The sequence below is a fragment of the Thalia democratica genome, chromosome 1 (genome assembly GCF_965202585.1).
Source record: "Thalia democratica chromosome 1, ktThaDemo2.hap1.1, whole genome shotgun sequence".
Taxonomy (NCBI): domain Eukaryota; kingdom Metazoa; phylum Chordata; class Thaliacea; order Salpida; family Salpidae; genus Thalia; species Thalia democratica.
In genome coordinates, this window is record NC_139165.1 from 51,777,980 (window position 1) to 51,850,068 (window position 72,089).

The 72,089-nt window shown below is 26.1% G+C and overlaps 4 protein-coding genes across 4 annotated transcripts; 1 reads left to right on the plus strand and 3 right to left on the minus strand.

The window, feature by feature from the left end:
* Positions 1 to 8,900: 8,900 nt before the first annotated feature.
* On the minus strand, positions 8,901 to 19,346 carry LOC145831807 (uncharacterized). Its single transcript, XM_082939185.1, has 16 exons — positions 19,204 to 19,346; positions 18,368 to 18,461; positions 18,176 to 18,270; positions 15,700 to 15,836; positions 15,509 to 15,625; positions 15,235 to 15,375; positions 14,786 to 14,944; positions 11,828 to 11,941; positions 11,634 to 11,762; positions 11,008 to 11,112; positions 10,776 to 10,934; positions 10,283 to 10,530; positions 10,090 to 10,199; positions 9,755 to 9,964; positions 9,525 to 9,556; positions 8,901 to 9,402 (listed from the first exon to the last, which is right to left on the minus strand). The coding sequence occupies exons 1-16, from the start codon at positions 19,280 to 19,282 to the stop codon at positions 9,286 to 9,288; spliced, it is 2,046 nt and encodes a 681-aa protein (XP_082795311.1). The 5' UTR covers positions 19,283 to 19,346; the 3' UTR covers positions 8,901 to 9,285.
* On the minus strand, positions 19,319 to 19,886 carry LOC145833020 (ubiquitin-like FUBI-ribosomal protein eS30 fusion protein). The gene has a single exon (XM_082940226.1). The coding sequence runs from the start codon at positions 19,839 to 19,841 to the stop codon at positions 19,452 to 19,454; it is 390 nt and encodes a 129-aa protein (XP_082796352.1). The 5' UTR covers positions 19,842 to 19,886; the 3' UTR covers positions 19,319 to 19,451.
* Positions 19,874 to 20,504, minus strand: LOC145833030 (ubiquitin-like FUBI-ribosomal protein eS30 fusion protein). Its single transcript, XM_082940235.1, has one exon. It carries the CDS (start codon positions 20,487 to 20,489, stop codon positions 20,100 to 20,102), a length of 390 nt encoding a protein of 129 aa, XP_082796361.1. The 5' UTR covers positions 20,490 to 20,504; the 3' UTR covers positions 19,874 to 20,099.
* A 14,591-nt stretch (positions 20,505 to 35,095) lies between these two features.
* On the plus strand, positions 35,096 to 38,813 carry LOC145837371 (organic solute transporter subunit alpha-like). The gene is made up of 8 exons (XM_082945112.1): positions 35,096 to 35,171; positions 35,583 to 35,749; positions 36,014 to 36,243; positions 37,776 to 37,887; positions 38,066 to 38,168; positions 38,227 to 38,379; positions 38,449 to 38,515; positions 38,621 to 38,813. Exons 1-8 carry the CDS (start codon positions 35,096 to 35,098, stop codon positions 38,811 to 38,813), a joined length of 1,101 nt encoding a protein of 366 aa, XP_082801238.1.
* Positions 38,814 to 72,089: the final 33,276 nt, after the last annotated feature.

Below are 72,089 nucleotides of genomic sequence, written 5' to 3' on the forward strand. Positions count from 1 at the left end.
ACATAATAAAATAAATATTAAAACATAATTTCTGATCTAGTTTGAGGAAGTTTGACCGACTGGTTGATTATCTCACATGAAAAGCAGTTTCATTAACAGCTTCAGTTAATGTAGTAAAATTATAAATTTCAATGCTAAGATATATTATAAGCAAGTTAGTTATAAAGTTAAAACTTTAATTTAAAACTTCTAAACTATATGTTTTGTAGTAGAATACCATTAAATAGTATTTGACTTGGAAAAACTTTTAGGAAACTAAACCTTGATTTTAACATGTTTTTTTTAATTTAAATTAAAAAAAAATTAAATGCATTACAGTTAATTATGTGAACAGGAAGTAATCAATTAAAAAATTCTTTTAATTAGATTAAAATTTTGTTTTGTAACTGTAGCAGTCTTTTTGATGGCTTATTTAATTTAATACTGTTTAAACTTATTTTTTCTTTAGTTTTTATCCTATAATGATTTACCAGAAGAAAATAGTGAAAAACTAAAAGTTAACGTTGAATTTTTAAAATAAACAACACATTCTAATTGCTAATATATTAAAAATTAAGATAAAACAAAAAACAGTTGTATTAATAGTTTAAAATTCCTTAATATATATATTTAAAAAATAATAAACAGTTAGAAAATAAAATTGAGTTTAAGAATCTTTTCAATGAAAAATTTAAAGTCCTTCATATAGAGACCTAAAATCTATACTCTTTTAAAACCAAAAAAAAAAATTGGAAAAATAAGTTTAATGGTTATCAAGATTTTTTTTATTTATACAGATTAAACAAGTAACAACAAAAATATGTCAAATTAATTTCTTTCAAACCAATACTTTAATTACTATGCTATAAAAAATTTTAGTGTAATGTAAAACGACAAATATAAACTACAAAATTAACCAGGTCAAAACAAAATTTATATCAAATTTAAAACATAAACCATTTATTAAATGCAGTAGACTTCCGCTTGAGTTTGCACTTTGAACAAAATCAAAAAGTGCAACTCAATAATTATTACCATTTTTTTTACAAAATGATAAATTTAAATATGTTATATGCAATAGCGTTATGAATAAATAAAAAATCGACTAAAACATAAAACAAACATTCATTAAAAAAAAGATCTATATAAGTTATTAAATATTATGTACTTTTTGTTTTATTAATACTTAGTTAGTAATAGACTTTATTTAAGTAAAATTTAAGAAAATATAAATGTGTACTTTTTTTTGAGTAAAAAGTGCGAACTCAAGAGGAAGTCTACCGTAAATAATATTTATTAGACATTATGCAAACCTGTTGTAGAATAAATCACTTAATAAATTTTTTATTATAAAAAGACCACTTAAGTACAATACAAACCAGATTAAAAAAGAAGTATTTTTAAAGATCAAATAAAATGAAAAAAACTTTCATAAAATAATATCTGCTACTGAAGTGTAATAAAATGTGAAGGATGAGGTTCATGACTGCTTGCAAGTTTCACTAATCTGATTCTTAATCAGTAAAATAAAGCCTACTTTACAAATATCTAGATTAGATTTGCTGCTCAAGATGTTGATAACTTAACTGAAAGCTTTCTTAACAACATAGCTAGAAGGAAAAACTATAAACAACAATCTAAATTTCTTTCAAATGATTGGATACTTTTGCCTTAGTTTTTGTTGAGTCCAAAAGCTTTCAAATCGTTCTTTGAAAAAAATAATTTAAGTTCAAGGTCAGTTTGTAAGTCTTAGAAGGTTTCCATATTTCCATTAACTTAATTTAGCAAGTTTAGTAGTATAGTTTTAGTGTATGTTTTTGTTAAAGTTCAGTTACTAGTATATTTTTGTTTAAGTTTGATTTGAATAAGATTTTATTCAACTGATGATCTCGTTTGATCAAGTTCAAGCAAGTGAAACATTGCATTGTAAACAAAATTTTGAATTGATAATTCTCCTTATATTCAATTCGAGAACTTTTATTGTTATCTACAAAGTAAAGAGTACACAAAGTTCAGTTACCATAGTAATTTAAAGTTGTGTTTTAATAATAACAATATAATAAATATTTAATTTAAGAATCTAAATTTGAATTCTTTTTTTTTTTTTTTATTAAAATACAATATTTTCAGGTGCTTGCTAGTCATAACTCGTAAAATAATAACACTAAAGCAAAGATATGAAGCATCAATATTTTTAGAAGGTAACAAAGTATAGTAAACCCAAAGTTTAGAGGAAAACTCAAACTTATAAATATTTTTAAACTTAATCGCTAAATAAGACAACTAAAGTTGTTGAAATCCTAAACGCAATAGACAAAGTAGCTATACACATAAATATCTATTATGTTTTTAAAATATACTGTGCTTTAAAAATCATGAGAAGTATTGAGTATGATTTGTGAAAATAAAGGAAAAAAGGTATATGAGTTAAAGCTTACCAAATAATTATTATGAGTATCTTTAGTATTTTTCCAGCACATGGAAACAGTTATATCTGTTAAATTTTACAGTTATGTTCGTTTTATTGTTTTTAAAATAATGTTGTTTTTTGTTTCATGTTTTTGAGCGTTTTAAATTAGATAAAAGTTGTTAGTTTGAGAATTTATTAAATTTAAATATTAAAATTAATCATTAAAAATTTTTCTTCATTAAATGTAGTTAAAAAAACAAAGAAGATTTTCTCTTACCATTTAATATGGAGTAAACATCAAACTAAAATTTAATTTCTAGTGTCAACATTGTTAGTTTTAAAATTAAACAGTTTGAATAATTTAGAAATTGTTTTTATTTAAAGTTAATTTGGTTATGATGATTTTCCTTAGATACTACACAATTCTTTCTTTTATTATGTAAAGTATGAGTATGCTTAAAGATACAAAAAATCTGCTTTGCTTATATGATACTAAGTGTTTAAGTTCGTAACAAAGATTATATTATTCTACAATTTAAATTTTTGAGAAAATGAAAATGTGTTTCAGTCAGAGTTTTCTTCAATTTTCTAAAATCGTTAAAGATAGTTTACATGATGTTTTTATTTTTAAAGCTTTTGATATATGAAATGAAAAAAATCAGTAAAAAAATTTTCTGAAGAAATATCTACTGTATAATTGTAGTAAATTAAAAAGCGTTTGTCCTGGACAAGACGTTAAACTATATCCAGGTGGTGTACGACTCGATAACCGAAAGGTTCTTCGTACACCAGACCCTAGGACCATTTATTTTGAGCGCTTTTTTTTTGTTAAATAAACAATATATTGTACTCTCAAACAAATCTAAGGAAGATGAATCTTCGCAGATATTCAAAATCAAACATTCGTCTATATTGAACAATTTTTCACAAAGTTTTGTAAAACACACAAAAAACATCTTAAATAATTCGTCTTGCCTTATAGATAACAAATTTAAACAAAACATATGAAAAAAATTTGACCTAAAAGTTTAAGTAGATTTTAACGTGTTTATTCTGTATAAAAATAAACACGTTTCTAAAAAATCAGAGTGAAATCTTTAAGGAACAGAATAGCACCCGACTTTCGATAACAGTAGGAAATTAATTTGATTAAAAGTTCGTATAGACAAATTTTTTAAATGTTATTATTTAACCGAAAAGAAACGTGACATCTACAAAACAAGAAAATGTTTTAGTTGCTTTTTGTTATAAATAGTCTTTAACTGAAAGCTTTATAAAATTTATTGGAAAAGTGTTTACTTTTAAATAGAATAAACGCATAAAAAATTAGTTAGATTTTAAGATCAGTAATTTGTTTCTGGTGTTCTTGTTTAATCTAAATAGAAAGTATGATGTCTACAAAGCAAGAGAAATTGTTTAAGCCTATTTTCGTTTAAATCGATTAAGAATTTTAAGATTCATTAATTTTATTGAAAATGTAATTACTTTTATAAAGAATTAACACATAAAACATAAGTTGAACTTTACAGTCATTATAAAAATACTTATACAAAGTTTATTTTTAATCTGAATCAAAAGTGTTATATTTATGAACCCAGAGAAATTGTTTAAAATTAAAAAAAAAAAGAATTTTAAATGCGTAACATTAATTTAAAATTTGGCAAACAATCTATTCAAAATACACGAGTATCTAATTTTGAATATCTGCGAAATTTACTAAATTAAAGTGGGTGTTTACAACCAAATAGGGTTTACTAACAATTCCCACCCGCGCACAACTCCTACCCAAAAATTTATTATATTCGTTCTTTATTTGTTTGTTTTATTTTTACTACCACTGTTACCCCTAACCCTTACACTTGTTCGGTAAGCGGTTCTAGGATATGATCGAGTGGGAATTAAGCGGATGGGAACTTAGCAGTTCTCATCAAATGGATTTGTAATTTTATAATTTATACAAATTAGATAAAAACAAATAGGACCAAATAACCAAAAACCAACTCACGAAATGTAAGTTTTTATTAAATTAAAAAGAATTAAAATATTTGTATACATAAAAGAGCAAACTATTTTAAATAAAACGGAAATTAATTAAAATACTAATAAAATACATAATTTAAAAAGTCAAAAAAACTTTAGGTTAACTAGTCAAAAATATTTAGAGGCTCTAAACTTTAAACAAACAAAATTTTTAAATGTTGTTAAAAATTTTTAGAAAACGTACTGCGTAGGAAAAATTTAATTACTAATAATAGTTTATAATTATTAACACTAGTTATCCAAATAAAGGTAATTTAAAAAAGTATTCTTAACTACTACTATTATGATATTTTTCGTTTGTTTTATTGAGTTTTACTAACAGCTATGCTATCTACTTAAAATTACGTTTTTTTAGTTTTGAACGCAAATACTTTACCCTCTAGCAAAAAAAATACATTTTGTGGTAGTTTATTCTGTGAAAATATAATTTTGCTACTGGCTATTTTTTAAATCGTTTTATATGTTAATTTCTTTTTATTTTCACTTGATCCATTTTTTGACAAAATAAAAAAAAAGATATCAAAAAACGCTTTTTGTTAACACTTAACATTAAAAATAAACAGATAAAACTCCTGAGACTTTAAGCCAAGTTTAGTTAACCTTTGTTGATATTTTAGATAAATTCGTGGATTGCATATTAAACATGTAAATTTCCGTTGTACTTTCTCAGCTTTGTTAATATTTTTTTAAATAGGTTTACCAAAGTGGAGTGTTAAAATACAAATTAGGACGAACATATAGTTAAAACAGTTTTGTCATAGTTTTGTACTGAATGAAGAAATTAATAAATGAAATTATTTTATAAAATTTTTTACAATAAACTTATTGAAAACTATAGCAATCATTATATTTACGCAATATAAATCATTACAACACATTGCTTTTAGAATATACTTAAGTATAATAAATATCAAAATGAATTGTTGTATTTTTACTATTTTTTAAAATCAGCTGTTCTAATAAAAAAAAAGATCGTGTTTAAAATTTAATAGTTAATTCCTTTAAAATTAATTTAGTGTCATATGAGTTACAGTACTCTTGTAAATTTTATTGAAACTTTGACTTAATTTGAACTTTGAAAAGTATCATGTGTTGCTTTTCTTACTAAGACAGACTCGTAAACGAACTTTTAAATTGAGGTTATAATAAATATTTTTTTGTAAAAAAATGTTCTGCAAGACTTAAAAATCGTTTATGTGTAATATTTGTATCAAGTACCATAAGTTTACTTTACTAGTATAGTTTCGCAGTGTTTATTTTTTTAGCTATTATCCGAGCTTAGCTTATTTTAATTTTTAGGTTGACATGACATAAATATATCAATAATAAAATACAAACATAAATTAAATAATGTAACTAATTTATTTTTTAAGATACTACTCTTTTCAAAAATATAACAATGCTATAAAGTCTTTTATGGTTAAGATTAACAAAGTAGTCTTTTATAAATCATACAACTTAATTTCGTAAAACTTGAACACACATAAACCTATCAAAAACTTGTTATTTAGCAGCATTATAATTTTCATACTACAGATTTAATTTTGGAAATAAAAAATCCAAATGTAAGGGAAATAATCACTTTAAATAACACTAATATACTTTGAAAACCATAATTACTTATTTCTATTCAACCAGCGGGCGACTAAACTTTGAAAATTTTTCAATTTACAATTTTATAAAAAATTTATTCAATTACTTTTTTAGTCTAGCTCAGGGTTTCCAAGCTATTTTTCAAATGGTCCCCTTGTACCAAGATTACTTAAAAACTACCATAATAAACACCTAAGACCTTTTTTTTTGCTGTTCGTCAGCAACTCCATAACATCTACTTTAAGTTTCAAATTATGACCTCATGGCCCCCTGGTGGCTCCTTTACTGCTAAAAATACAATTTAAGTTAATTAAGAGCTTGAGTTCAGTAATTTTTAGATGAGCAACACTTACAGTCGGCGGCCCAGATTATTTGAAGTATTTCGCGCGCTACGTAATTTAGAAAAACGTGAAAACATGAAAACTCCAAATAATACATGTAATTGTAAGATGAAATTCAATTGTCCGTTCGATGGCAAATGTCTAATTAAATGAGACTATAAAGCTATGATCAGAAAAAATACGTCTTAAAGAAGCATTTCACTCCGAAATGTGTTTCTTTTAAAACTAGATGTTTTATGGTATGAACGAAAATCCAAACCAACTGTTTTTTATAAACTTGCTGCATCAAGTGGTTTTAAACTTGTTTAATGGGACTATTATTATACACAAAGTAAGTTGTAAAAATTCAAAAAACAGATAGTTGTGTTTATTACGGTTTTTTTTTGCCTGGAAGCTGATGGGATGTATCAAAGAAAAGGAAAAAATGCAATAATGAAAAAAGGTAAAAACTTTAATGTAATTTATAAACTAGTATATATAGATGTATGTATTTAAGCAAAAAAAAACTATATTTGCAGAAATATTTTAATGGATTAAAAAGTGACTAACGGATAAAAATAGTATACAGGCTAAAAAGGATGACTATTGCAAAATGCAACAGAAAAAAAATCTTTAAATATCAGAAAAACTGGCAGTTTTGTATCCACATTTTAGGAGCTTATATTTTCGTTTACTTTTCATTAATGTATTTTTGTTTAATTAGATTCTTTGTTTTACTTACTAACTAGTTTTATCAAATATAAGTGTGGGATATTAGTCCTGGACAATACATTAAACTGCATCTGTGGTGTATGTTTCGGTAACCTCAGGGTTTTTTTGTAAACTAGGTTCTTACAACGAACTTTTTAGTCGTACAATAAAGTGGTTGTGTTTTTCATAAATTAGGTAGTATTTAGGTTTGTATTAATTGAAGTTCTGCAGGTTATTATAAATATTACGTTTTACTCCTAAAGTTATTTTTAAGAGATCTAATCAGTTGATACATAAATCGTACTAAAATATGAGTGAAACATCGTCAATTTTTTATAATAATCTAATTAATAAAATCTAATTTGTCTCATGATAAATTATGAGCATTTGTATTGTTCAACCTCAAATAATTTACAACATCAACGTACTATTTTAAGTATAAATATTTGTACGCTGTAGCTCCACCTAAAAAAAATAAAAAATTATGCTAATTTTTTTTTTATAGTTTAAGCCTTTTAACATGCTGCTTTAAATGGGCCTCTGCTTCAGCTATACGACTCCAAACTAAGTCAAAGTAACTTTGTTTTAAAGCTGAGGAATTGGCTTTAAAATGTTATAAAATTTTTTATATTAATTTAATATAATAAAAAAGTTATTTTATCATGAAGTTGTACAAAAAATACAACCAAATGTGTACATGACCGTCGTTAATTTCTCTGCCAAATTGTTTTTTTTCAAAGTTTTATATTTGATGTTCAAAATGTTCGTAAAATTGGAGCTGCAAACTCAAACTGTGTCAGCTGCATCTTAAATGTTTAGTTTTTGTACAAAAATGTTGAAAAACTGAATTTTGGAGCTACCTGAACTTGCTGCTCTATGTGAATTAAATCATGATCGTTGTAAAATTTACTACGAAGCGAGAAAAATAAGACAAGTTAAACTCAAGGGTATACTTAAGCAGAGGCAACTCGAGCAGTGAAAAGTCGAGAAGGAATAAACTAGAGCAGTGAAAAGTCGAGAAGGAATAAACTCGAGCAGTGAAAAGTCGAGAAGGAATAAACTCGAGCAGGGAAAACTCAGCAGGAACAATTCAAGCAGGGGCAACCTGCTGTTTTTTAAGTTTCTTGCATGTTTTTTTAATCACTAGCTGGACAATTTAAAAATTAAGTTAGTAAATAAATAATTGTGCAAATACAGAAACTTACATGGACATAAATAAAAGTAACAATAGTTGCTAAGAAACGGTCATGATATACAAAGGTATGAGATGCGTGTTCTTTTTTGTATTTAATTTTTTGGTTGTGTTGTTGAATTAAACAAATATGTTCAACTTTTTTTTCTGAAAATATTGCTATTTTTTTATATTAAGTTTTTCAAACTAGGGTTTTTTTTTTTATTTGGCAATGTCAATCTGCAGCACCCCCTTAACAAAAAGACCACGCGACGCCACTGCTTCTCTGTAGTAAACATTAATAAAGTGCACATTTCTAGATGTTTGTTGTATTAAATATATTTATTTTTCACAAGTTTTTAAAGCTTAGCATGAAATTTTGATTTGTCTGTCCGGATCTGGCTACAATTTGCTAACTTCTTTATAAATTCGGTTGGCATTTGGTTTGAAATATAATAATACTCAACTCATGTTAGTATTACCTTGACCGTTATGCTTAAGTAAACTATAAGTTAATTATCCCGGACAAAACTTTAAAAGGTATCCGTGGTGTACGACTCGATAACTGAAAGGTTCTTCGTGCACAAGGTCTTAGGGCGAAATATTTTGAGGGCTTTTACTTGTCGTTCAATAAACAATATACTATTATATACTACTTACTATAAAGAAAAAAATATTCAAACACAAAAAATACTTTATTCCTAAATACGACAATAATTGTACTAAAAAAAAATTATCCCACGGTTGCCAAAGGTTTTTGAGAAAAATTTTCTAGGATTTCTTATTATCTTCCGGGTTTTTGAAAGTAAATTTTCTAGGTGTATTTTTGTATAAAATAAGTTTAAGGTAAAAAATGTCTAAAATTGTATAACAAAAAAAACAGAAAATATACTTTAACTGTGTTTTTTAACAAAAAAAAGTTTAATCATGACAAAAATATCTAATCTATATGATAGTTTTTTGTGTCATATCGAAATTTTACTACTTAACATGTAAAAATGTTTAAAACTCCAGGTTTTTCATTTTTATTTTTTCAAACTCCAGGTTTTTTGACAACACTGTTATTCCCTATCGGCTTTTGGGTTGTGTTTATTTCTTTTTCTGTTTTTAATATTATTATCATTGTAAAAACTGCTCCCCGTCTTTTTTGGTTTGGCATCACGAGCTTTTTTGCGTTTCTGTTAAAATAAACACTAATTACACAAACTTTATGGATAATTTAACCAAAATGATTTATGAAAATTAAAACAAAACATGAAGAAGACAATAATAGTAATAATAAAAAAGAACTTTTACTTACTTGTTTTGCCGTAAGATCGGATTCATCATCATCTGTAAAAAGTTTACGTATTTAATAATCAAACTCTTTTATGCAGGCTAAAGACTATACATTTTGAATCATTAAATTTTTATTTTGATATAAAAAAATTTGTGACTATAATTAAGTTGAGCTACTATTTGTTGATGTTCTAGTTTAATCAAAAGTATTTAGTAGTATTTTAAATATATTATTTTATTTTAAAAAGTAACCTAATTCATTGAAACTTTTTCTTTTCCTTTTTTCAGCTTGTACACGGACTAGTTCATCTGATTTAGCTTGAGTTTCTTCTCGTTTTTGTTGAAACTTGTTTAAGTCATCCAAGTGTTTGTTTTTAAGCTTTTGCATTTGTAGCTTATGTTGCTTTCTATTTTTTTCTGTTCTCTTTAAATATCTTTCCAACTGCTCTTCTTTTGTCAAAACTAAATCGATAAAACTTTAAAAGTACTAAATAATACAAAATAATGCAAGTGATAGAACATGGAATAGTAAGAATAACAAACTTTTATGAAAAAACAGAGGACGGTTATGCAAAACTATTTCTAACCTGGTTTTGGTTCAGAACTCTCAGAAATATCAACTTCATCATCATCTGTTTCTTCTTCCTTTTCTTCCGCATCATTATTAGTTTCTGACGACTCTTCAACCGCTTTTTCTCTGTTATTAGCAGTCCAATTAATTTTTTTTAATCAGTTTTTTATGATTTTATTGAGAAAAAATTGTTGTTAAAAAATTCTTACTCGTCAAGCTTAAAGGTGAATCCAAGTTTAAGTTCGTCAAGGTTTTGTTGAACAGGTTCTAATTTCGTTTCAAGTTCGGCAGCAGTCGGCGCTTTCGTTTCATCAGTTTCTTGCACCTCTTCAACAACTTGAGCGATGTTATCGCTTCCATCCCTCATATCAGGTGGTCTCACGTAATACGGTATCTCCCCACGCTGCCAGTCATTGAGTATTTTTTTTGCACAAGCTTTGATGTTAAATTCTCCTTTCTGAAAAAAAAATATTAACTTCTTTAGCAATACTATTGACAAGTTTGAAAAAACTAGTAAAGTAATCTAAAATATTTTTTTAGGAGCTTTTTAAACAACTTGTAATAAACTAACATATAGACCTTGAAAAAAAAAAAGGACTTTAACATTTTTTTTAATATTTATAATTAGAAAACAACAAACAACTTTTTTAATTAAAACTGTTTATTAATTTTTTTACTCATGAAAGTAAATGGTTTTCTCACTTTAAGAAGTTTACCAGTTCTCTTGGCCATTTTTCCCAAAAAGTCTTCGTGGTCATCCCAACTTTCAATCAGATATTTTCTCATTATGTACTCTTTTTTCACTCTACTCAACACCTCAGCAATATGTTCTTCCGGCTGATTAATATATTCTACGCGAACCTGTTTTGATAATGGTGCATATTAACTTAGTTAACACTCATTAAAATAATAACTTTATTAACTTAAAACTAACCACTCCTTTAAGAATGAGTTCAGTTTCAGTATCTCCAGATGGTTGTACAATTCCAGGACAATCTACCAAATTGATCCTTTTCATCAGTGTAACATATTGCCAGACCTACGATTATTGTAAATAAAATATATAACCTACAATATATGTACTTTATATGCATATATATCAACTTTGTAAATTTAGGCATCTTACGCCAAAGTAGTACTTAAATTTAAAATATATATCATTAAAAAAATTATCACATTTAATTCATTTATCTAATTACTATACTTTATTAACGTTTTCAAAATGTAGTGTTAGCAAACAACGATAAATTAAATGTACAACGTTTTAAAGTAAAACTTAAAAAAACTTGAAAAGCACTTTCAATATTTATATTTGGCTTGTTGTAAAACAATATTTTAATTTAAAGAGTTTTTATTGACATATTTCATACCTCAGGTAATTGTTAGTTATCTGATAACAAATACATACTTTTAATATATGACTTGAACAAAATAGTTTCCAGAACAGACAATTAAATAAATGCTTTTTTGGAATCAATTACAAAATGAAATCAACTTCACAAGGTAAGCTTCAAACTCCAACAAATAAAAACAACAAAATAATGTAATAATTTAACTTACTTTAGTTTCCCCAGCCAAAGGAGCAGATTTGCAAGTTTGTCTTTTCATTAAAGTGTTGATAATAGCAGACTTGCCTACATTTGGGTACCCTACTAACCCACAGCTGATGTTTTTCTTCTCACTATGCAACTGTCATATTATAAACAAATAAATTTCGTTTCTTAAACTCTTTTATTAAACAAACAATATCTAACCTTTGAAAATTGGCGCAAGAGATTGATAAGAGCTCCTTTTCCAAATGAATTGTTGATGGAGGCGTGAAAGGCAAGAGTCGGTCTTTCTTTTGACAAAATTGCCACCCATTGTTTCTGTAATGTAAAACTTTCAGTAATTTTTCTGGTTCATTTCATTACATGCCTAAAATATTTTAACAGAAACCTCTCTAAGTAATACACAAAAGTAAAAGTTGCATAAGCAAAATTAACAAAAATCAAAGACATTTTTGAGTTTAAAATTTGTTAGCTAAGAACTAAATAAGTCACATATTAAAATGTTAAGTAGTAACAACTTACTTATATAACGATTTTACGAAGTTTAAAAAATAATAGTTATACTAATTCAACATGAGTCAACATTAATATTATCTTACAGGTTAGTTTGTTTATAATATTTTTTTATTCAATTAAATAACAAATGACATATAAGCTAGGGGTGGGAAACGTACGGCTTGCAACATACTTTTTTAACTTGAAAAAATTTGTGCAAATACTATAAAGTTATTTATTTCAAAAAATATATGTTATTGCAATTATCCTAATGTTAACTTTTAAAGAACAGTTTTTCAAAATCAAGCTAACAGCTAAATTGTTTTACGTCTGGTCAGCAAAATATTTTTTATAGTAAATGTATCCAACCGACTAAAAACTGCAACCTTTAACATAAATGCTTATATAAATATTTGAATAAATGTTATATTGTAAAAGACATAATTTATATAAATGACTCAGATAGTGCGCTCAAAAAAGAACTTTGAAATATATTAAGTTCAAAAAATAATTACATTATAACACTTTAATACGTATGTAGTCTTCTTTTTCTTTAATTTCAAGTGAAGACACAAAATCTTAAATGAGTAAATAAACAGGTTTAATCCTTGTACATCAAAGCGTAAATAAGTTAATAAGTATAAGTCTGTGTGTTAAAATTTGGCTTTTTATTTAACCTATAATTAGTTCTTTTTTAACGAAATGAACTTTTTGTGTTATTTTTATTCTTCATCTTTTCGTTATGTGTGTTTCAATTCAAGTGGCCTAGGTTTTGATGCCTGGGTCCATCGTATTGACAATAAACTTGCAATAATAATAATACAGCCCAAATTTGCAGCTTTGAAATTTTGAAGTTAACAAAACATAAACATTTTTAAAACCAAAATAAAAGAAAAGCAAAATCTGTTTAAAAAATAACACATTCAACTTGACAAATAAACTATACACAATAAATAATTTTAAACGAAACCCTAAGATCAAAATAATTAAAAAAATCCACAAAAACAGTTTGGAAACTATTTGTACAATAAAATTTAGAAAATTCTGTAGTTATTATCTATGTTTTTTTATATACAATTAAAAAAATTGTTCTTATAAACTTATTTATGTTTTAACTAGTAAAGTGAAATTGGCAAAACTATTAATGTGAATTAAAGCAAGTTTTTTTTTAATTTAAGGCCATAGGGGGGTCCAAATTTTTTTTTTTACAAAAATTAACTTTAGCTTTTATATGAAAGCTTTAAGTACAAACTACAAGCCAGTTTTTATAGAATTCAAAAACGTCATTTAACTTTTGAGATATTTAATTTTTTGTATAACTTTCCAATATAAATGTATGGACCGCAAACTTTTCGGGGTCAATTTTCTCAGAAATTTTAAAATTCACTAAAAATCTATCTCCTCCTTCATTTCTCAAGCAATCTTCTTCAAATTTTCAGGAAACATTCCTTATAATAAAAGGAAAAAACGTTACTTTAGAATTTTTATAATTTAAAAAAATAAAAATTTTATTACAAAAATTAAAAAAAAAAAAGTGTTTTTTTTTTTTTTCAAAAAAAATATATTTTTACAATTCTTTTTTTTAATTCCAAAGTAACGTTTTTTTGTTATTGTATAAAGATTAGACTGTGAAAGTTTGAAGAAGATTGATTGAAAAATGTAGGAGGAGATAGATTTTAAATGAAATAGTCTTTTTTCGCGGTTTTAGTTTCCCCTTCCCATAGGGAACCTATTATGCGGCCCGACTTTGACTGGTCATATTTCAAAAAATAATTCAAATTTTATAAAACGATAAAAAGCATCTTGAAGCTTAGAAAAAACTCTATAAAATAAGATCAACTTGTAAAAAACATGGTTTACCCCCCCTCCCCCCCTATGGCCTTAAACTAAATATATACAATGAAACAAACAATAATGCTTCTGAAAAGTATGAACTATTTTTCAAAAAAAATAAAATTCAGTCACCAAACATATTTTAAAACTTTGATATATTGTTTTTAAAATATGTTTAAATATTCATATTACAACAGTTTTACCGTAAACTTTAATAAAACTAACTATAATTAGTTAAAAGAAAGACTCTAGTGATTTTTAACATATCAAAAAAGTTATGTTGACAGATAATAATTACAAAGTCATTATTAAGATAATAATTACAGAGAAAAAAATACAAAGTCTTTATTTTATTTAAACTTTTAGTTTCTTTTACAGCAAACAGGTTGTATATAAACTGAATCTAAAACGTTTCAGTTTAGATTCTACTTGATTGCTGAAGAAGAAACTAAAAGTACTCCAAACAATATAATGAGTATAAAATAAATAATTATTCAATTTTTTTGAAATATAATAGTTTATTTTTATATTTTGCATCAATATAAAGACAAAAAATCACAAAATGTAATTGACATACCTAAGGATGATTTGATAACATTAAATATTATAATATTTTTATTGTTTCATAAAATACATATAATATAGTAAAAATACATCATTTGGAAAATTTCATTAGTTTACCAAAAACAATCCTGTTAAAACAACTTCATATATTGATTAAAAGGTAACAATACGAAAAAATTATAGACTCAATATTTAAATTCTAACTGAAGCAATTTAAAAAATATAAGGTTATCCTAACTGTTAAGTACTTTTGTTATTATTAAAACTTACAGTAATGCGAGTTGGCACAAGATCACTTTTATTCAAAATAAAAATCAGATGTTTGTGTGGTTTTTCTTCTCTCAAATATTTTTCAACATTTCTGCATCTAGTACCCATGGGATCTCTAGCATCTAGGACCATTATTACAACATCTGAACTGTCAAGCACCTAGTAAAGTTGACAAGTTTTATTTTTACTGTACACATTTCAAATTTTAAGCTAGAATTTATTAAAGCTATGTCTAATTACTATTTTGGTCAGTTAACGCTTTACTAAAAATTTCAGGTAACAAAATTCAATTGTTGAGTAAAATATCAGAATTAAATATAAATTAATTCGCGAAGAGTATTAACTGGAAAAATTGTTTTAAAAGTATTTTTGTCACTTAACTATCTGAAATATAGTGCTTCTTATTACTATTGAATATATAACTTTGATTAATATCTATAAAATCTCACTTTGTACAACTCTTGATAAATTCGTTTTGACTTTCCTGCACCTAAATAGTTGGCCATCATGGGGTTCATAGTTCCTTCAATGTCTTCCCTCACAATATCTGTATCTTTTTCCTCGTCATACTCATCATTTTTCTTTACTACCTAAATTGGTATTATTAAGCTGTTTACTTACACAATTTAATTTTAATTTATTTCAGTTATACAAATATACACAAGTATTTTGCTGTCAAATATTTAAACATATTAGCTAGAACACATAAATATTTGAACTTACACGTTGCAACAGCTCTTCTATATCACCATAAGGTAATTTTGGCTTTTTTCGCTGAGCCTTTTTCCCAAACGTATACTCATAACTTTCAGTTTGCAAAATGTCTTGTGCTGTAGATTTCTGAATACAAAAATGATAGTTAAAGTTTATCAACTATCATAGAATAATATAAAAGTATAGTATTAAAATCTTACTTGTGTTGTAGGTGCTTTCACTAATGACATTGGAAGCTTGTGATTTTTTATAAGAAGTTGATACGGATTGTTTTTGACTTCTTGTATTTTTTCTTGAAATGTTTGCAAGCTATGCTGACTAATTACTCTGGTATTTCCTATAAGTAAGAACTGTTTAAAAGTGATGCATAAACTTATTGATTGTGAAATTTTACAGCTTGCTGTAAAGCTTAAAGTTAAATTTTTTAAATGGCATAGAATTATCTTTCTTAGAACTTTAACATTTAGTTATTTAATACATATTGGAATTTTTTACAGTCTTAATTAAATCCTAATGTTTTATTGGCTCTGTACAATTTTAGCTTGGTGACATACTTTACTTTTTATCAACAATTAAGGCCATAGGGGGGGGTAGAAGCCATTTTTTGACCAAAAATAACATATAGACTTATATTATAGTAAATTTCATAATCTTTCAGATGCTTTTTTTAGATTTTAAAAATATTAAGTAACTTTTTTTTTATGACCGGTTATATAAAAATATTTATATAAAAAAATAAAGTTTACCAAAACTTTAAAGCCGTTTTTCTGGAGTTTTTAAAAACGGGCTTTAAAATCTATCTTCTCCTTCATTTTTCAAGCAATCTTCTTCAAATTTTCAGGAAATGTTCCTTACATTATGAGAAAAAAACGTTATTTGTGAATTTTAATAATTTTAAAAAATAAAAATTTTATGACAAAAATTAAAAAAAAAAAGTGATTTTTTACAAAAAAAAAATTTTTTTTTTTCAAAAAAAAGGTATTTTTTCTTGAAATTTTTTAAAGTTACAAATAACGTTTTTTTGTTATTGTATAAAGAATAGACTGTGAAAGTTTGAAGAAGATTGCTTAAAAAATGAAGGAGGAGATAGATTTTGAATGCATTAGTCTTTTTTTGCCGTTTTAGTTTTTCCTTCCCCATAAGGAACCTGTTATACGGCCCGACTTTGGCCGGTCATATCTCAAAAACTAATTCGAATTTTTAAAAACGGTAAAAAGCAACTTGAAGCTTAGTAAAAACTCTATAAAATAAGATCAACTTGTAAAAAACATGGCCTACCCCCCCTATGGCCTTAAAGTACTTTTTTTATAAACTTTTTTTGGGATTTGTTAAAACAAAAAAACTTAAAATAAAAATGATCTCAAGTATGTTTATTCATAAGTTTGTTACAATAATTTTCAGTTTTAATTTGTATTTTTATATAGTTCACGCAATAAAACTCATTAAACATTTTTGCTGATAAACATAAAAATGTTCTATTGGTATTTTATTTTAAATAAAGTCAATTTTGATTTTTAACTTTAAGTATAACATTCTTAAATTTTGTAAAATAACTATAAAAATTTATTTTAAAATGTTTTTAAATATATATTTGTAGTACATAGCACAACAAATTATAAGTTTTATTGTTTAAAAGACTTTTTTCAAAAAATTATTTAGGAAGAAATTTTTCATCAAAGGTATTACAAAAACAATCTTCATAAAAATAACTTAGGGCATACGGGGTAAAACAGTTTCTTTTTTTAAATTGAGTCTCGTTTTTTTCAAAACTAAATAAGCTATTTTTTACCACTTGTTAAAATTCAAAGTAACTTTTGAGTTATTAGCGATCAAAGTTAGAGCTTTCAATAGGTTATTTATGGGAGGAGCATACTAATAGGACAAAAATAGACTATTTCACTAAAAATATATCTCCTCCTTTAGTTTTTAAAGCACTTGTTTTAAAAATTCTTTACAGTAGTTTTAAATAAATTTAAACCAACTTGAGGAAACGACTTTATAAATTTTGTAAAAACTTATTTTTAACAAAAAATAAACACTTTTTTTGATCATTATTTTTTTATAGCATTTTTTCAAAAATCCCTTTCGAACATGTTGTTTGTAATAATGAAAAGAACATTTCCTGAAAATTTGTATTAAATTGATTTAAAAATGAAGGATAAAATATATTTTTGGGAAAAAATCTAAGTTCAGAGAAAATTAGCCTTGAAAATTTTTGATTCAATACCGTTGTATCAGAATTTTATTTAAAAAACTTGTTATATTTTATAACTTAAAAGTTAATTGAAGTTTTTTTTATTCTATGAAAATTTTCCTATAGTATAGCTTCTAGACTTCGAAATAAGCGCCAATGATAATTTCTGTAAGAAGAAAATATTTGACTACCCTATGCGCTTAATAGAATTATGAATATCTTAAAAGTTTAAAGTGCATCATCACCCACTTTAATCTTTTTTAAACTAATAAAATTACATTTTCAAAATAATTCACGGATACCATTTAAGATATTTTTTCAGTTTCCTTATAATAAATACTTAAGCTTTAAACATACATCAACAAAAAATATTATCATAAAATATTGAATGAAAACATTCTTATAAAGTATAATAAAATTTGTTAAATAGACTAGATTGAGTAAATTACTTCATATAGTTTTATATACAAACTTCAACTTACCAAACCATTTTCTATTTGGTGCAACTCTAGCTTGTGTTCCGGAAGGCAGTTCAGATTGATAATCTGCATCTTTTACTTTTTGTCCTTTTCTGTTGCTAAAAGGATTTAAACAAAAATTTTAATATTTGTATCGAATAGGCATAGATATTTTCAATATAGCATGATAGTTTTTTAATAATTTTAGAAACTGACTATCTTGCTTTTCCTCCTCTATACATGTTCAACCTCTTAATCGTGGCTTGTGATCTTTTATTATTTCCTCCAGCAGATGACTCTTTTGGACGATCTTTAAAATACAAAAAGTTAAATCAATTGTTTTTAAAACTTATTAAGTAATATTAAAAGTTTGACTTAAATATCTAATGGTGGTTGTAAAAAAAAAAGTTTTAATCTCTGAGACAAGTTTGAATTATTTTGATCTAGTTTACAGCTGAATTTCTTGCAGTAGCAAGTATTTATGATTTCTTTCTAGTTTGTCACAAAAAAATTTAAGACCTTGATAAAACTATTACCAAAATGTTAACTGACGCTATCTCTAAGCAATATAATTATATAAACTATGAAATTTAATACTAGAATCAATGATTTAATTTTGAAAATACGATAGTTTTGAAAACTATTCTATGCATGAAAACTAGCCACTTATTAAAAAATTAAACACCACTGGTCTGAAAGTCTTTTTTTATCAACAAGGAACATATAAACTTACACACAGTAAGGACATTACTATACTTAAGAAAACACTTCTATGAAGTATACAAAAATAACTAAGTTTTATTAAAATATAAATGTTTATCAGTCTCATTACATTTTCATATGTATTTATTCATCTCTAAATTTTATGAAGTTTATAAAATTTTTGTACAAATGATTATTTTAACTTGCTTTACTATAATTTTAGCTTGACTGTTCATTAAATAGTTTGACTGCTAAAAAAATATTAGATAAACAACAACTAATTTTAATTCATTGATTTTGTTATTTAAAAAAATTTCAACTCATTACATTCATTTCAATAATCTACTAACCTGGGTTAGTTGATGCATTTGAAACCTTAACTCCATGTTTTTTTTTACCTCTATCACCAGCTTTTTTTACTTTAGCCATTTTTGTTTAATTATTATTAATTTAAATATATAAATCCTAAAACACACCAAAAATACAAAATTATTTATGATACAATTAATGTTTGTTTTAAAAACGCTTTTTAAGAAAAACAGCAAAGGTTTATAAATAAATATTGTTCTCAAGGCTTGTTTGAATGTTTTTACTGAAGCTATTTAGCATTTGAGTTAGGTCCTCTAGACTTTCCAAAAGTATTAACAACATTGACAAATTTTCTATTGTATTGCTGTCTGCGGGCTGCTCTACCAGTCTTTTTCTTTTTCTTTTCTCCAGCCTCAACCTTTGGTGTCTGACCTTTCACTTTACCAGCACGAGCCAAAGAACCATGAACTTTTCCTCCAACAAGCTCACAAGTGACATCAAGTGTTGACAATTCACAAACTCCAGCACTCAAGAGGGTAACTTCATTTTTAAGAACTTGTCCAGCAAAAGACAATGAAGCATCTTCTGAAACTTCAAGTTTGTTTTTAAGTGAGGCAACAGTCTCATCAGCTGAAACGTTCAGTGCAGAGAGAGTATCACTCTTGACAAAAACTTTCATTTCTACTGCTTTTTAATAAAAACTGTTTAAACCTAAAAAAACATGAATGTAAAAAGTTTATAGTTTTAAGTTAATACTTACACCAAAAAATTTTAACTTATTTCAAAAAATAATTATACTTTTCCCTTAATATTATTCTATTTCTACTAAGTAGTCTTCAATAAATAAATATACGACAAAATATACAATTGACAATATTATTTTACTGAGTTCAAAATTTAGTGCAATCAAATTGTTTGAGCAAAATGCTTGATGTAATTATTTTGCATTTGAGTTAGGTCCTCTAGACTTTCCAAAAGTATTAACAACATTAACAAATTTTCTATTGTATTGCTGTCTGCGGGCTGCTCTACCAGTCTTCTTCTTTTTCTTTTCTCCAGCCTCAACCTTTGGTGTTTGACCTTTCACTTTACCAGCACGAGCCAAAGAACCATGAACTTTTCCTCCAACAAGCTCACAAGTGACATCAAGTGTTGACAATTCACAAACTCCAGCACTCAAGAGGGTAACTTCATTTTTAAGAACTTGTCCAGCAAAAGACAATGAAGCATCTTCTGAAACTTCAAGTTTGTTTTTAAGTGAGGCAACAGTCTCATCAGCTGAAACGTTCAGTGCAGAAAGAGTATCACTCTTGACAAAAACTTTCATTTTAAGTAATATTAACAACCTGAATTTTTATACGTTTTATTATATAAAGACTAATTTGCTTAAATCATCTGTCTTATAGTTTGACAAAACAACATAAAAGATATACTTAAAAGTTTAACTTAGTAATATATTTTTTAATTTGTTCTATTAGGGTAAACTGTTAATTTGCTAACTAAATTTAAAACTGTTAACAATAATTTTTTATATAGCAAAAAGTAAAACTTAATCATTAATAATTCTAAAACAATTCAATTTTTTGTTTTTAATTACTGAGAATATAAAATAGTTTGCTAGTTCTACTTCAACTTTCTGTTTATACTTATGAAAGAAATTATTGATGAAGTAAAAGTTATGAGCTTGAGTCTTTCTTTTACTTGATCAAATTAATAAACTCCATCACTTGTTAAAATTTTGCTTAAACGCAATTTATGTTAAGTTATTTCAAAAATATCAAAAAATCACCATGAGGTCATATGTACTGATTACTCTATCTATGTTCTATAAAAAATAGTATAGGTGCTTGGGTATTAATGAATAAAAAAAATTAGTATTACCATATACAAAATTTTATTGATCCTATAACCACCACTCTTCAAGGCAAAAAAACAACCTAGGCTACCAGAATCTGGTCTGAGTTACATCAAGCCAGCCTCAGTTGGCCTGAGTAATAAAATTAAAAAAAAACAATTATAGCTAAAAACTGAAAAAAAATCAGTTTAAAAAAGGATAAATATTTATAAATACTAAACTTATTAAGAAGTTTCATATTTTATTTTTGCTTGAAAAGGTTGCAATCTCTTGCCACCGAAACCGGTCGCAAATAAAATATAAAATTTGCATAAATCTATTTATATAAGCTCTTTACATCCCAGTAAATTGAGCATTCTTTTTTAGTTAAGGCAAATAACTATATAAATACTAAACTAATAATAAATTGATTACTTAGAAAAAAAAATTGAGAAAAAATAAAATACTTTATTCAGAAAAAAACTAGCTTGAAATTTTGGAAAAATGTTCGAACTAGTCTGAATTTTGTATAAAAAATATCAAGCCAGAGTCAGCTATAGTTTTTAAAATGGTTTGAGCTAGCCTGAGTGAGTTTGATTTTTTTATATCTAAGTTATCCTGGACAGGGTTCCCACTCTTTGATGCAAAAAAGCCAGTCTGAGTGACCAAAAACTAACCTGAGTTACATCAAAGAGTTATAATAAGTATTAAGAACATTGATGAGCTAAAAACTGCAAAAGAAAACTTTTAATCAAGCTTAATTATCTAAAAATGCTCAAGTAATTATAACAGAACTTAAACAATTTTAAAGAAAAAATATTTTATGTAAAAACCAATATAACAAAATATAGCCTAGGGTTTATGAAAAATATCCCAACTAGCCTTAGTTTTAAAAAAATCAAACTAGCTTGATTTAGCATAAGTTTTTAAAAACATTTTAATTAGAGCTAGTCTAGTTAGCTTTAGTGTGTAGCAACACTGTAGTCTAAATTTTTATGTTCTTATATAGTTATTTTAAGTATACAATTAAGCTTCCAATTAAGGGCCAATGTCAATTATTGTAAAAAAAAAATTGGAACTCTTACAACCTTAAAGTGTTATTAATAATTACAATTCAAAAGATATATGCATTAGTTGTATAATGTGTTACATGTTATTGTCAACAATAATACAACTTTTATGATTTGGTACTGTAAATAAGATGAACATAAAACTGAAAGATCCCTGAAAAAAATATTTTGAAAATGAGAGAGTGTGGACACTAGGGTGCATCTGTTACCCCTGAAAAATGAAAATTTTTGAGTTTCGCAAAGGTTATTTTGTTGTAGGTGGTAAATCACATAAAAAGACAGGACAAAAATAAAGCTTCCTAGCTATAAGGCTGTTAGAGCTAAATACTTCATAAATTTTTCTTCATATTGGTATATTTAAACAGGCAAAAAAAGACTACTTTACCAAAAATGTATCTTCTGCTATTTTTTTAAGATAATTACCTCAAACTTTAAGGAAATGTTCCGTGCCATATTTAGAAAATTTTGTAGTTACAAAACTTACAAAAAATTAAAATGTTATCGTGCAATAAAATCAGTTTCATTTTTTATTTTTTTAATAACTTTTTTATTATTTATGTTTTTTAGAATTTTTTACTACAAAAGTTTTTAAATAAACAAGAAACATTTCCTAAAAGTTTGAGGTAATTATCTCAAAAAACGTAGAAAAAAATAGATTTTTAGTGAAATGGTCTTTTTTTTGCCTTTTTAAATATATAAACACAAAGCAAAATTTTCAAAAGTGTTTAGCTCTAACAGGCTTATAGCTAGGAAGCTAATTTTTTTTTTGCTGTCTTTTTATGTGATTCCTCACCTACAAAAAAACTAACTTTGTGAAATTCCAAGCTTGGGGTAACAGACGCACCTTAATGATAATTAAGAATAATAATGAAATAATAAAGAATAATCAAATGAATAATAACCACAAATGAATAATAATTTTTATATTCTACAATATTTGGATTTAATATTATTTGACAAATGTATGAGAATATTTAAATATTGTCATGTTCATCATCCCCTCTTATTATTTTTAGTTTGATACTTTAATACTTTATCATGGTTGCCACTGATCAAGCTAACTAAAATTTCCTGACTTTTCCTGACTTTTTACCAAAACTCTCCTGACTTTTCTAAATCAAACTCTTAATTTAAACTTATTCTAAAATACATAATTTAATCTAATTTTAATACAGGTTAAAACAACAGTTTTTTTTTGCTGAATTCAATCATCAAACTTCCAGCACATCACTTGAACCATTTGTGTATTATTGATGTATTTGCAATAAACAGCTCTATCAGCAAAATACTAATATTATTACCTTATAAACACAGCTTGTCCATTATTATTCAAGCAAGATGTTTTTGAAATGTGGTCCAAGGCCAAAATTTATCATGTATGATAATTTTGTTCGGGACATCTGACATGACTGTGCTATTTCACTGTCAGGAAACTTTTTTTGTTCTGCTCCGCCAGTTTGATACACTAACTGGTTGAGTAATTGTGCTTGACAGTGTGTAATACCCATAAAATTTTATCGGTTGTGTTTTGTGACTTACTTACCAAACCTATTGATTGGCTTACACCACTGCTCTCACAACTTGCTACTCTGCCACTGCTCTCACCACTTATCCCACTGGAGCTTGATCCAGCATTATAAAAAATTATTGGATTCAGTGAACTCCTGGCTTTTATTTCTATCTTCAGCTCCATTCATATGTACAGTGAGTGCTTTTCTTCGCATACTTGAAAGTGACAGAGTATATGAACACTACTTGCATTTAAACTTTTGTGTATATATCAAAGTTTCACTATGGAAGTGTCCTTGCTACAAATCATCAATACTGAAAAGCTTACAAAATCTGCTTGTTCAAGTAGGGTACTTGTTTAATATGTTAATAGAAAAATTTTGCAGTTTTATAAAGGATATTTTATTAATTTATACCAGATAAGGCATTGGAATTAGATAATTTTGTAAATTCATAGGAAAATTTTGGAATTTTTTTCTGACTTTAAAGAATTTTTAATTAATTCTTACCATTTGAAGGCTTTGGAAAATAAAGAAATTTGTAAATTAAAACTAACTAATCAGACTTTTTTTTTTATCAAATTTCCTGACTTTTCCTGATTTTTTTTCAAAACCCCCCATTTTTTCCTGACTTTTCCTGACTTTTGTATTTTTTTAAATTTTTTCCTGACTTTTCCTGATTTCCTGACCAAGTGGCAACCCTGATTTATATTGTTATCTTCATTGGCTAAAGTTAAAATTATCATTATAAGTTCTGGTTAAGAAACAAAACAATTTTTTTTAACACTTTAATTTTTTTAATTTATTGAAAAAATAGATAATACTCATCTGTATCATTTTTTCTAATGTAAGATTATGTTAAAAGTTTTAAGGACAAGGATGATCCTTGGTTTTTTCCAAAATTTTACTTCTTTTTTAAGTACACTTATATTTTTTCTTTCAAATACATAATTAATTTGCATAAAAAATATACTTTTGTAGTATAAAATTACTGAAAAGATACTGCAATGCTACTTTAGATGTGTTTTATAATCTGGGTAGTAACTGGAAAATTAGAAATTTCTTCCAGGATTCTGATTTTTTTTCCAATTTTTTTAGTAAAAGGTTTCTTGTTCAATTTTATAATAAGACTAAATTTGGATAAAATGGTTTTATTAATATAAAACTACTTTAGAGACACTGTAACTAACTCAAAATGTGTTTTATAGTAAAAGCTCTGAATATTCTTTAATTTGCTTATTGTACCATACTAACTATTTATATAATTTTTAATTATTTTACATATAAAATAGTGATAATTTTCAAGGTGTTTAGATTTTTCATGGTTTTTGTTCAGAGGTCAAGTTTTTTTTTCAAAAATTACATTTTATAGGTTTTTCAAGGGATTTTTTGAATAGTTTTCAAATTCTTGATATTTACAGGTTTTCAGGTAAAATGGCCACCTTGTTAATAAATAAAACTATGATTATTATATTGTTATTTGTAGTGTACAATAATTAATTCATATATAATATAAATTTTACTATTTATGTATAAAAAGTGTTCAAAATTCTAGGCTTACAAAGATTTTTGTTAAATCTTTAATTTTTTAGCTATATTTTTTAGTTTCAAATTTTTCCTCATAGAACAAGAGCTTTATATATAATTATTATTTTTGACAAAAATAGTTACATTGTAAAAGTTCAAGTGTAAAGGAAGATCTTATATGTTATATCTAACACAATTCTCTTGTTTTTTAGCCAAGTTTTCGGATACTTTTAACTGCTTGATTGAATAAAGTCTATCTACTAAAAACAAACTTATAAATTCAAAAATAGTTAAAGTTCAGTGTGATTTTTGTTCGAATTTCCAAGTTTTTTCAAGCTAAATTTTTCAAAGATTCCAGGTTTTGTGGCAACCCTGTTTTAGGTAAAGTATACAAATTTTTGTTCATCTTTATTATAAATGTTAGTTTAAGGTAGAAAAAACTCTTTATTACAGGGTTGTCAATCTTTGATTCAAAAAAAATGTCCTGAAAAGAGTGACCAAAAACTGTCTTAAGTTACTATCTTGAGTCATCCTGAATTATTTTCCAGTTTCTTTTTATAAATAAACGTTTCAAAGTTAATAAAAATCAAGTTCTCCAACAAATTTGTTTAAAAAATAATTATTCAAAAAATAGTAATTATCATTCAAATCTAGAAAAAAATCTGTCCTTATTATCAAAAAAAACTAAAACTATTCAGAGTCATCCTGAGATTTTCAAAAACTTCAAAAAATTTTGGGTTATCCCGAGTGTCATGAGTGTGGGGCCGATTTAAAAGTCATGTAAAATAGTTAAAATACTAGAATGTTAACAAAAATAAAAATTAAACATAAACAAATGTTTACTTTAAAAACAAAACCAGATTATTGTCTTGTAGGTTTAAGTTAGTTGACTAATTTAGTAATGAATGGTAAAATTATAACTTTTAGAAATACTAAAGGTAAAGCTTTTTTAGATTTTTAAATATTTCTCACTTCAGCAGCTTTTAATCTTAAAACCAAAATTTGGTCATAATTAAAGTTTTTATAAGTCTAGCTATCGTTAATGCTATGTTTGTAAAAGCTTAGACTGTTAAGTGAAATGTCTAAACCTTGTATAAGCATTTCTATCAAGAATTAGATAATCTTATACCCCTAGTTTTCCTAAAAGTTACATTTTCACCCTTCATTACTAAATTAGTCAAATAACTTAAAGTTTATGATAATGATTTGATTTATTTTTGTTTTTTAAGTTATATTTATTTCTGTTTTTTTTGTTTAAAAACCATATTTTAATTATTTACAATGAGTTTCAAATATATTCTTTTAGAATTTAGTTTAAGTATTGAAGAGCTCATTGGACAAAACATTATTAACTTGAGTTGTTAAGAGAACTGTAATCAAGTTATTATTAGAAATCATTTTTAAATGAATAAATTTATCAGTTCAAATTTAAAGTTTGTATACTATTGATTTTTCTGTATTTGATCAATTACAGGGTTGCCAAATGTTTTTGGCAAATTTTCGCCAGGTTCTTAAAAGTACCGATTTTTTGGTCTATTTTTAGTTTAAAACTAAATTTAAGGTAATATAACCGTGTTAAAAAGTATAAAAAACATTGAAAAGATACTGTTAAGCTACTTCAAATATGCTTTTTAATAAAAAGTTTTTGATGATAACAATAAAGTTAACGTAAAAATTGTTTAAAATTCCAGGTTTTTTAGCCTAAATTCTCAAATTCCAGATTTTTCCAGATTTTTAAGCTTTTTGGCAACCCTGCAATTAGTGATTTTTTGTAAATCAGTCATTTAAAACTATTTCATGTTAAAACAATATTAGTACTTCTTAGGCTTCACCTAAAGTAAAACTATACAAGTTAAAAATATAAGAATAAAACTATTAAGAATAAAAAATGTGAATAACTTCCAGGGTTGCCAGAATGCTAATGTTGTTATGCCAATTGCTATTTTGCTTAACCATGTGTTGCTTTTAAGTAAGTGAAATTTTGCTTCTAAGTAAGTTCTTACATCTATAGTCAAAGGATTATAGTGGAGAAAGATCTTTTAGACTATTTGATTGTAGACTATTTGATTGTAGACTATTTGATTGTAGACTATTTGATTGTGAACAATGCATTGAGATATTTTAATTTTAAGTTATATAGAAAATATGCTCAGGTTAACTCTTTTAATATACATGTCATACACTTAAGATCAATATTGAAACACTTTACTACAGTTTTAAAGTCTTTATGAGGACTCCTAAACCATTAGATCATACAACTATAAGCTTTTTTAAGTTTAAAACACCAAGGACTTTTTTAATGCCATTAATGTTATGACTGGGTATGAAAGTAAACCTGTGGGCACAGTTTCTTTGCTTAGATTATGATTTTTACAACAAATACAATTAAAAAAATAAGTTTGAATGCTAACAGCTATGGTCTATAGTAGGGTTTTTAAAATATAAGAACTATCCTTAGATTTTCATAAAAATTCCAAATTACTTTGAGTAATCCTGATTTTAAAAATTCAAAATATGTTGATTTAACCTGAGATTTTCTAGAATTTGAAAACATCCTGAGTTTCTCTGATTTCCCTGAGTGTGTGAAAACCTTGAGCCTATGCAAAAATTTTAATTTTTTAAAGAAATTCTCACCTTGCTCTAAAGTGTTTTAATTTTTGAAAACCACCCCAATGCAAACTGTATGTGACCGAAAATTTGTATTTTAATGGATTTTTTTTAACATGTAGGGATTATCACAAAAACGCATTGTGCATAATTTAAGAAGATTTATCAAAAAGGTCTATAAAACACTTCTAAAAATCATGTTATTTTTTTCACCATTTGTATTTTTTGAATTTCTTGTTTTTCTCAATCAAGAAGTGCCTCTATGAATCTTTCTTTAAATCATCTTAAATTGTGCACAATTTGTGTTGTGATGCTTGCTATGTGTAAAAAAAAACCATTCAAATACTCGAAGGTGGCATTTTTTGGGTAATATACAGTTTGCATTCATTCAGTTTTCAAAAAATAAAACTCTCCTAAGGTGAAAGTTTCTTCCAATCATCTAAAAATTTTCACATGGTGTTTTTGTGATACTTGCCTATTGTAAAAAAAAAATATCTGAAAACTCAATGGTTGCTGTTTTTTTTACAATAAATTGGTGTGGAGCAATCCTTTTAGCAATGAGCTACACCATTTTTTTGTAAACATTGTTTTGTGATAATTACTACAATGTGAATACCCTTAAAGTTCTATAGCGGATTATTTTATCTAATTTTTTTAATTAGTTAAAACAGGTGAAATAATATGACAGCATTTGTCTATATAATAAATGATATTTACACAAACTTAACACCAGCTAACACATGATGGAATTTTAAGTTTTTTTTTACATTTCTTAATAGAAAAACTTCTACACAGCATGTTTACTAATGTGGACTTTTTAGCTTCATAACTTTGAATATAAAAGTCCATTTTAGAAAGCTATTTTAATAAAATTTATATAAAAAATTTATTCAGTATGTTTTTTTTTGCAGTAACAATTATAGTTTAGGGTACTTAAAGAATAATCTAAAATTTTCTGAATACTATTTTTTTAATTCATAGTGTAGCACAAAATTTTATTTTACTTGGTAGAAACTGAAAACAGAATTGCCACAATTCCATAAATAAAGAGTTCTGATTACTGAATAATCAAAAAATTTGAAAATAATTTAATTTTGTATTTTATTTTAGAGTTTGCATTAACTGTTTTTAAACTGATTGATTTTTTTTTTTTCAAAAAATTTAGTTTTATTAAATATGTAGCTCAAAGTGAGTTCTGTATAGAAGAAACTAAAAATATATTTGCAACAGTTCTATAAACAAAAAGTTCTAAGTACTGAAGAATTATTTAGTTATTTAAAGTTAAGATTCATTATTTTAGTAATTTCTTTACGATTTTTTATTTTTAATCTGCCAATTATACTTTATATTGTAAAGTTAACTAATATCTTTTTTATTGAACGATAAAAAAGGAGTCTTGTCGAAACTTTGAGGTGTTTCCCCTTATATTTGCTGAGTCGGCATAATTAAAAAACCTTTTTTTTTTTTCTATTTTAATTATTAAATATTTATTTGCTGAATAATTTTTTAATATGTTTGGGTAAGGTGGGTTAGGGATAAGATTATATAAAAATAAAAAAAATAAAAACTTAAGGAAAATTGCTGAATCAGCAGATATTAAGGGATACTACACCATATAGTTACAATCGGACATGAAAAAAAAACGCTTAAATAATTTAAATAGCTGGTGAAAAAAAAAAACTTTTAGTTATCGAGTCGTACACCACGCATCCATTACTAGCTTTTCAATAACAATCCATTAGTAGCTTTCAAAAACATAGTTTACTAAACAAACAAAAATTGTGTAAGGATTTAGGTAAAAGACTTTTCAGTCATTGAGTCGCACACCAAACTTAAATCAAAGCTTTTTGTTTCTATAATTAAACATGCATCATAATTTTTTAACATGTTTTACTAGCTAAAATCATTTTTAATATTTTTGGATCGTACTTTAAGTAACATAATGTTTTAGACTTATTTCAATATTATCTAGTAAACTTATTTAAAGCAATTGTGTTTTACAATAAAGTAGTCGTGCTAAATGTTGAAAGTTTTAGAAAAAACTCGAAAAAAGTAGAAGTTTGTCAAAAAATTAAAAAATATTAAAATTAATTTATGTTTGTTCGTTTTTTTATTTAGAGAACTTTTTATAAAACACCTTTTTTTTTCTTCATATAAATATTAATATAATTTAATTATTAAAAAGCTGAACTGTTGTATTAACGTTAACTAACAAGTATAAAGAAAAAAAAATAAAAACTGCTCCAAATTCCAATCGAACTTAAAATAAATCATTTCGATATAATTTTTTAGCTAATGTTCAAAACGCAAAGTAAATATCTTCATATTTTTAATTTGAGTATTACGTTTTTATTTTAAAAAAAATTAAGTAAAATTAAATTTTATACTCAAACTATTTTCTTATCTTTCTTTAATATAAAAACAATAAACTAAATCTAGATTTTTATTTTCAGAAAATTAACAGATACTGATGTTTTTAGTTTAAAACAATGTAGATAAAAACAATTGTATGACAAAAAGCAAACTTTAAAATATTTTTATGAAAAAGTAAAGTTAGTTATGTAAATAATTGAAAAAATTAAATTATCATATTCTTTAGAAAAAATTAAGTGATGTAAATTAGATTTGTTAGATAATAGTAGAAAAATTTGATTTTTTTTTTCAAACATTTGCCTACTTTTTTTACATGGTAGTTTATTAATTTTTGATTTAGTAAAATTTATTTTCTATTTATAACTAGTCAAAAAAAAAACAAGAAAAGAAGTTTAGAAAAGTACTAGTTTTAAAACTAATAGAATAACCTTTAACTAATAAAATTTTTGTTAATAACTATACTGTACAGTCCTATACAGTCCTGGACAAATAGTGTACGATTCGATAACCGAAAGTTCGAAGTTTAAATTTATCAAACTAGCTAAACAAGGTTTTACTGTAATCGAATTTTAATGATAACATCATCTTTATTAAATTTTTTAAAATAATGATAATAATAATTTTTTAAGTTAAAGTGATTTAGTTTGAACACAATAAGATTTGCTGAATTGTTGATAAATTTTTAACAAACAAAGCCATAGAATTTTTCTTAAAAAAAAGTTTTTGAAGTATATAATTTCTTTTAAAAACAACATCTTTATGTAGCGTTTAAAAAATAAACTTAAGTTAGATATATACGACATATGCTACAAACCGAGCCATTTTCAAATTGGGCTTATCATTAGTTACAATGGCCTTTTTAAAGTTTACTGTTTTAAAAGTCTTATTACAAAATTCAAGCAAAACAAATAGTTTTGTTACACCAGGAAAAAAAACAATAAATAAAGTACTAAAAAGTAATAAAACAAAACATATCTTATGTTATAGTTGTATTTTTACACCAACAAAAAGCTAAAATAAAGGATTTTAAAACTTAAAGTGATCAAATAACAAGATGTAAAAAAGTTAAGTTTAAAACAAGTAATATAAATGAGACAATTTTAAATTCAAAGTTTTATATTTAACACTGTGTTTCATGCGTTCAGGCAATGATCACAAATTAATAAGTTTAAAACAGTATATAACTTCAAGTAACTTTTAAAAGCTTATAATATATTTTTCAAAATAAAACCTACAATTCCAGATTATTATTATATTCTGAAATATTGTTATTAAATCTTTTTATATATACGGATGCAAATTTAGTTTTAAAAAAATAGTGTAGTATAATTTAAAATGCTTTGACATTTCAGTATCAATAATTAGTCATTGAATAATAACTAAATTATTTCTGATTTTTATAATATACTGTTTTCCATAGATTAATATTTTTCTACTGTAGAAATAATTAAATAGTTTTTTCATAAAACTATTTATATATTAAAATACTAGCTTACTTTCTGTTTTATTATTACTGCATTAACAGTTCAATGTGAAAAAATGATGTTTATAAAAGTATTTTTAACATTAAAGTATGGGAAGCTGTCAAATTTGCACGAGGGGACAAATATGCACGAAAGCACAAAATTGCACAAAGATACTTTTACAGGAAAACACTTTTGCACGAGAAGAAAAAATTGCACAAAGACACTATTGCACGAACGGTCACTTTTGCACGAGCAGACAATTTGCAGGCAATTTTGCACGGAGACATTTTTGCACGAGTTGAATAGTTTATTTTTATATTTTTATTAATTTAATTTATTTTTCTATCACTGTTACTCCTTACCCTCAGTCGGTAACTTATTTAATTTTTCATAATTTATTATTTTTTAATTATTATTTTTTTAAATTTCTTACTTACACAGTTACCCCTAACCCTTACCCTCAGTTGGTTACTTTTTTTTTTTAATTAATTACTTTTTATTTTTTATTGATTTTGTTTATAACAATTTTTATAGTTATTTTTTCAATTTGTTTTTACTATCACTGTTACCCCTAACCCTTACCTTCGGTCAGTAACTTTTATTTATTTAATTTTTTTATTAATTCATCTTTTAGTTTCTTTTTCATTTTTTTCTATATATATTTGTTTCTTTTTTTTTACTCTCGTGCAAAAATTGTAACTCGTGCAAAATTTACCCTTGGTGCAAATTTATCCCCTCGTGCAAATTTATCTTCGTGCAAAAGTATCTTCGTGCAATTTTGTGCTCTCGTGCAATTTAGTAACCTCATGCAATTTTGTCTTCGTGCAATTTTGACCTATTCCCCTAAAGTATTGTTTTATATAGATATTATACAGCTTATATAGTTAGTACACGAAATATGCTATGTAAAAATATGTTTGTAAAAGACATATTTAGTTAATGTTTTAGAATAAACTTATTTTTAACCTCATGCAAAACAAACAGAAACGCATTTGAATATATTGCTTAAAAACTAACAAGTTAATTAATTTTAATACTTTTAAAATTTACTTAGTGCTTTAATTTCGTTTCCAGTAACGATTTTTTTTTGTAGAGAATAAACATTTAACAAGAAAAATAAATTTAATAATAAGCACCAAAATTTTGTTAAATGTTGATTTATTTTTACGAGAAGTATAAGTTTAAAATTAAAGATTAATAAACATGTTGTAAGCATATGTATTAAAACATAATCTGTAGAAAATAGCACATTTTTTACTTTTCATTTGTATATTTTTTAAATATAATCATTACAACATTGTTATAACAGCTGTTTATTTTACCATAATATTGCACAACATTATTGTACCATTATTTACTAGGGAAGTTGGATGTGGTTGAGCATTGGATCAGATGCTCCAACTTAAAAGTAAAAAACTTATCAGTGTTGTAAAACTGTTGAAGTTATTGTTTTTTAATTAAACTTTTGTTAACAAAATATTTTTTTCTAATTGTAGAATTTTTATCTTACTTAATTAGTTTTTTTTTTAGGTATTAAACTAAGGGTTTTGTTAAAAACTTGTAAACTTTCCGCCACCCATAACAAAGATACCACGTATACACCGATTAAATAACATCGCCACTGTTCAGCACTACAAAAATTGTTTATGTATAAAAATGTTGATCAAATGTTACTGTTTTGTATTTCACAAACTTTGTTTTTATTTTTTTTCTTTAATCTTTGTCATGAAATTTTTGACTTTAAAAGTTTGTATAATCTTTTTTTTTATCGTTGTAATTTAGTCAAAGTTTAAGATACTAGATTTTTATAGTTGTAGCATAGCAAGTCCTATAAAAGAAGTTTTTCTTCACAATAAACTACAAAAAGATAAAATATTTTTATTGCAGAATAAGTAACAAGTAGTTTTGATTTAGTTTCATTAGTAAAAAAAAATACATACATAGAGCAAATATTTAAAGAAATTAGTTAATACAGAAATGCTTGTACTTTAGAAAATAATTTCATAAAGTGTATGAAAATGTTATTAAAAAAAATCCTATTTTATTAACATGTAATCTTACAATACAACTAACAAGAATCTTAAAAAATTATGTTTAGTATAAATTACAATAGGTTGACTATTTATTTTGTAAATATGTTTACTATACCTTTGAGTAGACGTTTACAAACTATAATTAGTTAACGTAAAATAGGATCAATGAAAAAAGAAATAATTTAATATTTATCTTGTTTTAAGTTTCTCAAATTGTAAACTATAAAGTAAACAAACTTTTAGCATCATGACATAAGTTAAACATTAACAGTTGTTGGTTATCTTCTTAACATGCAAATTTATATAATTTATTTTTAGCTTTTAAAGTTTTAGCTCAAAACATTTAGACTTTAACTTAGTTAAAACTTTTTTTAAAGACTGTTAAAAGCAAAACGTAAAATGTAAAATTTTGTTACGTTTTGAACATACTCAATGTAGAAGTAAAATTTTGGTTGTACTTTATTTAAATAATAATAACTAGTTTTTATTGGAGTTGAGAATTTGTAGAAAGTAGTTTTTTTTGTTTGGCAGATTTAAAAAGACAATATTCTTAGAAATGACTAACGCTACTTATGCTTTAATTAAGTTAGATTATTATTGTAAAATGTTATGTTTTTAAAGTACTATATATACACGACAATTATAAAACAAAAATCGGTCAATTTGTATATATAATATAAAGATTAACAAAAGTAGTAAACTGTGTTTTGTTGTTTTTTTTATAACATGTGTTTGAAGCTTATCTCAAAAATATACTTAGACAAAAGTTAAAAGTATGGACTAAATCAAACTAAAAAAAGGAATTTTATAGAGTATTGAGTTGCGTTCTTATTAGATTAACATTTTTATACACCTACTTGAAGTATTTTGTTTATGTATAAACTTATTTGTTATAAAAAAGCTAGGTTGTGATATTATTTACATAAAAGAAAAGTATAAGTTCACTAGTTTATCACTAAAAAATAAGTATAGCTTTTTTTAGTAGCTTATTATAAAACTTACGTATTTTTGTGGCAATGGGTAGCCCCTAATGTTTACGTATGTTTAGTTTAATGGCGTATGGATATAATTAGACAAATACCTTATCTATTTCTACTTTTTACATAACAAAAACAATTCAAAATAGTTAATAGATATAATTATAATTTAAAAACATTTAAAACCTATTTTATAGTCTTAGGAAAAAGTTTCAGCCAGTAGCCTTTGAATTAAAGATACAAAGTTGCTTTACATTTCTATTATTGGAAACATTTTTTTGTACAATATTCTTTCATGGTACATTTAGATAAAAAACGTTACAATAGAAAAAAGGAACAAATATTAAAAACGAATATTACAATTCATTTACTAATTAAAATAAATTTTTGAGTGTAGCCGGGTGCTGGTGTTTGACGACCTCTAATCTAGAAAGTATTGTAAGCCTATCATTTAATTTTCAAACTATCAATGAAAGACTTGCTTAGAAAAATATCTTGATTTAGCCTTGTTTTTACAGTTAAAAATAAATAAATACCAATGCTAACATCAACAATTAAAAATATTACTGGAGGATGCTCTGTATTTGCTCCAACTTCAGACAATTTTTCTAAGCGTAAGTAAGTTACAAGCTATATTATAAAAACACAACGTTGTATTAACCAATATTTTTTAATTTTAGCATTTTTTTAAGTTTCTTTAGTTTTATTCAATATATTTATAATTTTACTGATCTTATTATTTTTACTGATATACTGCTACAACAGTAAAAGTTTACAGTTAATGTACTTGTATACTACAGCATGAAATACTTAAATTAAAGCAACTTTGTTAACAAAATGTTCAAGTATATTTTTAAACGTAATAAGTAAAATATTGTTTTTTTTTAGTTATGATTTTTTTAAATTAAAATCCTTATAAGAAAAAACATTCATTTTTTTTCGATCTAAAAACTAATTATACAAACTATTCAGTACTTTATAAACTTTTAATTACGTGATATTGTTTGAAAACCAACTATTTTTAGTTGTGTTTGAACATTGGGGTGTAGGCGGAATATTTTTTCTTTTGATTCCACCATTATGTTCAATAATCTCAATTGTGGTGTATGCTGAAGAAATTATGTATATGTTTCGCAAATCAAACTCCAAAGATCTTAGAAACTCGCTCTTATGGTTACTAGGAGTTTTGCCAGTAAGTAGATATAAATACAAACAAAACAAATAAACAATGTTTTTATAAACAACACTTCTTTGCTAAATTTTTAAATTTTATAATGAAATCAGTTTTACATAGTATATATTTCATTATAAAAAATACTTTTATTATAAAGTAAGAAAAAAGTTGTTTAAGTTTCCAACTCAGTTACGCTGATATATAAGCGTGATTTAAATAAGTTAGAATTAAATTGATGCGAAATATTTTAATCAAACCTAACATTGATTTTTTTTCTCTCAGACAGTAATAACTGTTTCAACAATTGGTGTTTTTATACCTCGGTCTCTAGTGTACATAACCTTTATGAACAATATTTATTTTGCTTATGCAAACTATAAATACTATTACCTCATTATGGTGTTTGCTGGAGGACAGAAACCATTTGTTGACAAATCAAGCCATCAGGAAATTAAAACAAATTTGGTGCCCTGCTGCTGTTTGTGTTGCCTACCAAAAATATACAACTCAGTGTTAGTTGTTTTAGACATAAATTAAAAGAGAAAAATTAACAAGTTATAAAGATAAGATATAACATGTGAAAATTTGTTTTTAAATGATTTACAGTGGAAAAATATTCTAAGGTAAATCTTTTGAAAAAAACTAAAAGAAGTTTGTACAACAAATACCAAAAGCTAATAAGTTTTTGAAATAAGTTTATGGTCGTTAAATCAGAACTTATTTCTTATTATGCAGTTTTTTCTTAAAACTAAAATAAAATTTACTTTAGCAATACTAGTACTTGAAAGAATTTGCAGAAGTGTATGAATTTAATGAGTAATAGTTCTTAAATTCTCCTGGACAAGACGTTAAACAGTATCCGTGGTGTACGACTGAATAACCGAAAGGTTTTTTGTACACCATGCCTTTGAACCAATATTATTTTATTTTATTTTTTGTTCAATGAATAATTCAATTGGACAGTTTTATACATAAAATGCCCAATTTATTCACTTAGAGAAAATAGCTACTGATTTAACCAAGTTGAAAACTTATATAACCGCTATTTAAAGTGCGTACTTACTTTTATGTACTAGTTAAAGAGTGTAACTTCCAACTTTAACCTCATTGAATTCAAGCAAAAAAAAATTAAATTGTAAACAAAGAGACATAATACCTAACAGTGTTAACATCTATCATCGTTGTTTACTTTAATGAGTCATTTAGCAAGGAAAACTATTTCTCTACCATCATACACTATCGTGACTGGTTTAGAAGTCACATAAATGATCTATAGATTGTTTTCTCCAAGAATTTTATGACCGACGTAAGAAAAAACTTATAAACAAGGCTTTTTTTATACGTTAAACCTAAAATTTTAAATAAAATGTCTTGAAAAAACTCTTAAAGACTAAAATGTTTTGCCTTTTTAAATCTATGCTTTGAAAGTTACTATTAGTCCATAAAAAGTAAACATTTTTGTACAAACTTATTGGTGAATGCTAGTATACCAGCTTGCTATTAAATATCAAAGTTTTAAAATAAGTTATTTTTAAACCACCTCATAGTTAAGGACTTTTTTTTATTTGGGCTGTTTTCAATCTATACTTTATAATAAACTCAATAGTAAAACTGTTTTTATTTCCACATCCGTAAGTATGATTGTATACTTTTACCATATGTTTATTAATATATCGCCATAGTTTAAATTTTCAAAATAAAAAACCAACTACTAGACAAGGAAAGCTTAGCGAGGATAACATAGTACATGAAAATTTGCATAAAAACTTTTATTTAGTTGAAAGTTTTTATAGTTTATCAATTTTGAATAGAGAATACAAAATAATGTAAAAATTGCCTTAAATCTGTTTCTTCTTGCAGAATCTTTTTGTATTGGATTTCTTTTACTTCGACGTATTAAATATTTTTTAAACTTACACTTCAAAAATTACAAATTTGTAGAAAAAAAATGTGCTGTAAAATATATAAATGTTTTAAACTATTTTAGTGTTATAAAAACTGTTTATGTATACTTAGTACATCGAAATGAATTTTAACTTTTTAGCAAAGCAACCGAAATGGCAAAATGGTTTATATTTCAAGCAGTTATAGTAGTACCGGCAGTTGGCGCAATTTCTATGATCCTCAAGTCCGATTCTAAATTGTACAGCTATACAGTAAGCTTTTGTAAAATTTTGTGGATTAAAGTAAGCAGCTAAAGCGTTAATTTATTTAATTCGAAGACTTTAGTTTTTATTGATTTATGTCGTTTTTAAGATTTATTTTATAAAAATTGTTTACTAGATAACTAATTTTCAGTTTCTTAATTTTAGTAATTTTATATTATTAACTAAGGATGTTAGCGCTTCCACTTACCTCTCAGTTATTGGTGCAGTTTCGTCATTGTTTTCAATATACGGGTTTAAAATGATCGCAACATTTACTAAACAAATTCATGGTTAGTACTAGTTATAACAAACAATTAAACTAATTATATAAATTAAATATTTTTCAAGGAATGGAAACAACTCATCTCATAAAAGGAAAAACAGTTTGCATGCAGTTAGTGATGTTTATAATTGGATTAGAAGGTATCTTTTTTAATGTTTTAAGCCAATTAGGACTATTTCCTTGCGTCGAACCGTTCAATTTTAACAGCAACAGAAAAGGTAACCTTCTTGTTTTTGTTCCCACAATTTTTTTTCTAATATTGTTAACAAATCGTATCAACATTTCAGCAATCAACAACTACGCTGTAATCATTCAATGCTTTTTGTTGGTTTATCCAATGCGGAAATATTACAGGTTAGATAACTTGTAATACGATATTTACTTTAAATAGAAAGCATACTTAATTTAACTCCATCATGATAAATAATATGTTTTAACGTCAAAATTTGGTTTTAACAGACGACAGAAGGATGTAGAAAGGCAAGCTGTATTGACGGATGATATTTCTCTCGGTAACAATGGTGATTTCTATAATATCCGCTCTAATGACCCACAAGTTGAAAGGATTAGTGAGCCTAACTATGGCACAGGAAATAAAGACATTTTATCGTTACACAATAGTAACTACGATGGTGGGCAATCAGAAACTTGAATAGTAATTTGTTTTTTTCTAGTTAAGTTTACGAATTAAATTTAAGGAAAGGAGTAACTTTTATTTTATGTTTTAGATGTTTCAAAATTAGGTTTAGAACATAAAAAGTTTTATGTTTACCAAACACGTTTATAATTTTTTGACTACCTTTAGTTCATATATAAATAATAAAAGTTTTTATGCTTCCCTAATTTACCAAAAAACTTAAGTTTTTGTGCTAAAATTAAAAAAAAAATTTGTATTAAAGGTTGCTAAAGTATCTTTTTTTTTTTTTTAAGTTAACTTTTATTTGATTTAAAATTTTTTGACATGCGTTGATTCTAAACATTAAAAAAACGATTAATTTAAAAATACTATTTTTGCAAAACTATTTAGTCAAAAGTTTATAAAGCACAACATTTCTCCCTCTTAGACTTGTCAGTTATAAGGTCATTAGATCAAAGGTTTTTATGCGCTTTTTCTTCGTTTAATAAAAAACAAAGATAAGATAAATATAAGGGTTATACTTTATCTTAATTTAAGTAATAAGCTTTTGATTGAATTTTTTTTCAATTTTGATAAAACATAAAGTTAAAATCTCTCTTTTGGTTTTATACAAAAAAAAGCTTTATTTTTAAAGTTGTTTTTTTTGCCATCCTTAATGATTTCTTGTTTTATATTAAACTTAATTTAGTTGTTTTTTTATATAGTACCTTTCTAAAATATTTTTAATTCAAATGTACTGCTTTTTTATTTAAGAACTCTTAATGTTTTTTCTTAATATATCCTATAAACATCATGGGTATCCAAAAGTGAGCGATATCACCTTTTCGGAAAGTTTAATAAGTCGGGGGAAATTAGAAATACAGATACGAAAGGGAGGCAATTTGGAAATTTTGGGCGTTCATAGAAACATTATTTTTGAGTTGCATATTTTACTAGTTATTTTAAATGTTTCACCCAGAGTTTTTCAAAGTGGGCGATATCAGGAGGGAGTAACTTGTAAGAAGGTGAAAAATAATACGTATAACTAACTAATAAAGAAGCCAATTTTCTTTAAACTTCTAACAAAGGGGGCAACTATGGAAATATTATCAAAAGAATCAAAAATATTTATTTATAAAAGTTAAAAAACAACAAAAAACTAACAAAATATCAAATATCGTTTTAAAGATAAGATCATGTTTTAAATAGTATTATTGATTTTTTAAACGTAATAAAAAAAATCTTGGGTACTTAAGTAGGACCTAAAAATTGTTTTTACAACAAATTTTTTCTTAGATGCTGTTTTTGATAGTAGTTGATAAACCTATATAATTTTGGCTTTTAAAAAACTTTTGTCTAAGTATTCAGAAAATAATTTTTTAGAACCAAAGTAGTTTAATAGCTTTGCTTTAAAAAATTTCTAACAAAAAACTTATATAAAACAAAAAAAATATATTCAATACAAATTAGATTAATTCGGATAAAAATGAATAAAGCTTGTGTAACTAAAAATGTTTAAAATGAATTTAAATTTAACAATAAACAAAAAATGTTAAATTTTACTCTTAACTTTTATCGTCATGATACAAATATATGAAAATAACTGTAAACTTATAACAACTGTATAAAAGTAATATTATAATTTATATCAAACAATTTACATATGCAATTTCAAACAGAAAATGTTATGCGCTTGGTCTTTTTTAACAAAAACAAGTAAAGTATTCCTGATTAATATGTTAAACATTATACACAGAAAACTATTTTATAAATTGTAATACTTTATTATAAAAGCATTATTTTAGTGTAGTCGAAATATTAGAATTTAAAGTAAAAGAAAGTATAAAAAGGGAAATCATTTCTTTTAGCTTTTATCTTTCGCACGTTGCTTGTGGTTGGTCTGATGGACCAGGTTGGCTACGGCGCGAAGAGTGTGGGTCAACACCCCTTTTGTTGATTCCTCTGTCAATGTTACGCTGGCTACAGCGAGTTTCGGGGTTGTTGACCTTGTCTAAAGTATGATGTATGTTCTCTTTAGAGAACATACTATCCTTTTTGGGGGGCTTGGATCTATTACTCATTATGCTATACCAAGAGTTAGGTGTGGCCCACTAGTTATTTAATTAAATTTAGATATTTCAGATATTTTAGATATTTAGATATTTAAATTTGATTTGTAAATTTCAGAGATTATTAAGAGCACCAAAAGCAGCTTGCTTCTTAATTAATTATCCACAACAAAGTTTATTTATTCAATTTTATATAACCAATTTACAGATAATTTCAACATAATGATCTATTAACACCAAAGTTTAGTTATTTAAATTTATGCAAAATCAAAAGTACAATTAACTTCAATTTAATTTTATCAACAGCAGAGTTTAGTTATTCAAATTTATGCAAACCACAGTAAAATTAACTTCAATCTAACTTTATTAGAAATTTCAATTTAAGAGACAGAACTAGAAAATAAGAGATTAATGACAATACTCACAATTTAGCACATAGGAAGTTCAGCTTGAGCTTTTTCAAATCTAATAATACAAAACTAAGGCGGCAATTTAGAAAGTTAACAAATTAATACAAAAAACCCCTAATTAGAGAAAACTCTTTTGCTAAAGTTAATTTAAAGCCAGAGGCGTTACACTTTGTCTGAATGTGTTGAAGGGGTTCTGTCCAATTTTGATAAAGGAAACGCAGTTTGTGCAGTCTTTTTGGATTAAAGTAAAGTATTGAATAGTGTAGATAGAAATGTATTACTAAGGAAATTAGAATGTTATGGTGTGATAGGAAATATGCATCTACTAATCAATTCATATCTAGATGGAAGGAAACAGTTCGTTAGTTTTGGAGGATATGAGTCAACCCGTGAAAAAAGTTAAGTTTGGGCTACCACAAGGCTCAGTATTAGGACTGTTGTCATTCCTAATACACATAAATGACTTACAAAATAATACTAGTCTTAAAGCCCTCAACTTTGCAGACAATATAATGTTATACAAAACATTCACAAAAGACATATACCTAAATGACAGTAAAACTTTTAAAACAGAACTATAAAAGGTATCAGATTGGCTTATGAGAAACAAACTCAAACTAAACCTTGATAAAACCAGAAGCGTGATTCTACATCAATCAAAAAATAGTTTTTGGAAAAACGCATATCTTAATTTCAAAATAGGTAAAACAGTAATAAAAACCAAAGATAGCTATAAATACTTGGGAATAATTTTAGACATAAATTTGAAATGGTCAGAACACATAAAAACTATAAAAACAAAATTACAAAAAAAAACTTCTTTAAATTTTATAATAAATTTTACAATAATATATTTAACTATTCAAATGTAAAATTACTTTTACTGTTCAAGTTAAATTATTAAATAAAACAAAACATAAATTTTTAGCACAAAATCCTGATAAAATTAAACGTAAAAATATTTCAGCATATTACATTTTTACTTTCTTTAAAGAAGTTATAACCTATAATTCAAGTATTCACACGTTTGCTGTTAGTGTTTTTTATCTCCTTTTAAAGGTTAATTTTAAGATATATATATTTTTTAGTTCTTATGTTACTAAACAAGATTTATAATACATTATTAAATATAATGTTCAGTAAATTTTCGTTTAGTCTTCTTTTCTTTCAATTTCAATTTCGTTTAATTGATTGTTTTATTTAATATTGACGTCCTTCTCCGCGAATTAATCGCTGGCGACCTGGCGTTGTTCACCATCGTCATCAACGCCAACGGATTTGAGGGTCTGCTTGACATCATCAGCAGACGGGTTGGCATTGCCCCCATGGGATCCGAAGGTGTGCTGCCATGTATGCATTTCCAGACGAATCGACATCGTCACTACAATTCTGCTGTACGTAGTGGCAGCTTGTTCTTATTAGAATGGTTCATTCTGAGGTCTCTGGGGTGTGGCAGTTCGACTTACCCCACCAAACTAGATGAGTGAAAGTTACTGAGCCATGATTTTTACAATTTGCTTGGCAAGCTTTCCCAGTGCTAAACAGGAGACAACCAAAACTCAATGCAATATAGAAAATTTTAGATTTTTATATAAAATATCACACAGTACCTATTTTAGCTAAGATAATTACAAAAAAAATACATGTCTATAAGATACCAATTTTTAACGGTTGTACAAATAAATATAAAATCAAAAACCCCATTAATTTTAAAATAAAAAAAATCTTAAAGTTAAGTCATTTAACAGTAATATAAAAAATGCAAGCAGCTTCTAGGTGTTGTACAAAATAATCAGTGAAAATCAACTGTTGCTTATTTGAATAAGCCCTTAAGTAGTATTCATCTAAAAAGTACCAAATATCTTTCTATGCTTGTACAAAAAAACACCAGGTCTCCTGGCTTTGACCATGGCAGGCTTGTAATTATCCAATATTATCTCGAGCTCGCAGTTGTGTTTTGGCTTTGCGTGGTAGGTTGGCTTCCTGGTAATTTCAGGGAAGTCCATTAATAGTCTTTTGCATTTTTCTTCTAACGGAGTCGTATTCTTACCACCCAGATTGATGTGGTTGACTGAAGCGACTATAGGGGTGGGCAACTCAGCAGGTGTGAACAGTCTAGCTGATTCGTTTGACCCCATCTTGCATAGTTGAGAGGTAGATGGCAGGATCGCTAGTTCGTTCTTTCTTAACAGGTCCATGCCAATAATGCCAAAGTGGCGTGATTCTTGAGTAACCCAGAACGAGTGGTTGATGGGTTCTAAATTCCCCAATTGAAGTTCGACATCCGCGCTACCAATAGGGTGGGTTGTTTTGTTACCAAACCCTTGGATGGTTCTACTTTGTTTAGGAAAATATTTGTCTACACCGTTAGTCAATTCCTTCGGCAGGACTGAAATTTCGGATCCGCTGTCAACCAAAAAGATAACATTTGTGTTTGAATCCGCTAAAAATAGTAGACCCTGAGGGAGGTTCTTCGGTTTGGGTGCAGGGAATTTATTCAGTTGAAAAGTCCATTTTTCTACACTTTTGTCTTTATTGTGATTGGTAGTGTCGAGAGATTTTTGTTGTGGTTCTGGCTGCGGTTGCGCTGACCGTTGGGACTGCCCGTTGTGGTGCTGGCTAAGGTGGCTCGGATCGTTGGCGCTTGTCGTGGAGGTGCTGGCTAAGGTGGCGCTGACCGTTGACGCTGGTCCTAGTGATGCTGGCTGTGTTTGCGCTGACCGTTGGGACTGCCCGTTGTGGTGCTGGCTAAGGTAGCTCGGATCGTTGGCGCTTGTCGTGGAGGTGCTGGCTAAGGTGGCGCTGACCGTTGACGCTGGCCCTGGTGATGCTGGCTGTGTTTGCGCTGACCGTTGGGACTGCCCGTTGTGGTGCTGGCTAAGGTAGCTCGGATCGTTGGCGCTTGTCGTGGAGGTGCTGGCTAAGGTGGCGCTGACCGTTGACGCTGGCCCTGGTGATGCTGGCTGTGTTTGCGCTGACCGTTGGGACTGCCCGTTGTGGTGCTGGCTAAGGTAGCTCGGATCGTTGGCGCTTGTCGTGGAGGTGCTGGCTTCGGCGGCGCTGACCGTTGACGCTGGCCCTGGTGATGCTGGCTGTGTTTGCGCAGACCGTTGGGACTGCCCGTTGTGGTGCTGGCTAAGGTAGCTCGGATCGTTGGCGCTGGTCGTGGAGGTGCTGGCTTTGGCGGCGCTGACCGTTGACGCTGGCCCTGTTGATGCTGGCTGCGGTTGCTCAGAACTTTGGTTCTCATCAGGTGTTTCTGCTGCACTACGTGAGGCTGTTTGCTTTATATGAAAAGTCATCTTTGGTTTGTTTGAAGGTGTGGACACTTCATTTCCTGGATGACTTATAGTGCAGTTTGAGGCATTTCTGGTTGATCTCGGTTGAGATGGGGGTTGCTGTCGAGGGGCGGTTTTATTTACAAACTGGACAGCTTGGGTGTGAGATAGTGTAGCCCCAATCACTCTCCCTCTCACTGCGGAGAGTTTGGGAGCTCGTTTTTTGCATGAGGCGGAGATATCACCTGGCTCCTTGGTAGGTCTTGAGCCTTTGAGGTGTGTGAAACCTGGTGGGGAACCTGGATTTGAGGATCCATGTATGTATTCTGTCTAACCTGAGTTGAGATGTCGTGATTTGTCCTTGTGGATGGATTTAGACTTCTCAATTCATGTAATTCTTCTTGTAATTTTCGAAATTCCTCTAGAAGTTTAGCCCGTCGAATTTGTTCCTTCAAATCTTTGATCCCCTGTACTAACTCCTCGGCACCCAGTTCTTGAGGTGGCACTTGAATAGGGGGTCTCCTGTTGTTTTGGAGGGAATAGTCCATGTTTAAGTGGTTAGGTTGGAGTTGTTGTTGGAATGGCAAAGGTGAAGTTCTTGCTGGAGGAATGGAGCTGTTGCTAGGTGGTCCTGTCACCCTTGGTGGAGGCCCATAGTTGCTAGGTGTAGAATTTTGTTGGGGTGGGTAGCTTTGTCTTGGCAGACCACTTGGATTAGGCTGGTCTCTAGGTTGTTGATAACTGCCCATTTCTGCCTGGGGTTGTTCCTCCATCACGTCCGGGTCACCATATCTTTCGCACGTTGCTTGTGGTTGGTCTGATGGACCAGGTTGGCTACGGCGCGAAGAGTGTGGGTCAACACCCCTTTTGTTGATTCCTCTGTCAATGTTACGCTGGCTACAGCGAGTTTCGGGGTTGTTGACCTTGTCTAAAGTATGATGTATGTTCTCTTTAGAGAACATACTATCCTTTTTGGGGGGCTTGGATCTATTACTCATTATGCTATACCAAGAGTTAGGTGTGGCCCACTAGTTATTTAATTAAATTTAGAATTAGAGAAAACTCTTTTGCTAAAGTTAATTTAAAGCCAGAGGCGTTACACTTTGTCTGAATGTGTTGAAGGGGTTCTGTCCAATTTTGATAAAGGAAACGCAGTTTGTGCAGTCTTTTTGGATTAAAGTAAAGTATTGAATAGTGTAGATAGAAATGTCTTACTAAGGAAATTAGAATGTTATGGTGTGATAGGAAATATGCATCTACTAATCAATTCATATCTAGATGGAAGGAAACAGTTCGTTAGTTTTGGAGGATATGAGTCAACCCGTGAAAAAAGTTAAGTTTGGGCTACCACAAGGCTCAGTATTAGGACTGTTGTCATTCCTAATACACATAAATGACTTACAAAATAATACTAGTCTTAAAGCCCTCAACTTTGCAGACAATATAATGTTATACAAAACATTCACAAAAGACATATACCTAAATGACAGTAAAACTTTTAAAACAGAACTATAAAAGGTATCAGATTGGCTTATGAGAAACAAACTCAAACTAAACCTTGATAAAACCAGAAGCGTGATTCTACATCAATCAAAAAATAGTTTTTGGAAAAACGCATATCTTAATTTCAAAATAGGTAAAACAGTAATAAAAACCAAAGATAGCTATAAATACTTGGGAATAATTTTAGACATAAATTTGAAATGGTCAGAACACATAAAAACTATAAAAACAAAATTACAAAAAAAAACTTCTTTAAATTTTATAATAAATTTTACAATAATATATTTAACTATTCAAATGTAAAATTACTTTTACTGTTCAAGTTAAATTATTAAATAAAACAAAACATAAATTTTTAGCACAAAATCCTGATAAAATTAAACGTAAAAATATTTCAGCATATTACATTTTTACTTTCTTTAAAGAAGTTATAACCTATAATTCAAGTATTCACACGTTTGCTGTTAGTGTTTTTTATCTCCTTTTAAAGGTTAATTTTAAGATATATATATTTTTTAGTTCTTATGTTACTAAACAAGATTTATAATACATTATTAAATATAATGTTCAGTAAATTTTCGTTTAGTCTTCTTTTCTTTCAATTTCAATTTCGTTTAATTGATTGTTTTATTACAAAATATTTAAATATTTTAATGACAAAAAAACTATGTGTAATAGCTCGTAAGAAACTTTATAAACATGTCGTGCACGACTCGATAACCAAAAAGTTCCTTTGTACACCAGGTCCTTAGACCAAAATTTTTGAGCGCTTTTTTTATCATTCAATAAACAATATAAATATCAATTAAAACATAATAAAGTATAGTAGTTTATGAGGTTTACTATTAAAAAAACCAGAACTTTGTTATAAGTATTGTGTTTTATTACTTGCACTTTTTTAAATCATAAAACAAAGTAGTTACGTTTTTCTTTAATAAATGTGATGCCACTACTTTATAAACTTAGTTGAAAATACACAAAAGAATTAAAAACCGAATAAAAAAAAGTATTAGTGCTAAAAAAAACTACAAAATTGTTTTATTTAAGGTTTAGTTTAGCTGCTTAAATAAAGTTTATTTAAAAAAAAAAACAGTTTTTGTTAAGTAGTTTCTCATTTTACTTAAGCTGTTATGTCACTAATACATATTGAAAACTATTTAAAACAAGTTCAAACAAAAATCAAAAACAAAAAAAAAAAACTTTATTTTAAATTAAAGAGACGAAAAGTTATGCAGAGTTTTTTAATCGATTTGCTATCGTATTTGTTAACAATGCTATCGAGAGTTTTTTGAATTAGTTTTAAAGCGTTTTCTTAAAAACGGTTTTGATTTAAATTTTTTAGGTTGTTTAAAGTTTATTTTAAGACTAATACGTGGACTCTAAACTAATTTGATACAGAAATATATTGAGTTTAGTTTAAACATACAAACGTTTAATGAATATACAGTTTTTAGAAATATTTACTCCCGAAAACCTTATATGCATTAAAAACTAAAAATAAATTAATACCTTTTTTCTAACATCTAACATCTAAGAAATTAACTTTGTGTTGTATATTACGTGTCAACTAGAATTTTTTGAATGTAGAATGTTTAGCTTGAAAAAACTTCCTTGTTAGAAGTATTTGTTTGTGTCTATGCAACTAGGAGTCCTTCACAAAACGTAAGTCAATTATTATTTGTTATTAGTCGAGTAGAGATGGTTTTTTACTGTTTAAAGAATATTTTAAAATTAGATAATAATAATTTCAATGTTTACTTAAAAACTGTACAATGTAAAAAATTACACTTAATAGTCTTTGTTTATACAATTTATAATTTAGTTTAATAATATATATTTTTCTTTCATATTAGATAAGCTTATTGTATGTTTGATCTGGTATCAGAATCACACAGTTATATTGATGCTGTTTATTTTTATTATCTTGGTTTTAAACTTTTTCAAAAGGGTTTAAACGTGTCGGCTGCAGTAGTAGGGTTTTTGATTTTTTTTTATTCACAGGGTTGCTAAAAAACCTAGAATTTTATAATTTAGGCTATAAAACAATGGAATTTGAGAAGTTTTGAAAAAAAAACCTGGTATTTTGAACAACTTTTGCATGTCAAGTAGTAAAACTTAAATTTGACACAAAAGTTATATAGTATAGAATCAAAGATAAAACTTTTTTGTCATCATCAAAAAATTTTTTTTTGAAAAACACATGTAAAGAGCTTTACGATATCTTTTCAATATCTTTATACAACTTAACACATTTTTTTACCTCGAACTTAATTTTAAACTCAAAGAGTACTCATCAATAATACGCTTTCTGACTCTTCAACAATCTACCGTGGAGTACCACAAGGTGGTGTAGTTGGTCCCCTTCTCTTTTTAATTTATATTAATGATATTTGTTCAAACATTGATATTAAAAGTGAGTTAAGCTTATTTGCAGATGATGCCAAAATCTTTAGTCAGTCAAATACTTCATTACAACTATCTTTAGATAATATTTACATATGGTTAAAAACAAGAAAACTAAACTTAAATCCTAGCAAATGTAAAATTCTAACCATTAACAAAAAAGAATCTTCTCCAACTGACCTCTTAATCAATAACATAAAGTTACCAGAAATTAAAGTTTTTAAAGATTTAGGAATTTATATTTCCAAAGATTTGAAATGGAATGAACATGTCAACTACATACTTATATAAGATTGCAAAAACTACATGTTATCAAATATTAAAAACTTTTAAAACTAATTCTGCTTCAATTCTGACACAACTATTTAAAACATACGTTCGCCCTAAACTTGAGTTTAGTACCCAAATTTGGTCACCCCATTTAAAAAAGGATATTAACAAAATTGAATCTGTGCAAAGGAGTTTTACCCGTCATATTTGTAGTCGTTGCAACATATCTTACACGTCATATAATGATAGAATAATTAAATTTGGCTTGAAATCACTGGAATATAGAAGATGGGAATTTGATTTATTAACTCTTTACAAAATTATCAATGGCAAATATAAAAGTTTTTTTAACCAGTTTTTTAATTTTTCCCAAAATAAATATCAACTAAGAGGAAATAATTTTAAAATAAAATGTAAATATGATTTTCAAAACAGTCAGTGGCAAGGCGCATTTTTTCACAGAGCAAAAGCTATGTGGAACAGACTACCTCAGGATATAGTATCTTGTGAGAGGGTAGAACAATTTCGTTTAAAGCTAAAAAGATTTGATTTAAATACGATAAATACCAGTAAAATTCACTAACTTTCCACTGTAAACAAAAGAAAAAATATTCGTTTCCCTACGCCTCCCCTCTACAAACTATTAGTTTACTTATACATTTTGTAGTTATGAATTTTGTTTTATAAGCCATGATTTTAGACAAACTTCTTTACTGTGTGTATTATGTAATATATAAGTTTGAATTTTTGAATTGAATTTACAATTTAGTTCATTTGTTTATCATATTGTGTTTAACTTTGTGTTTTCATTTAAATTATGTTTGTATATATATATATATATATATATATATATAATTTATCTTAAAGTTTTGAATATAAGTTTATTTTCTTTTTCTCTTTTTGTGTGTCCTGTTTAAGTGGCTCAGGTTTTGATGCCTGAGTCCAACATTGCACAATAAACAATATAATAATAATAATAAAAACTAAAAATAGACCCTAAAAGGTGTAATTTTGAAATCTGGAAAGAATTTAGAAAGCCTGGAAAATTTTTTCAGAAACTTCTGCAATCCTGCATTTAAAGTTCTATGCGAATGAGGTAAAGTAATTGTACAGCAATATTTTAATAACATCTAAACCCTTATCTGTAATCAATTTCACCATAATTTATACCCTTACCCCTAACTCACCTAATACAAGCATATAATAAATTCCAATAAAAAAGTTTAACTGAAACTTGAAATATGGATGATTAGAATTTTTGTTAACAGGAGCGCCTAAAATTTGCAGCTGACAGTGTTTAAATAAAACATACTTTTTTTTTCTCTTACTTATTTTATTTTGTTAAAATACTGATCGATAACTTTATGGTATGTGCCACAAAAGGTCTTATTTATTTAAAAAATCTACTTATGTTTATACTTGATTTATTTTAATGTTTTCATTATTTTCATGTTGAAAAAAAAAAAAAAAATCATAATAACTATTCTGAATATGCTGTTTTACATCTTTTAATTTGTAACGTAAATTAAAAAATTGCTGAAATAAAATCAAAGTTTAAAATACAAAATACAGGCTTTCAAACACTAGCGTTAACTTAGGTCGATTAGTATTTTTTGCAATTAAAAAAAAAATGTCCAAATTTTAGATCCAATTATTTTCCTCACCTTTAAAGTTGATAGCCAATATAAAATAATGTCTCGGATGCTGTTGTTATTGATCTTGCGGTAAAGTTCATTGTTTATATACTTTAAAGTTAACTAAGATTTTTTATTTGATCTAAAAGACGCTCCTTTGCCTTTAGTTTAAAAAAAAATATTGAACTGAGGTTTAAGTTTTAGAGTTGGGCCCCTTGGAAAAAAATATTATTTTAAGGAATTTAAACTCTAACGGATATTTTAGCCAGAAAATACAACATATTTCATTAATATTCTTAATTTGCCGTTCTCAAAGGTCATTGTTTTTTTTTTCCGAATTATAATATTTTAATAATACATAAAAATATGTCTTATTGTAAATTTCAAAGACCTTCAATTTTCTAAGGTCATTGTAGCAATAAAAAACTTATTTTAATACACTTAATTATGAATATTTTAAATAGTCAATGCTATTTTTTAAATCTAAACTGTTTTCATGTAAGACATGGCCCATGTACGCTTTACCAAAATTACGATTAAGTGAACATGAAATACCTCATTTTTCTTTTATGAAAAGTTATATTTTTTGGCTTAAACATCTTTTAGAATAAAAATTTCAAAAAAAGAAAAATTATAAGGGGCTCCAATCAAAAAGTCAAACCTTAATCCAATGAATTTTTTAAATTAAAAGCAAAGGAGTGTTCTGTAGTAAAAATAAATCTTAATAATTTTAAAGATGAGAAAAATAATTGGGTCTAAAGTTTGGAATTTTTCAAAAACTACTAAAAATGCTAATCGAGCTAAGTTAACGCTCGTCTTTCAATTTTGTGTAGTTTTTGCTATACTTTTTATTTTCTCAATATTTAAAAGAGACTTGTAACAATTTTTTTATTATCAAAATTGTAAAAAGTATAACATTTCTAACAAGCTTTAGTCAGCTGATTTTGGTAGTTAATTATAAAAATTATTTTAATTTTGGAATTTAGTTTTAGTATCTAAAAATTTTGTATCAAGTGAATCATTTTAATTGATTTTTATTCAACTTAAATCAAGCATTGATTATAAATATATTATAACTTTTTTTAAGTAAAATAATAGAAACCATTTGAAAATGATGAGAGCAAATTTAACCACACAGTATAAGGTGCACGCAGTTCCCCGACTTCGGAATTAAGCTTTATTATTTTTTCAGCGTGGAAAACCATACAAAAACAAGCAAAAAAAGTATTTTAGCTGTTAGCAAATTTAGGCTAATCTTAATTTAAATTTTTACTCCATCGGTAGTTTTATAAATTGTCAACAAGGTCTAAAAGTTCTTTTACTGAAGTTATTCTTGTTTTGTAGAATTTTATGAGAGTTTAAAGATGCTTCTTTTAGGTTTTTACAATAAGCTTATTTTTGAAAATATGGTTTATTAATTTGGACACTTAAATCGATTATTTACGAAAGAAGCAAACAAGAAGAGAAAAAAATTATTGTTTTATTTATCTTCTACAGTTTTTAAGCAATTTGCAATTTTAAGAAATTTAAAATCATTTAAGCAATTGATTTTGAACTCAACGTTGAGAGTTTTGTACTTATAATAATAATGAACTGATTGTTTAAAAAATAGATAAGCACTCTAAAACCAAAACGCAGAAGAGACACATTATTAAGAGTTTGATATTCTTAATAAAAATAATAACAAAACTACGGATAAAGTAAAAACTTGCTATAGCTAGGAAACTAATTTTATGCTGTTTTTTATATGATTTACACGCTGAAAAAATCTCTATTATAAAATTTTAATTTTAAGGGACACCTCATGCACCCTACTGTAAGTCTTTAAAGAGGTAAACATAATATTTTGTTTAAAAACAAAGTCGTTTATTAAGTCTTGGAGTACAAATTTGAATAAATACATTTATTTGCGTTATAATATATTTTAAATTATCATTAAATTGATAAATGTGTCTTTTCAAAAATTTAGTTTTTAAAAGCATAAATTACCTACAAATGAAAAAAAGGCATATAATTTAATATTTAAGGAAAGTTGAGTATTTAGATACGTTGATAAATGCTTGCTTAAAAATTAAACATAAAAGGTGGCTTTATTTTAATTACAGTTAAGTTGTATTATTTGTTATAGTATGTTATAGTGTAAAACAAATTATAGCTTATTTGTTTAACACTGTTCGTTTTTAAAGTAAGAAAACTAAATTAGTTATTAGTTTTAATTAGTTAATACACATCAAAGTATTGTATTAAAAAGGAAAATTTTAAAATAATTTATAATCATCAATCGTTTTTAAGAAGTTAAATTAGGCATATAATGTTTAAACTTTTTAAGGCTTTTGGTAAAAAAAATTACAGGAATAGTTTTATATTGCTCATTTGTAATCATTAGTATTTTTTTTATTTAAAGAAGTTGTCTAGCTATCGTGTCTGCTCAATCATCTGAGTAAAAGTTTTACGAGTTTACGTTTTTGGTTATTACAGACTACAGTTGTCTAACAATTAATTTGTATTATTATTTAAGCATTTAATTTCTATCATAAATAAACATAAATAGTATTCAAGGTTCTGTTTCTATATAAACTACATTATGTTGTAAATTTACTTTTAAAGCAAATAAAATAAAAAAGTAATTAAAATATGTTTGAAGTGGGTTAGTGTCAGATTTGCACGAGGGTACAAAGTTGCATTAAGACTTTTTTGCACGGGTTGAAAATTTTTACAACTTCTTTTAAAATTTATTTTTAATAGATTTTTGTTTTTTTTTAAACCTACCCTTACCCTCGGTCGGTAACTTTTTTTTCTCCTTGTTTTTTTATTAATATATCTTTTTTTATTTTCTGTATTTAAAAAAAAAAAAAAATTATGTTTATTTTTACTCTCGTGCAAAATTGACCCCTGGTGCAAAATTGTCTTCGGTGAATTTAGTTCCCTTTTGCAATTTCCTGTTTGAAATATATACCTCTACTTTATTTTCAACTCTTTCACAGTATTTTTTTGAATAAGTTCAGAAAATCTCAATATATTTGAAAATAGAGGCCTTAGAGTGTTAGCTGAATTTGTAGCACTACTAGTGACAAAACATTTGGATGCTCCACATGGTAAAATTTCTCCTTCCTTAATTTTAAATTGAAAATAATCTTAAAGTTTAAGAATAAGTAACTAGCTTACATATTTAATTCCTGAGTGTATGCTTTATAGAGAAAATGTTTGTGTTACCTGATATAAATGAGCAAATTTTATTAATTTACATTCCAACAATCCAAACTCTAATAATTCTGAGTTAATTAAAATTATCCCTTTTAGTGGATGGTATTAAAACCATTACCATTACTAAAATAAATAAAAGAAATCAATCGATTGTTTTAAAAAATATTTAAAGTTTTAATGCACATATTATTTTAAAACGCTTTCAGGTTTAATTACTTAACTATCTAGATAACATGAACTTTTTTTTATTTAAATAAATTTTTGAGTTACATTAAAAATAAGTTTTTAAAAACAACTAAAATGTAGTAGTTTTTGTTATTTTTTTGTATGTTTATTTATTTTTTCTTACCGTTATAACTTTATTAATTTGTCCTACATAAGTAATTTTTATTTTATTAAAGAAAGATATTTTTTAAGATATTTCTTATAAAAGAATTTTAAGAATAAAAGTTGCCTTAGTTTGAGCTGTCATGTAACTGCTATAATTTATTTAAGCATTGTTTCATTATAATCAAATATTTAACTTAATATGACTGTACTAAAATTTATTTTTTAAAAATACAGCACAATACTTATACATTTAAAAATTGCAGTTTATTTTGAACGCTTAATAGGCTATACTATTCAGATTATAATTACTATAAGTTGAAATCTATCAATACAGAAATATATAAATTTTAACAGATTCAATTATGTCTAAATGCTCAAACAGTGTCACTACACCTACTGGAAAGTTTACTTTCCACACCAAAGAAGTCACCCGCTGTGAAGCAATTAAAATTTGCAAAGAAAATGGTGGAATTTTGGCTCCACTTACAAACAAACAAGATATTGAGGCAGTAAAAAGCATTTCAAAGTGGCCAGATTGTCCGGTAAAAGGAGAACCGTCCAGAAGCTATATGATCGGTCTCGATATCACTCCCACCTGTGGCGAGAGCAAGCAGAACAGGGTTTTTTCCAACGGTGTGAAGTGGAACCAAGCGGTGCATGGTCCACTGTACTTTGACAGCGCTAACTGGGACTACCAATGCGCTAGAGTTTTCTTTTTACCTTTTTGGGACGGACCTGGAATTTACAACGCGGAAAATTGTAAATACGACAAGACGGGCTTTATTTGTCTGAATCCATCCGCTTCCAAAGCCGACTCGTTGGTGGCAGGAACAAGTGAGGGGATCAGCGCAGGCGTCGTGGTTGCCGGGGCATTGGGGTTGGCTGTAGGGATGGTGGCGTCGTACTTGTGGGGTTCCAAGAAGTGCAAGGCGCTGACTGATAAGAACAAAAGTCTTGAAGAAAGATTGCTTCAGCACGAAGAACCTAGTGTTTAATTTTTTTGTACAATAAATTATAAACAAAATTCTATGAGTTTTTTATTATTAAACTACTGTTTATAACATTGGAGTTGAAATTTCAGTTGTAATACTTTAAAATATGATCATAAATCATGATACCAAAGTTTATTATTTACTAGGCATAGACAAACCATACAACATAAATAAAATAAGGGAAAAAGTAAAATGATTTCGCACATAATCTTTACATGTCTTATTAATAATGTTTATTAATTTTTCCAAATGAAATTAAGTATGCAAATCAGTTATTACACTATAGAATTTAATTTAAGTAAGGTTTAATAGACTACGTTTATAATTTCAAAAGCGAATATTTAAAATTTACTTGTTGTATTAACAGTAATGAAAATGGGTTTATAAGACAGTTTAGATTCATACAAGTTTTAAAGAAAATATTTTAATGACAGTTTTAAAATAAAGTACTCCAAATGGTCAATTTTATAAATACAATGCAATAAAAGCATATATTAAAAGATATTTTTCATAATTGCTAAAAATATCTATTTTTGACAACTTAAAAAAAGTTAGTCAAACCTTTAAGTAAAAGAAATTTGTAAAATTAAAAGGGGAATTGTGGTCCGACTAGTAAAGGTAATGATAGTAATTAAAAAATTTAAAGTAAACTATTAAAAGAAAAAAAATCATAATTCTTATCGTCGTTTTCCTTAAAAACAGTTCTTTTTAGACTATGACTTATTTAATACTAAAAATAAATTTTAGAGTAATATGCGATTGTTCAATTTTTTAGTGTAATTAAATGTAAATCACAAAATATAAGTGAATATTTTGTTAAAACGACTTAAAATTTAAAGTAAAGGTTAAAGAGATTAAGAAACATAATAGCATTGATTTTTATAAATAGTTTGCAAGGTGATATGGCAAAAAGTTTAGTTTTTGAAAAAAGTATATAAAGTTTAGTAAGAAATAAGTTTAGTTTAGTTTTTTTAAAGATAAATATAGCTTAAAATTGTGATTAATTACTAATTTGTTTCTGGAAAAAACATCAAACTACTTTTTTGTTCACCAAAACTTAAAATTATATAATTTTGTGGTCAGTTTCATCTAATCTGAAGAGCTGCTAAGTAAGTAGTAACTCCCTTACTATAGGGAAATCTTTAGGGCATCTGTATCTAAGGGACAATTCAAAAAAGATATTATGTATTTCAGAAACGGATTTAAAAGAGACTGCACAAAAATAAGCAGTTATATAAATAAGATTAAGACTGGTGATACTGACTTAATTAGAAACGTAAAATGGTGGTTTTTGCACAAAACAATTAAAAGCTAAGTCTGGTAAAATTCGCTCACTCTGTATTTTAAAAGATTAGAATGATGCATTTGCAGACATGAAACCAACACTGAACTCCAGGTCCAAGTTAGTCGGAAAGGACAAGTACTTTGGAAAATACTTTTTGAAAACTTAATTAACTATAAACTTGTTTTATATTACCGTTTATTAGTATTCAATATTCGTGCTCATATACTTGGGTGCACAACTTTTTAAACTCGGAAAATTTAAGTTCCGACAGTTTAAACCGTTAAAAAAAAAAAATTAAAGGGCCACAACTTAAAAAGTAATAAAATAAAACACGTATGTAGATCTTATAAATATATTAAAGCCATTTTTTGTTGAAGCAAATTCTTAAATATTTTTTGAATTACAACTAAAATAAGTTTTGAAAAAAACATTTCCTTTTATTTTTAAGTATCTCTCAAAAAAAAAAGGCTTATATCGTATTTTTCAAATACATATTACTTTTTGAGGTGTGATCTCTTAAACATTTTTAAGAGTTTAAATTGTACGAATTATAATTGTAATGTAACTTATTTACTTGAAATATAATTTAATTAATATCTATTTTATTTCCTTTAATTATACTTTTGGTTCATTGGCTTCATTAAGTATTATTTTTATTTTGTGCTTCTTTGTTGTACCTTCTTATTTACTTTAACCTTATTGTTTATGAGTGCTAAGGGTTTATTTAAATATACAACCTAAGTGATTCAAGTTTTGATCACCAAATACTTATGATTTAAATACTACATATGTATTAGATCTATTGTATTTATTAGTTTAATTTTATTATAATTACATCGTTTGAAACATTTTGTAACAAATAAACTAAGCTACAAAGCATTTTTTTTTTTTTAATTATCAACTTAAAACTCTACAAACCTCTAAGAAAAGCACTTGCAGTCTTAAGTAATAGATTATTGACAGAAGTCTAAGGTTCTACGCCTATTTACCAAGCAAAACATGATATAATAATTGCAAAAATAAAAAATGTTTCACTAAGTTATTTAAAATAAACTGAATAGAAATTTAACATAATTTATACTTCAATCGACATAAGTTTTTAACAGTGCCCTTTGATTTTTTTAACACTCGAAGACGCTGTTATACCGTCTTTTAATTGTTGAACAGCCTTTCATTTAATTTTGAAAATATAATTTAATGAGTTGTTAGTCTTTTAAACGGTCTGGGAACGCGCAACGCGTTAACTTTGCAAGTTAATCACATAAAAGCTCTTTTTAGACTTTAGTGTAACTTTGTCTTATAGATCACTTTTAATTTTTTAAAAACTTAAGTATTGTCTAAAATATGGGTGGGCAACATTTGAAGTCGGCGAGCCGAGAAATTCAAAAAGTTGTACTACATAAAAAAATTAACAGAAAACGGCTATATAATTACCATTTAACAAGCATTATTGTGTACCAAAAAGTACATTTCAAAATGTTTATAATTAAAATTCAAAACTTAGTTGATTTTAGCAAAAGTTTTAAAAACTTTGCGTACTAAAAGTTTATGTTAGCGAATTATACGTTGATAACCCTTAGTCTAAAGTTTATTAGTGATTCTAACTGTATAAGTTTCATTCAAATGTATAAAATACAATTTTTTATATGTTTGTATTTATATACAGTAACTAAACAATACACACGTTAATCAGTGAAAATCTGATAACGAAAAAAAAAACACAAAAGTTAACAAATTTTTGGGAGTTGTATAACACAACTTATTTTACTTGATTGAACATCAGGCAAAAGAACGATGAAAGAGTCGACAAGACTAAGTTAAAATGAAAATGTATAATTTGTATAATGTAAAAATGATAAGAGCTATTTATATAGATAAAGTTTAAGAGATTTAAGGGAACTATTTACCTATTTACAGAAAAGCAAAGCTTTTTAAGTTTAAAAAGTAAAGCTGTAGCAGATGATGCAAAAGTTCTTTTTAATATAACTTTCCGAATAAATTTTCAAATATAACTAAAGATTAAACAATTAATGTGTTTTTAAAACTATGCTAGTCAAATTACATAAATACATTTCTAAAAATATACTACTAAAATAAAACTAAATGGTACCAAGTTAAATGGTATAAAACTATAAAATGCTAAGAAAATAACAGTACTAGTTGTATAATTCAAGTATTTTTAAAACATTTACTTAATAGAATGACTCATTAACTGCTCTTTTATGTTTTTTGAAATTTTTAAATGTTAATAAACACTTACTATCAGTTATAAAAACGAACTATCTGGTTGAAATTCAAAGTTGCTTAATTTTATCACGCTGGTTAAAATTATTTACAATTACTGCTCTCCTATAAGAAATTTATTTTTTGTTTTTATCAGATATTTTTTTTTGTAATTAAGTACTACTTAGTCACTGATTGGTACAACACTCAGCATCTTTCTGCAAGTTTCGGCATCCGGTCTAAACATCGCATTTTGGTGGATCATCAGCTTTACAACTGGTATCTGCAAAATTTATTCTTTCCCTTTAAACGTTTACTTTTGCCCAAAATAAAAATAGAAAAAATTAATGAGTAAAAAATTAGTTTTTGTGCAATTACTTTAAAAAATAATTAAGTTACATCTTTAGGCTGTTCATTTTAAAAAAAAGCTAAAATTGTTTTAGTTTTTTCTCTATAATTCTTGATTTGAATGTTATAAATGGCTTTTATTAATAAAAACTTAAATAATTTTTTTTTTAATTTCAAAGTTTACTTTAATTTATTTCTTTATAAACTTTTATATACTATTTTTTCCATTTTTTTAATTTTCAACTGTTCAGGAAAAATTGAGAGATATATAGTCCACATTTTTTTCTTTATATTATAAGTGTTTGTTTTGTTGTTATAAATTGTTTTTAGTAGCATTTCTGATAAGAGCAATCCAAGATTGAATATATCACCTTTTGAGGTTTTTTTCCACATCTAAAAAGATTCAACATAATATAAATTTTAATTCTTAATAAAATATAAATTAATGCAAAGTAAAACGACAATAATTAATGCATCCTTAAGTTAAACTTGTTGCTCTTAGTTAAACTCTGAATTTCACTTAAAAATTACTGTGTTGAAAAATATCTGTGTTATTTTATTATAAAAATCAAGTTTAGAAAACTACAATAACTGTTTGCTAAATTAGCAAGTAGTAGGTATAAGTAGTTATATAAGCTATTTAAATTTATAAGTTAATTTTTGCTAAGTGGCTTAAGCAAGTGTACCAAGATTAGTTCTTTCCGAACAAAAATGTGATTGATTAGTGTAAACTTTATTTAAAAGCATTTTTTCTTTTAGATTTCTAATCTTTTTAGATAACTTATTGAGGTCAGTTCTCACAATCAAATAAATCATAGTCATTACTCAACAAACGTATTTAATTGATAATCTAGTACAAAAACATCTTTACTGTAGTAATCTACTAAACTCATGCTCACAAAGTTTGAGGAACACTGGCTTAAGCTGCTTATTTTGTTTTGTTTAATAGAGAAAGTTTACTTATTTAAAGATTTTTGTTTTCCTTGCATACGTTTTTAAATAAATCTAAGTTCGCTTTTATAAATGTTTTTGTAAACTTTTCATAGAGTTTACAGCATCTAACTGATAAAGCTTAAAATATTTATAATTTGCTAAAAAGAAATTTTTTAATAGTTACAGTAGTAGCATTCAAGTAGATCATTTTTTTTAGTCGAAACAATCTAAATATTATGTAGTTATTACATATAATATAACTTATTGAACGACAAAAACAAAAGCGCTCAAAAAGTTTGGTCCTAAGACCTGGTGCTTAAAGACCCTTTCGGTTGTCGAGTCACACACCATGGATACCTTTTAACGTCTTGTCCAGGACGGAAGTTTATTCTTATTTTTAAAAAGTTCAAAATCTATAAACAAAGTCTTACAATTTAAAAAAATAATCAAAGCTAAAAACTGACCTAATTAAAAATTAACAATTTACAAGGTTTAAAAACTATTTACTATTTTAATTTTTAGAAAGTGATAAAATTGTATCAAAACATTTACTTAAAGAACTTTTTATTATTATTTTAATAACAAAATTCAAATGCTAATACAAATATTTTCGTACTAAGTAACATAATACCTTTTTCACCTAAGTTTATCTTTTTTTTCCGTTTAACATTCTATAAAAAAACGAAAAACTTTGAATTTTTTTTTATTAACTTGATATTAATATTCTTAGTTTTAACTTTAATAATTTGATTTATTGCTAGAAAACGGCTTAATCACAAACAGTCACATATATAGTAATTAAACAGTAATTCGCCACCTAGCAAAAACTGTAAAAACCTGTTTATTTTTGTAAAAAAAAACGCTTTAATATTTCTTAATGGCCCTTTTACTACACTACTGCATTCCTTTTTTATTTGATTTAGCATTTAAAGAACTTGATAATGCAAAGATTATGTATAGCTAACTACTTTTGTAATATTAACTTACCGGCGCAAAATAGTAGCTGTTGCTGTATCGGTTTTTGTACGCATGGGTCTCAAAAACCTCTTTTTGATCATTTCCATGGTCAAAGTTTTTGAAATCATCTCCATCAGCTAAAATTTAAGTTTGTCCAAATAAAAATATTTAAGTTATTGATTATAGTTTAAACGAGAACGAAAAATATTGTTTATAAATTTGATATTTTAAACTGTACAAGTTAGGGCTAGTTTTCATAAAATTAAGCTCTGGTCCGAAAGAATTTCAACAACCTTAAAAACAGTTGATTATTAATTTACTTATACTTTAAATTGTTGGATTAATTAAAAATAGTAAAACTAAGCTTTAAAAACTATCTTTTGGTCTTTATTGAGCGATAAAATTTTAATCAATATGTAGTAACAGGTACTATACTTGATGAGAATCTGGAGAATCACTAATTACGGGTACCTAGAAACTGATGTAAAAAAGTCTACAATTTAAGTTTTGCTTTCGGTTAGCCAGAACGTACTTTACAAACCTTGATTTATGCACCTGGAAAGGTCACAAATTTTAACAATGTCCTCTCTCATTCGTACACTTGGTGGGGTTAAATTTAAATGAAGGAGTTGCTGGCTGTGCAGGTATTCCACGGCTTTCAGCACCTATTGTTAAACGTCTAAGCTAAAAATAACAGTATTGACAAGTGTTTTAAGTATTTTATTTTATGAGTTAGTATATTTTAAATTTACGGACTTAGAAGTACATTATTATAATTACCTTAATTATGATTTCAATGCTGTTTTTGACTGTTCTTTCGTTTTGGAACTCTTCAGAATTAATCCATCTAAACAGGGTTGTTGGAAGATATTCCATTTGCAAGACCAAAACGTATCCATCTGAATATAAAAATAAATATATACCTAACTTTGTGAAAGTACGGTTATACTATTAAAATGTGCTTTTCACGTACAGTTTGTAGACTTTGAGCTAATTATTATTTTTTTAAATTGCATTAAAAAATATAGCAAACAAATTAGAATTAAACTTGAACTGACAAAACGGTTCATATCCAACAATTTGATGATACAGAGCGTTCATAAACTTTCCTGGTACCTGATTCGTCATCCAATCACTGAACAAGTTAAGAATTGTAAGCAGACTTTAAATTTAGAACTCAATACATATTTCATGTAACAAAGACACCTCAATTAAAACTTTAGTTTTGTTAAGGTGTTTTATAAGATAAATTACCTAACAATTTTAATAGATTACTAACTTGCAAGTAGCATGCTTATTATTTTATAAGTTTAGTTAATAGGATTTTTTTAAACAGTAAAACAGTTAAAACAAACTATATTGTAGAACTATTCTTTTGTGCCCATACGTCGCGAAAATCTAGTATATTGGAATGAGATAACTTTGAAAAAAGCCGTGCTTCACTGCATTTTTTTTCCATAGTGCAGCTACAATAGATATTATTTATCCTAATTTTTAGTTTTTTAACAGTAAAGCAAAATACTAAAAATTTACAAAATGCAGATAGAAAGTTTGAAAATCAATTTCGGTAACATAGATTTCATTGGTTTTCCTTATAAGTATTTATAATAAGTATTTTATTTTTGCCGTAATAAAGAAAATTGTTAAATGATTTAGAAAATAACAAGCAAAAAAAAAAAAAAAAATATATATAAAGCATTTTTGAAAGATGAAGCATTAAATACTGTACAAATTAGTTAAAATATAGCATAATATGGTTAAAAAAAGTCATACAAAACTTAGTATTGAATTATTATTATTTAATATCTATACAACTATTAACTTTGTAAGTTTGGTCTCTTTTGAAAGTACTTGGAAAAAAAAAGATTTCAAGAAACTTCAACAATGTTTTACAGAAGAAAATTAATTTAAAAGGTCTAAGTGCAAAAAGAAGTTTAAATAGATATTTTTAAAGGCTGATTTAAAAAAAAGTCTGACATTATATCATATCAATGAAACTAAGTCTATTAAATCTTAAAAATAATAGTATAATAGTTTATCTTGAAATTTATACAGCTCAAATTTTCAATAGTATACTAACTATCATTGTGCTGATATCATAGAATAACTCAATGTATTTAATATTAAAACTTTCCAGAAAAAACCAAATGTAGCGTTTTTCCGTTCATACAATAAAGGATTTAAAAATTTAAGCTGTGTACTTTTGTTTAATTGTACTATATTGATAATTTTTTGCACCAGCATTTGATGGTAAAACGCAGAGAGGAGTACAAAAAGATTTAAAAAATGATTTTTTTATACTTATTTTTGGCTTGTTTTGTACTTCAGTAATACTTGCCTTATTTTGTACTTTAGTTTTAAATCAGGGAAATATTTTCAAAATTAAACCTTCTTAGTGAAAATGATGTTAATAAATTTGGTAATATTTAAAAAATACTCTAAACAAAAAAAAAATTAATACACGAGTTGAATTCTTGAAGGTATAGTTTATGAAAACAATGTTTTTAACATCTATACTTAGTATTGTACAATAGTTTTCACTTTTAATACCTTTTAAACTTCAAAATTTTAGTCTTAGCTAAGAATCAATATGAAAATTGTAAATAATTTTTGCTCAAAAAGTATTAGTGAAAATTGTTATGTAATTGTTTTACCTCGTCAAACAGCGGTAAAACTTTAGACTGAAGCGTCCTTCAACTGCTTTAAACTTGCTAAGAAATGTTAGTGAGCCAAGTCCATCCTGTTTGTTATCAAACTGATAAAAATACTTGTTCTAAAACTTAAACTTTAACTTAGTGCGAGTTTTTTAGACACTCTAACCTCTGCAATGAGTCCGCGGTTGTCAAAATTTTCCAGCTTGGATAATAGCGGTACGGGAAGTTCTTCGTCTTTTTCGGAAGGTTTGTACGATCTGCATTCTTCATCAACTACGTCCATTTTTTTCGCCTATTAGAAATTTTTAACTTATTATTAAGTGTAATTTTACTGATTTTTATTTAATTAAAGTAAATTTTTGTTTTAGAGTAAAAACTTAAAGTAGCTTGTAATAACTACTTTATTCTAGAGTTAGAAATATCAGTAGTAAGATTTAAAAAAGTTACTAAAATGTTTTAATAAACAATTAGAAAAATATTTTAGTGTAAATTTGAACATCTCAAAAAATGGATTGTTTCACGACATTTAAAATTCTAACGGTTATAGTTTTAACATTTAAATTTCAGATAGTCAATATGACTACATCTCAATAGGTTAAAAACAAATTTTTTTCTAAATAGTATAGTGAATAGTTAAGGCAAAAATTTTGGTTATAAAATACACCAATTCAAATAGTAACAATACGACAAACATATTTTCTACCATCTATAATACAAAGATTTTAACTTAAAACTTTAGATGTTGATAATTATGACATTGAAATACTAGCTTTCTTTGTTATCAATTTCTATATTGTAAAATATCTTATTAGTTATGTTAAAACTAATAATCCTTTATTCATAAATAAAGGTATTGATTATTATTAAATTTAAGTAAATCAAAGATTTAAGTCTATATAAAAAACGTATATATTTAAACATTTCATTGTGTAAGTACCTACCAATTATAAAACAAGTTAGATAACATATTAAATGCTTGGGTAAAACTATGTTTGTCAGCATTTTTAAACACATTAAAAATAGATAAAAAGAGAAAACACAGTGTTATAAAATCTTTACAATAACATAAACAAGAAATATTAAATTTCATTTATGAAAGCATTATTAATTTTAAACTTTGATTGTAAAACTAAAAAAAAAATTGTAACATAAAAAGTAAAGTACTAAAACAATTCCACAACTGTTTTTTTTTTGTTGCAAAGCAGAAACTTGTGCTGAAGCTGATACAATACTAGTGACAATAGTCATAGACAATAGACAAACGTATATATTGTTTGTTATTTAGTTATAATTTAACTAAAAGTAATTAACTTAAACTATATTTCAAAACCTGTAGTAGTTTAAAGTTTTTAAATAAATTTAGAAGCTGTTGTATTACCTACTTTCCAATATTTAAAAATTATTTAGAATCATTAAATAACTCTAAAAACACTTTAATTAAAATAACTACTAAATACGTAAAAAATAAAAAGTATTAACAAATACCATAATTATTTCAAAAACTAACATGTGCTAGTTTTCGTTTTCTTATATATAAAAACCCCATTGTAATTGCAAGAAGTCCACCTAAAATTGAAGCAGTTGAGATTGCGAACGTAGTCCAAAAATTTTGATTTTTTAAACAAACATCGTTGTGAGGTGGTAATTTAGCACACATTATGACCTCTTTAATTCTTCCAAAATACAAAAAAAAAAGTAAGTCGCAGGTTTTATTCATTTGAACGTGAAGCGGTAACTTCTTGTCTTTTAGACAAGTAAAGAAAAAACTTTTGTTTTGTCTAATATCTTCAGGTAGCGCCCATTTAGAGCACCCATCCTGACCTTTGATCAAGAAGCGGGATGACGTGCAAACGTCTGTTTTTGACGTGCAAACGTCTGAAATGAAAATCAGTCATGCTTTAGTAACATAGCTTATAAAAACTGTTTACTTTTATTTTGTAATAGCGTACTTTTTTCCATTTTAACTTTAGTAAAAATAGTTCTGTTATGTTTTTTATAAGTTTTTAGAGTTTTAAGTTGTTAGTTTTAGTCTTTACTGATTTTGTACATTTAAAATGTATTGGAGTTTTTTATAAACATGCAAGTTCTAAAAACTTTAAAGATTGTATAAGTAATAAGCATTTAAGTAGATTAATTGATAAAGAAAATTTTATAATATATTTAACTTCCTTTGCAAGCGTATGTCTAAGTAGTTTAAATCAAACGTCACAGCTGAAAGTTTTATTTTTACGGAAACAGAAAGTTGCTAACATTATTACAAAACAACAAACCTTTGACGAATATTGAAATAACGGCTAAACTCATCAAAAGAATTCTTCCACCTAATTTTGAAAAATAAGTTTTAAAAAGCTTAATTTTTGTTGTATGTTCGTATCTACAAACTTTATTTTAACGATTCATCTGTCTATTCTAAATAAACAAGCTTGTAACAGCTACTAGATTTTGGATCAGGTTTTCTTAAACTCATTTTCTTAGTCACCCTTTGCTGTAATTTTTACAAAATATTCGTCCCTATCCTTACTAGATATTGCCCATTTACTACTTAATTACCCCTTTGTTTTTTCTCCTACTTACTAGTTTTTCCTTCTGACGGCGAAAATCTTTATATAAATAACTTTTTTATCTTAAGAATAAGTAAACCGTTAAGACACGAAAATAACTATCTTTTAAACAAATAAAATAAATTTAAATTTAAAAAAAGTCAATAGTTCAATCTAAAGTTGATAGAAAATAAATAAAATCTATGTCAAATTTTGTTCTTAAAGTTTAATATGTTATAGGTTATATATATATATTTTTAAATTTTACCTTAAACTTAAATTTAGTACATTTAAATTTCAAACTTTTCTATAAGAGTCTGTTTTTAAGTTAAAGCTCTATATTGATTGCTTATAAACACTTACCACACAGGAACTCAAAACATGAAACATAAGCATTGTTTAAAAGGCTCTCGAAAAAAATGCTTTTTTTAATAGATTTTTATTAATAACTAGTTTTACATTTATAGTTTTTACTTATCAGAAAAAAAAGTACTTTTAGTTTTGTGTTAAGACAAGATTATGGAAACACATAATGGTCACTAAAAGATTGCAGATAAAGGTTTATATATTCAATAAAAAGTTATACACGGAAAAATTTTATGCATTCATGTAATTTAGTTTGAAAATTTTTTTTTTAATTAACCAGAAAAAACTTTACATAATTAAAAATATGGGTGATTGACGCTCAATTGTTTCTTAATTTCCTTTAATTAACACTCAGTAATCCAATATTGTTGAGCGACACATAAAAAAGAGTTTGAAAATTAGAAAAATTCTTACCTCTATTTCAGCAGCTAGAGATTTAAAATGATTTCATAGCACAATAGGACTAAATAAAATGTCAACAATTATATAAGTTATAATATTTGAATGAAATAAGTAAGTATATAAGAAAATAAATACCTAACCTATTTTTAATCTAATTTAAAAACCTAATTTTAAAATAAAAAACATTTCATATTGAAACTTTACCTTTAAACGTGTTCAAAATATATTTTATGTGTGTATAATGATAGATACTATTATAAAAATTCTTTTTATTTTCATAGATATATATATTTTTTACTGTATTTACTGCTGTAAAGTTTAATAGTCTCATTTTTCATAGAGTTTTTCGTTTTATAGTTTAAATTTTGAGTGTAAAGTTATTTTTTAATCATTAGCTCATCATAATCTTGATTTAGTTGGGTATACAATCTTGAGCAATTTATCGTTTTTGTTCAATAAACTTACTAACGTAGTGTTTATCTAAGTTTAAAGCCTAACTCGTTTTTATGAAGTGAAAAAAATTGTAAGGAACTCATTGAAATATTCTTTGTACTAATAAAATATCAAATTCTTTGCTTTATACCAAATACATTTTTAGTACTACTAATTTAATTTAATACTACAGAAAAGCATATTTCTGAAAACAACATTTAAAAATTTATGAACAAAGTTAAAACGAATTGATTTTTTACTTAAAGAATTAAAATTTGTTTCTTACAAGGTTTTCGAAGTTTAGTACCTTTGACTTTGTACTTTAGACTGAAAAAAAAACAACTATCAAAAACTAAAGGAGGAGATAGATATTTGGTAAAAGAATCTGTTTTTGCATTTAAGCTGACTCTTCTTTTTTAATAATAGATTTTAATAATCAAATATTTACGTAATTATTAAAAAACTTTTTATTAAAGTTGTAGTTGAATAATAATATCAGTGCATATTTAAGTATTTTATTCACTACCAAGTTTCGCTGGCAGAAAAGTAATGACCTTGTCAAGTATAATAAAATAGTAAACTGATAAATTACTGATAAGTATTTAAATTTTCATTGATATTATCATCTAATTAAGCTCTTAACATTCTAGTTAATTGAGCAATATTTTTTAGTTAAGACAAATAACCATACTAAATTGTAGTTGAAAACTGTCTAAAATATATATATAGGTAAATTAGGAACCAATGAAATGTGTAAAACATATTTAATTTACTTTAAAATGATTACTTAAATTAAAAATTTAAGTAATTGTTAAACAATAAGAGTCTTATAGAGACTTTTAATCAAATAAAACTCTATAAAAAGAAACTAATTTGCTAAAAAAAAGAATTTTCAACTCTACTGGTTAGTACAATAACACACTTTGATATGTTCACTTTTGTTTGTTCACTTTGTAAATTATAAATTACTTACACTTAGACTTTTAAGTTTACTAAGATTAAATTTATTCTTTTTGTATTTTGAGGCAAACATTATATTAAAAAGATGCACTATATCATATCAATTACTTACAAATTAATTAAAAGTACTTGGCCATTTTAATAACATAAGTTTAGCTTAATGGTTTAGAAAAAACAGTGTTTTTTCTTGGAAAAAAATAATCATAACAACTTTGGTACCAAGGAGCAGTAACCTCTCTCACTTTATGATCTTAATTCTTATGGAATGTTTGCTGTTTATACACTTAAAGGAAGTATATACTAAAAGGAACTATCTATGTCCCTCGAAACGGAAATGTTTGATTACTAAATAGTTGAAAAAAAAAACAAGTTTAGTGGGGAAATTAAAAGCTTGAAAAAAAATTAATACACTTTGTAACTTTTATATTATTTAATTATTTTTCCGGAAGAATCAATTACTCCAGTGTTCCTCCCATGTGTAGGTCGCCCTTAGTTTATAAGTATAGTTTTTCACAATGGCCCATTACGCTTCAAATAGTTACGTGGCCCAAAAAAATTTTTTTTTAATTCCGGTCCGCAAAAGACGTTTTCTAGTAGATCTGCCCCGTTTACTTAAAAATTTGCTTACTGTTAGGTAAAAAAAAACTTAAGTTACTTTTAGAAATATTACTATAAAAACCATACTCAAAGCAAAAAATAAAATTGTTAGCAGTTTCTTTATAAATATGTGATCTAAATCAATGTAAAGTATTTTATTTACATATATTATTTACATTGCTGCTCATAAACTTTTAAATAAGAACAGTAGGCAATATTACACTAGCTGTTTATTAATCTAAATTTTAGTTTAGTTCGTCTTTTGTTTATAAAATTATATTTTAAATAAAGTGTTAATGTAAGTTTGAATATAAATAATACAAACAAAAAAATAATCTATAATGTAAATATAAAGTAATAAAACGTACAAAATTACTTACCTTTATAAACTTTTAGAAGCTTCATCTTTCTTTTCGAAGGAAGAAAATTTTGAATGACCAATTTAAAATCAGGCAATGTTGTAAAATAAGGTTTTAAATTTATGTTTACTTGGTTTCAATTACTTTTTTAGGTTTTATAAAGCTAATATAAAAAGTATATTAATAACAATATATTTTCAAATAAAAAAAATAAAAAGTATGTTGCTTTTATTTGACAAAAAACTTTTGTTAGCTTTAAAACTAGAAGTTAAAAAGTTATTTTAGTTAAGATCTTGTGTTTATTTTCATAAACTAACTATTTCCTATCAAAAAATGCTAAAGCAAGTTCTAATCAAGCTAAAATGAAATGCTAAGGTCCAATATAAAAAAAAAACTGACCCACTATCATAATTACTTATATAAAAAACTGCTGAAAAAAGAAAACATATATATTTGTCTTGTAAATTGAAAAGCAAATTTACCGAGAGCGAATAATTGTAAAATATGAAAATTAATCTAACTTAATATAAGTAGTGTAGTTAATGGGAGTTAAAACATTTTAAGTAGATAGTTACAAAAGATAAAGGAAGTTTCTTTGATATTTCTGATCGACAACATACGAACAAAATTTAAAGTTCACAAATTAATTTTTTTTTGTACAAACCATATAAGTTTCAAAACTCTTTTAGTAGAAATGTACAAATATATTACGCAATTTTTAGTGATCTATGGTGCTTGTTTTTGTTTGTTATAATTTGGTAATTGTATAGATTATTTATTTGTCTCGTAAGTTTGATTATAGTTAAATTTCTTTGGTATTTGTATATTCTATGATTTCTCGAAATTTTGTTCAATTTAATGCAACATTTTCAGTACATTTTAGCAGCAGCGTGTCTAGGTTTTTTAAAAAGGGTTAGCAGATATTATACTTTTAAATGATGAATATTTTTTACAGTAGCCTTAGAAAACCACTATATATAATTAAGTAATTGTCAACTATTGTGTTATTGCAGTTTTTACTGTAATATAACTAAAAGTATAAAACTATAAAACTTGGGAACTGGTCTAAATTGCACGGAGACAAAATTGCACGAGATTACTAAATTGCACTAGGGGACTAAATTGCACGAGAAAAAAATTGCACGAGAGCACAAAATTGCACGAAGCCAAACTTGCACGAGGGAACAAAACTGCACGAAAACGATTTTGCACGAGTTACATTTTTGCACGATATTAAAAAAATTACAAAAAAAAACTAAATAAAAAATTATTAAAAAAAGTTACTGAACGAAGGTAAGGGTAGGGATAATAGTGATAGTAAAAAAAAATAAGTAAAAAAAAAAACATAAATAAAAAAAAATTGATTAAAAAAAAAGCTACCGACCGAGGGTAAGGGTTAGGCGTAACAGTGATAGTAAAAAATAAAATAAAATTGTTTAAATTAAAAAAATAATAATAACCCGTGCAAAATTGTCTGCTCCTGCAAAAGTGTCTTCGTGAAAAAGTGACCCTTTGTGCAATGTTGTGCACTCGTGCAACTTTATCCCCTCGTGCAATTTTGTACGCTCGCGCAATTTAGACAGCTACCCATAAAACTTATAGTAAAATTATATATCTGGTTTTTAAAGAAGTCGGTCATTTCTAACTTGCGATCAATTCAATATTTATAATTTTAAACTTTAATTTTTATAAATTAGTCGCATAAAACTCGATCATGTTAAACACAATCATTTAAAACAAGAACGACTTAAAGTCAATCATTTTAAGCTTTTAACCGGCGTATGCAATAAAACTCAAAAAATAAAAGTCACAAATTCTCTCAAAAATGTTTCAGCTTGTTTTAAATTTGAATTCAAAATCAGTTTTGGTTGAAAATTTTATCAACCGCTTTTTTAAATAATTATTTTATTATGATAATCAAGAATGACTTTCTCAAGCTTTATTACTTCTAAATAAAAATAACCAAATTAGTACTTGAGTTTTGACAAAGAACTCGTTTTTTATATATTTAACTTTGTTTTAAACTTTACACAAAGTTAAGTAGATATGTGTTAAAATTTTATACCGACAAATTTTCAAAAAATAAATAAAAAATACATTAAATACCCAAAACAAAAGCAATTTTATAAGGTACACAGAGCAAAACTAACTGGAAGTATCTGGATACAACGCAAGTCTTCGAATGTACTTTTACTACAAACGCAATATTAAAGGAATTTTAAAAGTAGTATTTAAGCCGTCGAGTGATGTTGACTATGGTGCTAGAGCTTTTTTGACCAAAATGTTAAGTAGCGCTTTAGAATATTTGAAACAATTTGTAAATGATAAAGGAATTCCTAAAAACGTATTAGACAGTCACTTCTCGCGAATCTATGCACATTGTGTCAACAGCAAAAATGCGTAACTAAACGAGAGAATGTAAAAATAGGTAAAACCTGAAACTTGAAAAAAATTGAAAAAAAAACATGAAATTATGAACAAGTTTAAACAAAAATTATATGCGAAATATTAAATATGTTGTTAGCTCAATAAATCAACAATATAAAAAAAAAATTGCATCGTAATAAGCATAGTATATTGGTATTTAAATGTTTAACTTTTGAGGTCACTTAAATGGTTATAATATACAACACAATTGCACAAACAACCATAACTAAACAAATAATAACTTTAACCTAACTAATACTTATATTAATTTATACTTATAACTATTTATAAAAACTATATAAACTAGGCATGACAACTATTAGAAACATTTTATAAAAAAGAACAAATAGACATATCTTACAATAAAAAAACAATGCACAAAATAATTTTATAAAACTGTACTTTAAAATGTTTAAAAAAATGGAATTAAAAGATTAAAACACATTCAAATATAAGAGAATCTACTTCAATAATGTATATTTTAAATTGAGATTTAACTACTTAAAATTTGAGCAAAAAGTACTTATAAAAACTTACATTGTTTGCTAAATATATAGTTTATATAACAGAAGAAAGCAATATAAATATATTTTTAGGAATTGCATGTTAACTGCAGCAAGGCTGTGGCAAACAATATTAATCAAAACTTAAACAAAACTCTGGTAATGGTTTATTCAGTTCTGTTCTCAATTTTATTCTGAAATGCGTAACAAAACGGAGTAATATTGAAAATTTA

What these genes read in the sequence shown, in the direction of transcription:
- LOC145837371 (XM_082945112.1), top strand. Translation starts at nt 35,096, where the DNA reads ATGCTAACATCAACAATTAAAAATATTACTGGAGGATGCTCTGTATTT. An exon ending in TTCAGACAATTTTTCTAAGC is followed by an intron (nt 35,172 to 35,582) that starts GTAAGTAAGTTA and finishes AACTATTTTTAG; the next exon opens with TTGTGTTTGAACATTGGGGT. An exon ending in GGTTACTAGGAGTTTTGCCA is followed by an intron (nt 35,750 to 36,013) that starts GTAAGTAGATAT and finishes TTTTTCTCTCAG; the next exon opens with ACAGTAATAACTGTTTCAAC.
- LOC145833020 (XM_082940226.1), bottom strand. Translation starts at nt 19,841, where the DNA reads ATGAAAGTTTTTGTCAAGAGTGATACTCTCTCTGCACTGAACGTTTCA.
- LOC145831807 (XM_082939185.1), bottom strand. Translation starts at nt 19,282, where the DNA reads ATGGCTAAAGTAAAAAAAGCTGGTGATAGAGGTAAAAAAAAACATGGA. An exon ending in AACTCATTCTTAAAGGAGTG is followed by an intron (nt 10,935 to 11,007) that starts GTTAGTTTTAAG and finishes TTATCAAAACAG; the next exon opens with GTTCGCGTAGAATATATTAA. An exon ending in CCGATCTTACGGCAAAACAA is followed by an intron (nt 9,403 to 9,524) that starts GTAAGTAAAAGT and finishes TTATTTTAACAG; the next exon opens with AAACGCAAAAAAGCTCGTGA.
- LOC145833030 (XM_082940235.1), bottom strand. Translation starts at nt 20,489, where the DNA reads ATGAAAGTTTTTGTCAAGAGTGATACTCTTTCTGCACTGAACGTTTCA.